Here is a 72,089-nt window from a genome sequence, read left to right on the forward strand (position 1 = left end):
AGGAAAATCCCAAGGCTTTTTACACGTACATAAAAAGCAAGAGGGTAGCCAGGGAAAGGGTTGGCCCACTGAAGGATAGGCAAGGGAATCTATGTGTGGAGCCAGAGGAAATGGGCGAGGTACTAAATGAATACTTTGCATCAGTATTCACCAAAGAGAAGGAATTGGTAGATGTTGAGTCTGGAGAAGGGGGTGTTGATAGCCTGGGTCACATTGTGATCCAAAAAGACGAGGTGTTGGGTATCTTAAAAAATATTAAGGTAGATAAGTCCCCAGGGCCTGATGGGATCTACATCAGAATACTGAAGGAGGCTGGAGAGGAAATTGCTGAGGCCTTGACAGAAATCTTTGGATCCTCGCTGTCTTCAGGGGATGTCCCGGAGGACTGGAGAATAGCCAATGTTGTTCCTGTGTATAAGAAGGGTAGCAAGGATAATCCCGGCAACTACAGGCCGGTGAGCCTTACGTCAGTGGCAGGGGAATTACTGGAGAGAATTCTTAGAGACAGGATCTACTCCCATTTGGAAGCAAATGGACGTATAAGTGAGAGGCAGCACGGTTTTGTGAAGGGGAGGTCGTGTCTCACTAACTTGATAGAGTTTTTCGTGGAGGTCACTGAGATGATTGATGCAGGTAGGGCAGTAGATGTTGTCTATATGGACTTCAGTAAGGCCTTTGACAAGATCCCTCATGGTAGACTAGTACAAAAGGTGAAGTCACACGGGATCAGGGGTGAACTGGCAAGGTGATACAGAACTGGCTAGGCCATAGAAGGCAGAGGGTAGCAATGGAGGGATGCTTTTCTAATTGGAGGGCTGTGACCAGTGGTGCTCCACAGGGATCAGTGCTGGGACCTTTGCTCTTTGTAGTATATATAAATGATTTGGAGGAAAATGTAACTGGTCTGATTAGTAAGTTTGCAGACGACACAAAGGTTGGTGGTATTGCGGATAGCGATGAGGACTGTCTGAGGATACAGCAGGATTTAGATTGTCTGGAGACTTGGGCGGAGAGATGGCAGATGGAGTTTAATCCGGACAAATGTGAGGTAATGCATTTTGGAAGGTCTAATGCAGGTAGGGAATATACAATGAATGGTAGAACCCTCAAGAGTATTGAAAGTCAAAGAGATCTAGGAGTACAGGTCCACAGGTCATTGAAAGGGGCAACACAGGTGGAGAAGGTAGTCAAGAAGGCATACGGCATGCTTGCCTTCATTGGCCGGGGCATTGAGTATAAGAATTGGCAAGTCATGTTGCAGCTGTATCGAACCTTAGTTAGGCCACACTTGGAGAATAGTGTTCAATTCTGGTCGCCACACTACCAGAAGGATGTGGAGGCTTCAGAGAGGGTGCAGAAGAGATTTACCAGAATGTTGCCTGGTATGGAGGGCATAAGCTATGAGGAGCGGTTGAATAAACTCGGTTTGTTCTCACTGGAACGAAGGAGGTTGAGGGGCGACCTGATAGAGGTATACACAATTATGAGGGGCATAGAGAGAGTGGCTAGTCAGAGGCTTTTCCCCAGGGTAGAGGGGTCAAATACTAGGGGGCATAGGTTTAAGGTGAGAGGGGCAAGGTTTAGAGTAGATGTACGAGGCAAGTTTTTTTACGCAGAGGGTAGTGGGTACCTGGAACTCGCTACCGGAGGAGGTAGTGGAAGCAGGAACGATAGGGACATTTAAGGGCATCTTGACAAATATATGAATAGGATGGGAATAGAAGGATACGGACCCAGGAAGTGTAGAAGATTGTAGTTTAGTCGGGCAGTATGGTCGGCACGGGCTTGGAGGGCCGAAGGGCCTGTTCCTGTGCTGTACATTTCTTTGTTCTTTGTTGTTTGTACTGCCCCTTCCCTAGTTGTACTATCTACATATTGCATCATAAAGCTTTTCTGTATACACCTTGCGAACTCTATTCATTCCAAACCCCTCGCACTAAGTGAGTCTCAGTCAATATCGGGGGAAATTAAAATCTCTCAACACAACGAACCTGTTACTTTTGCACATATTCACAATCTCTCTACCTATCTGCTCCTTTATCTCTCGCTGGCAGGTGGGGGGGGGGGCTGTAATAAACCCCCAACATTGTGATTGCCTCCTTCCTCTTCCTGAGCTCCAGAATGGGTAGATTCTGGGTAGATTCCCTACCCAGAATGCCTCATTGTATGAGCCCTCCAAGATGTCCTCCCGCAAGTACGGCTATAATACTTTCCTCAACCAATAATGCTACTCCCCCACTCCTTTTACATACACCCTCTGTCTCTTCTGAAGAATCTATATCCTCCAACGTTCAGCTGCTAATCCTGCCCTTCCTTGAACCGTATTTCTGTGATCGGCACAACATCAGCATTCCAAGCACTAATCGGTGTTCTCAGTTCATCTGCCTTACCTTCCATGCTTTTGGCGATGAAAATAATGCAGTTCAGACCAATGCGTTTGAGCAGGCAGGGTGATGTTGTTCTCGTACTTCTATTCTCTATTTCCCCTTTAGTTATATGACTTTCTAAGCTAACGCTCTGGTTCCCATCCCCCTGCCATACTACCTTCAATCCTCCAGGGTGACTCTTCCTTGCCAGGCGATTGGTGCTCCTCCAGTTTAGGTGCAACGCATCCTCCTTGTCCAGGTCCCACCTGCCCCAGAAGTGATCCCAATGGTCCAGAAATCTGAATCCCTCCCTCCTACACCACCAGTTTAGCCACGTATTTAGCTGCAAAACCCTCCGATGTCTAGCCTCACTTGCATGTGGCACGGTGAGTAATCCTTAGATTACAACCCTAGCAGTTTTTTAGCTTACTGGTTAACTTAGATTATCATAGAATTTACAGAGCAGAAGGAGACCATTCAGCCCATCGAGTCTGCACCGGCTCTTGGAAAGAGCACCCTACCCAACGTCAACACCGCCACCATAACCCATAACCCAGTAACCCCACCCAACACTAAGGGCAATTTTGGACACTAAGGGCAATTTATCATGGCCAATCCACCTAACCCGCACATCTTTGGACTGTGGGAGGAAACCGGAGCACCCGGAGGAAACCCACGCACACACGGGGAGGATGTGCAGACTCCAGACAGTGACCCAAGCCAGAATCGAACCTGGGACCCTGGAGCTGTGAAGCAATTGTGCTATCCACAAGGCTACCGCGCTGCCCACTTTCTGAACTCCTTCTGCAGGATCTCATCACTGTACCTGCCGATGTCGATAGTACATATGTGTACTACGACCTCCGGCTGTTCACTCTCTCCCATAAAAATGCTTTCTGCCCTGGGAAGCGCAGTGGTGCAGTGGTTAGCATTGGAACTGCGGCGCCAAGAAGCCGGGTTCGAATCCCGGCCCGAGGTCACTGTCCGTAACACCACTGTTTAATAAAGGAGGTAGGCAGAAATCGAGTAATCATAGACCAGTTAACTTAACTTCAGTAGTAGGGAAGATGCTGCAAACTATCATCAAGGAAGAAATAGCGAGGCATCTGGATGGAAATTGTTCCATTGGGCAGACGCCGCATGGCTTCAAAAAGGGCAGGTCGTGCCTAACTAATTTAATGGAAATTTTGGGGACATTACCAGTGCGGTAGATAACGGGGAGCCAATGGATGTGGTATATCTGGATTTCCAGAAAGCTTTTGACAAGGTGCCACACAAAAGTTTGCTGCAGAAGATAAAGATGCATGGCATTAAGGGTAAAGTAGGCGCATGGATAGAGGATTGGTTAATTAATAGAATGAAAGAGTGGGGATTAATGGGAGGGTCTCTGGTTGGCAATCAGTAGCGAGTGCTGTCCCTCAGGGGTCACAATTGTTCAGAATTTACATAGATGATTTGGAGTTAGGGACCAAGTGCAATGTGTCCGAGTTTGCAGATGACGCTAAGATGAGTGATAAAGCAAAAAGTGCAGAGGATACCAAAAGACTGCAGAGGGATTTGGATAGGTTAAGTGGATGGGCTAGGGTCTGGCAGACGGAATACAATGTTGCCAAATGTGAGGTTATCCATTTTGGTAGGAATAACAGCAAAATGAATTATTATTTAAATGATAAAATATTAAAATAAGCTGCTGGGCAGAGAGTCCTGGGTGCACTAGTACCTGAGTCTCAAAAAGTTGGTTTACAGGTGCAACAGATGATTAAGAAGGCAAATTGAGTTCTGGCCTTCATTGCTGGAGGGCTGGAGTTTATAACTAGGGAGGTTATGGTACAATTATAGAAGGTGTTGTGAGGCCACACCTGGAGTATTGTGTCCAGTTTTGGTCTCCTTACCTGAGAACGGACGAAATGGCGCTGGAGGGTGTGCAGAGGAGATTTACTAGGTTAATCCCAGAGTTGAGGGGATTTGATTACGTGGAGAGATTGAGTGCACTGGGACTGTACTCGTTGGAATTTAGAAGGATGCGAGGGGGGGGGGGATCACATAGAAACATATAAAATTATGAAGGAATAGATAGGATACATGCAGGCAGGTTGCTTCCACTGGCGGGTAAAAGCAGAACTAGGTGGCATAGCCGAAAAATAAGGGGAAGTAGATTTAGGACTGGTCTTAGGAGGAACTTCGTCATCCAAAGGGTTGTGAATCTATGGAATTCCTTGCCCAGTGAAGCAGTTGATGCTTCTTCATTAAATGTTTTTAAGATAAATATAGATAGTTTTTTGAAGAATAAAGGGATTAAGGGTTATGATGTTCGGGCCGGAAAGTGGAGCTGTGTCCACGAAAGATCAACCATGATCTCATTCAATGGCGGAATAGGCTCGAGGGGCCAGATGGCCTACTCCTCGTCCTAGTTCTTTTGTTCTTACGATCTGTACCTGCCCTGAGAGTGTTTGATGGTGACAGTGCAGAGGGAGCTTTACTCTGCATCTAATCCTGTGCTGTATCTGTCCTGGGAGAGTTTGAAGGGACAGTGTAGAGGGTGCTTTATATGTATCTAATCCCGTGTTGTACATGTCCTGGGAGTGATTGATGGCGACAGTGTAGAGGGAGCTTAATTTTGTATCTAACCCCGTGCTGTACCTGTTCTGGGAGTGTTTGATGGGGACAGTGTAGCGGGAGGATTACTCTGTATCTCACGCCGCCCTGGACCTGCCCTGGGAGTGTTTGATGGATACACTGCAGAGGGAGCTTTACTCTGTGTCTAATCCCGTGCTGTACCTGTCCTGGGAGTGTTTGATGGGGACAGTGTCGAGGGAGCTTTACTCTGTATCTAACCCCGTGCTGTACCTATCCTGGGAGTGTTTGATGGGGACAGTGTCGAGGGAGCTTTTCTCTGTATCTAACCCCGTGCTGCACCTGGCCGGGGAGTGTTTGATGGGGACAGTGTAGAGGGAGCTTTACTCTGTATCTAACCCCGTGCTGTACCTGTCCTGTGAGAGTTTTTGATGGGACAGTGTAGAGAGAGCTTTACTCTGTATCTACTCCCGTGCTGTACATGTCTTGGCAGTGCTTGATTGGGGGAAAGTGTAGAGTGAGCTTTATTCTGTCTAACCCCGTGCTGTACCTGTCCTGGAAGTGTTTGATGCAGACAATATAGACCGAGTTTTAAAACATATGCTTTCAAGCTTTGGGTACTGTCGGGGGGAATAGCCTATCAGGGGAAAACAGCAGCGGCCAGTCAGTGGCACCACGGCTGGTTCTGATGTTCAGCAGGGAGGGTCAAAGCGCAGAAGAGCAATAGTCATAGTGGACTCAAAAGTCAGGGGCACAGAGATGCGTTTCTGTGGACGTAAAATAGATTCCTGGATGGTACGTTGCCTCCCTTGTGCCAGGGTCCAGGATGTCTCTGAACGGGTAGCGGACATCCTGAAGGGGAAGGGCAACCAGGCAGAGGTCGTTGTACATATTGGTACGAACGACATAGGCAGGAAGGGGACCCGCAGCAGAATTTCAGGGAGCTAGGAAGAAAGTAAAAAGACAGGACCTCAAGGGTTGTAATCTCAGGATTATTCCCTGTGCCACGTGCCAGTGAGGCTAGAAATAGGAAGATAGAGCAGCTAAACACGTGGCTAAATAGCTGGTGTAGGAGGGTGGGTTTCAGTTATCTGGACCACAGGGAGCTCTTCCGAGGCAGCTGTGACTTTTATAAGAAAGACGGATTGTATTTGCACTGGAGAGGCATAAATATACTGGACGCGAGGTTAGCTAGTGTCACACGGGAGGGTTTAAACTAGTATGGCAGTTGTTGGGCACCGGAGCAAGAGGTCAGAAGGTCAAAGAAATGAGGGAGAACTAGGAAATAGGGCCACTATGGCTCTGAGGAAGAGCAAACATAGAGATGTTGCTGAAAACAGCGGGACTGGTGGCCTGAGTGCATATGTTTTAATGACAGAAGTATAACAGCTAAGGCAGGTGAACTTAGAGCTTGGATTAGTACTTAGAACTATGATGTTGTTGCCATTATAGAGACCTGGTTGAGGGAAGGACAGGATTGGCAGCTAAACATTCCAGGAGTTAGATGTTTCAGGTTGGATAGGGGGGGGGGGGGGGACAGGGCCGGAGGAGTTGCGCGACTGGTTAGGGAGAATGTCACAGCTGCACTGCGGTAGGACACCTCAGACGGCAGCGAGGCTATGTAGGTAGAGATCATGAATAAGAAGGATACAGTCACAATGTTGGGGGTTCACCACAGGCCACCAGCAGCCAGAAGGACATAGAGGAGCAGATTGGTAGACAGATTTTGGAAAAGATGAAAAGTAATAGGGTTGTTGTGATGGGAAACTTTACCTTCACCAAAATTAACTGGGACTCAATTAGTGCTAGGGGCTTGGACGGGACAGAGTTTGTAATGAGCATCCAGGAGGGCTTCTTAAAACAACATGCAGATAGCCCAACTAGGGAAGGGGCTGTTCTGTCCTGGTATTGGGGATTGAGACCGTCCAGGTGGTAGACGTTTCAGTAGGGGAGCATTGCGGAAACATTGACCATAATTCAGTAAGTTTTCAAATGATGGTGGACAAGGATAAGAGTGGCCCTGGGGTGAATGTGGTAAATTGGGGGAAGCCTAATTATAACAATAAGAGGCGGTAATTGAAGAACATAGGTTGGGGCGGATGTTTGAGGGTAAATCAACATCTGACATGTGGGAGGCTTTCAAATGTCAGTTGAAAGGCATTCAGGACCGGCATGTTCCTCTGAGGAAGAATGATAAATATGGCGAATTTCGTGATCCTTGGATAACGAGGGATATTGTAGGCCTCGTCAAAAAGAAAAAAGGAGGCATTTGTCAGGGCTAGAAAGCTGGGCACAGACGAAGCCTGTGTGGAATATGAGGAAAGAAGAAAGGAACTTAAGCAAGGAGTCAAGAGAGCTAAAGGAGGTCACGAAAAGTCATTGGCAAATTGGTTTAAGGAAAATCCCAAGGCGTTTTACGCGTACATAAAAAGCAAGAGGGTAACCAGGGAAAAGGTTGGCCCACTGAAGGACAGGGGATGAATCTGTGTGGAACCAGAGGAAATGGGCGCATACTAAATGAATACTTTGCATCAGTATTCACCAAAGAGAAGGAATTAGTGGATGTTGAGTCTGGTGAAGGGTGTGTAGATAGCCTAGGTCCCATTGAGATCCAAAAAAAGGAGTTTTTGGGCGTCTTGAAAAATATTCTGGTGGTTCAGTTCCCAGGGCCTGTGGAAACTACCCAAGAACACTGAAGGAGGCAAGAGAGGAAATTGTTGAGGCCTTGTCAGAAATCTTTGGATCCTCACTGTCTTCAGGTGATGTCCCGGAGGACTGGAGAATAGCCAATGATGTTCCTTTGTTTAAGAAGGGTAGCAAAGATAATCCAGGAAACGACAGGTCGGTGAGCCTTAAGTCAGTGTAGGGAAATTACTGGAGAGAATTCTTCTAGACAGGATCTACTCCCATTTGGAAGCAAGGGGTCGTATTCGCGAGAGGCAGCACGGTTTTGTGAAGGGAACGTCATGTCTTAATAACTTGATAGAGTTTTTCGAGGAGCTCACAAAGATGATGCAGGTAGGTAGTGGATGTTGTCAATATGGACTTCAGACAAGGTTCCTCATGGCAGACTGGTACAAAAGGTGAAGTCACACGGGATCAGAGGTGAGCTGGCAAGGTGGATACAGAACTGGCTAGGTCATAGAAGACAGAGAGTAGCAATGGAAGGTTACATTTATGACTGGAGGGCTATGACTAGTGGTGTGCCGCAGGGATCAGTGCTGGTACCTTTGCTGTTTGCAGTATATATAAATGATTTGGAGGAAAATGTAACTGGTCTGATTAGTAAGTTTGCGGATGACACAAAGGTTGGTGGAATTGCGGATAGCGGTGAGGACTGTCAGCGGATACAGCAGGATTTAAATCGTTTGCAGACTTGGGCGGCGAGATGGCAGATGGAGTTTAATCTGGACAAATGTGAGGTAATGCATTTTGGAAGGTCTAATACAGGTAGAGAATATACATTGAATGGTAGAACACTCAAGAGTATTGACAGTCAGAGAGTTCTAGGTGTACAGGTCCACAGGTCATTGAAAGGGGTAAACAGGTGGAGAAGGTAGTCAAGAAGGAATACGGCATTCTTGCCCTCATTGTCCGGGGCATTGAGTATAAAAATTGGCAAGTCATGTTGCAGCTGTATAGAACCTTATTTCGGCCACACTTGGAGTATAATTTCCAATTGTGGTCGCCACACTACCAGAAGGATGCGAAGGCTTTAGAGCGCGTGCAGAATAGAGTTACCAGGATGTTGCCTGGTATGGAGGGCATTAGCTATGAGGAGAGGTTGAATAAACTTGTTTGTTCTCACTGGAAAGAAGAAGGTTGAGGGGCGACCTGATCATGGTCTACAAAATCATGAGGGGCATAGACAGAGTGAATTCCATAGACTTTTTCCCAGGATAGAGGGGTCAATGACTGGGGGGAGGGGGGGGGGTCATATGTTTAAGGTGCGAGGGGCAAGGTTTCAAGGAAATGTGCGAGGGAAGTTTTTTTACACAGAGTGTAGTGGGTGCCTGGAACTCGCTGCCGGAGGAGGTGGTGGAAGCAGGGACGATAGTGACGTTTAAGGGGCATCTTGACAAATACATGAATATGATGGTAATAGAGGGATACGGACCCCGGAAGTGTAGAAGAGTTTAGTTTTGGCGGGCAGCATGGTCGGCGCAGGCTTGGAGTGTCGAAGAGCCTGTTCAAGTGCTGTACTTTTCTTTGTTGTTTGTTCCTTGTATCACAACCTGTGCTGTACTTCTCCTGGGAGTGTTTGATGGGGACAGTGTAGAGGCAGCTTTAATCTATATCTAACCCCGTGCTGTACCCATGCTGGCAGTGTTTGATGGGGGACAGTCCTACCTTCGAGCGGCAGAGTGGTTTGCGCTGCTGCCTCACAGCTCCAGGGACCGGGTTCAATTCCGGCGTCGGGTCACTGTCTGTGTGGAGTTCGAACTTCCTCCCAGTGTCTCTGTGGGTTTCCTCAGGGAACTGCGGTTTCCTCCCACAGTCCAAAGATGTGCAGGTTAGGTAGATTGGCAATGATCAATTAACCCTTAGTGTGCAGGTATTGGGTATGGAGATAAAATGGAGCCGAGGGCATAAGTGGGGAGCCCTTTCTAAGGGCCGGTGCAGAATTGATCGGCCAAATTGCCTGCTTCTGTACTGTAAATCCCATGGTTCTCTCTGTTTTCCTGCAGTGCTGCCGGAGGCCATTCGATCCATCGATTCTGTACTGGTCTCCGAAAGGGCACTCGCTCTCGGTCCAAGCTGCATCGTACCCCGTGGTCCTGCACATTTACCATGGCCAATCCACCTAACCTGCACATCGCTGGACTTTGGGAGGAAGCCGGGTCACCCGGTGGAAACCCACACAGACACGGGGAGAAAGTCTCTGCACACAATCAGTCTCTAAGGTTTGGAATTCATCTGGGAGCATGGCATAGTGAGGCAAATGAATCCCTATCTGGAACTCACTCTTGGGTGTCAGTTATTCTGAATGAAAGATCATAAGGCATTGGAGCAAAATTAGGCCACTCGGCCCATCGAGTCTGCTCTGCCATTCAATCATGGCTGATATTTTTCTCATCCATATTCTCCTGCCTTCTCCCCATAACCCCTGATCCCCTTGTTAATCAAGAACCTATCTATCTCCGTCTCAAAGACACTCAGTTATTCGACCTCCGCAGACTTCTGCTGCAAAGAGTTCCACAGATTCACCACCCTCTGGCTGAAGAAATTCTTCCTCATCTCTGTATGAAAGGGTCGTCCCTTTAGTCTGAGATTGTGTCCTCTGGTTCTCGATTTTCCTGCAAGTGGAAACATCCACTCCAAGTCCACTCTATCCAGGCCTCGCAGTATATGTGAGTTTCAATAAGATTCCCCCTCATCCTTCTGAACACCAATGAGTACAGACCCAGAGTCCTCAACCTTTCCTCATACGACCAACCTTTCATTCCAGGGATCTTTCTTGTGCACCTCCTCTGGACCCTTTCCAAGGCCAGCACATTCTTCCTCAGATACGGGGCCGAAAACTGCTCACAATAGTCTAAATGGGGTCTGACCAGAACCTTATACAGCCTCAGAAGTACATCTCTGGTCTTGCATTCTAGCCCTCTTGACATGAATTCTAACATCGCACTTCCCTTCTAACTGCCGTTTAACCTGCCCATTAACACATTAACACATTAACCTGTCCTTTTACAGATCTGTGTATCATCTGCAAACGTAGAACAGTTCCTTCTTATAGGCGGTTTGTTCTTTCACCTTTGTTTGTTTCCACCTTGTCACAGCGATTCTCCTTTGCTAATTCTGACCCCCCTCACCTCGCGGTTTATTAAATCTGATATTACCATAAGACATAGGCCCTTCGAGACTGCTCCGCCATTCAATCATGGCTGATAATTTTCTCATCCCCATTCTCCTGCCTTCTCCCCATAACCCCTGATCCCCTTATTAATCTGTTCGTCCGTCGAACCATTCCGCACGCTACCACGCATCTAATGTCCGCTTTTGTTGCATCGTCACTTGTGCAGGCAATTGGAACTTGTTTCGCTGGGATAGGATCGATGACAAGCAGGAACAGACCAGAGCGAAGACAGCCAGGCCCATGTGAGAATTTATCTATGTCTGAAACACACTCAGTGAATTGGCCTCCACAGCCTTCTGCGGTAAAGAGTTCCACAGATTCACCACCCTCTGGCTGAAGAAATGGCTCCTCATCTCTGTTTTAAAGGATCACCCCTTTAGTCTGACATTGTGCCTCTGCTTCTATCGTTTCCTACAAGTGGAAACATCCTCTCCACGTCTACTCGCTCCAGGCGTCGCAGTATACTGTAAGTTGCAATAAGATTCCCCCTCATCCTTCTGAACTCCAACGAGTACAGACCCAGAGTCCTCAACCGTTCCTCATATGACAAGCTCTTCATAACCAGGTATCATTCTTGTGAAACTTCTCTGGATGCTATCCAAGGCCAGCACATCCTTGCTCAGATACGGGACGCAAAACTGCTCACCATATTCCAAATGGGGTCTGACGAGAGCTACGTACAAACTGAGAAATACATCCCTGGTCTTGACCTCCAACCCACTCGACATGAATTTGCCTTCTTAACTGCCGACTGAACCTACACATTAACCTTAATAGAATCGTGAACAAGGACTTTGATGGGTCGTCACCTGTGCAGGCAATTGGACCTTGTTTCGCTGGGATAGGGTCGGTGACAAGCAGGAACAGACCAGAGCGAAGACAGCCAGACCTGTGTGAGAATACACCACGGGCGGCTCCGTGTACTTTCAAAATTATACTGACCTGGCATTATGGATTCTCAAATTGGTCATTAAACGAAACGGGCCAGTCTCGTATCCGGTGCGGGTGTAAGGGAAGGACGTGAATATACATGTGGACCATCTGTGGAGCTTAATGGAACAGATACCGAGGACTATCCACGGATCCAGTGCCTGGTGTTGTCTCTCCCTCAGGAGCGATTGCCGGTGGCACCCAGCAATGCGACCGCACTTTGGGACTCTGCAATATGGGATTTGGACCACTTTGACCAGGAGTCGGACATTGACGTTTCTGCCCACAGACATCGCCGCAGGTTCAGGAGTGATCGCTGGAATAAAGGCTGACGAATCACCCAGAAACGACGCTTCCGGGTCCATTTCACCCCTTCGGGCCTGGAGCACTTGTCAAATGTAGCAATGAATTTCGCGCCTTCTGTCGAAATTGACGAGGTGTTGGACGTGGGGGCGGGGGGTGTTGTTATCCTACAAGAGTCCCATAACTCTGTGACGTCTGGGTCCCTGTGGCGTTAACTGGATCACAGCGACCCAGCTGTTAGGGGGGGGGATCTAATAACAGTTTCCTGGGACATCTGGAATATAAATAACCCGGCCCATGTGGGCTGGGCGCGGGAGACCCATTGGGGAATGGGAGGGATGTATAGTAACCAAAATAAAACTGAACGTTTCTCCAGCCAAATAGGCTTCCGAGTGGTCGCTTGCCTGAGATTGCACAGATACTATCGATGGGAATGGCCTCACAGACGAAAGCGGCACCAGGCGAGGAATTCAGTAGTTGCAGGAGATTACTTGAAGGGGAAGAGATGGGAATTCCTGTGGCCACCATTGAGTCTACAACGTGGCACGTTGAATTACAATTCCATAGCAATGCTCAAAGACACTGATTGTCAGACACCTCGATCTCATTTGTATGCAATGCCATCAACTGAAATATATATCATGAGGAACACATATTTTGTAACACTCAGGTGCTGACAATTCAAGTTCTTCAGTCCTTTCCTGGTATTTTGACTCATGTTTACCGTTCTGCAGTTAGTAACATCCTGTGTTGTAAGATGTGTTACTGAACCAACAAACTGTGTACTTCCCTTATCTCCAGCCCAGTCACAAAGACAAGGAAGAAGGTGAACATCTATTTTGGCCTTTCTAAACATTGATACGAATCTCCTTGGGAAAAGGAAAATGTTTACTTTGTCAGTTCTGCTGTGGATCCGTGAGTATGGCTTCCTAGATTATTCCTGAATTAGCTGCATCGAGGAAAAGAGGTTCAACATGTAAATAACAAAGTGCTGAAATTGAGGAAATGGATGTGCAGTGTGTAGCCAGCTATATCAACACTTTACATATTGAGACTCGAATTTATATGATTTGCATTTTTGAAATCGAAGGAATTTGCAAAAAAAGGAAAAGCCGGAATGGAATGAGTTGTTTGCATTGGATTTGGATTCTGTTTATTGTCACGTGTACCGAGGTACAGTGAAAGGTATTTTCCTGCGAGCAGCTCAACAGATCATTAACTACATGAAAAGAAAAGGAAATAAAGGGAAATACATAGTAGGACAACACAAGGTACACAATGGAACTACATAACACCGGCATCGGGTGAAGCATACAGGGTGTGGTGTTAATGAGGTCAGTCCATAAAAGGGTCATTTAGGAGTCTGGTAACAGCGGGGAAGAAGCTTTTTTTGAGTCTGTTCGTGCGTGTTCTCAGACTTCTGTATCTCCTGTCCGATGGAAGAAGTTGGAAGAGTGAGTAAGTCAGGTGGGAGGGATCGTTGATTATGCTGCCCGCTTTCCCCACGCATCGGGAGGTGTACATGGCGTCACTGGATGGGAGGCAGGTTAGTGTGATGGACTGGGCGGTGTTCACGCTTCTCTGACGTTTCTTGCGGTCCTGGGCCGAGCAGTTGCCATACCAGGCTGTGATGCAGCCCGATAGGATGCTTTCTATGATGCATCTGTAAATGTTGGTAAGAGTTAATGTGGACACGCCAAATGTCCTTCGTTTCCTGAGGAAGTATAGGCGCAGTTGTGCTTTCTTGGTGGTAGCATCGACGTGGCAATACTAGGACAGGTTTTTGGTGATGTGTCCCCCGAGGAATTTGAATATTTGAGTTTGGGTATCTGAAAGTGGAAAACGGGAGGACGATGTGTCCCGCTTCTGAAACCTCAACATACTTGAAAGGGACGGGCTGAATGGATTAAATTGGGAATGTAGATCCAGAGAATAGAAACGTAACATTCCAACAGAATAGAAGGAGGCCATTTATCCCATCCAGTCTGCACCGACCCTCTGAAACTGCGCCCTACCCAAACCCAAACCCATTCCCCCGTCCTCTACCTGTTATCTGCCCTGCACGTCCCTGAACACTAAGGGGTAATTCTACACTAGCCAATCCACCCAACCTGCACATTTTTCGACAATAAAGCACACTTTAGCTTGGCCATAGCACCTACCCTGCAAATCTTTGGACTGTGGGAGGAAACCGGAGCACCCGGAGGAAACCCACGCAGTCACGGGGAGAACGTGCAGAGTCCACACAAACAGTGACCCGAGGCTGAAATTGAATCCGGGTGCCTGACAGTGTGAGGCAGCCATGCTAACCACTGTGCCACATGCCACCCCTGAAATGAAAATAGAAACAAAATATCTCAAGGATACATTTACAGTCCAGAAATGTGCAGACCGGGTCCTGCTAAATTGCCCCTTATTGTCCGAAGGTTAGATAGGGTAATGGGGGCAGGGAGTAGGGATTGGGACTGAGGAGGTTGAATTCCAGAGATTGAATTGCAGATGAACCGAATGGCCTTCTGCAGCGCAGGGATTCTATGATTCTGCCGAACTCACTGCAAACTAGAAATGATGATAACAGAAAGTTTGGAGACGGAGTTAACATTGACGTCTGGAGACGATGAATTATATTCAGCTCAGATGAGGTCAGGCGTGAAAGACGATTAATAAAAACAGTGAGGATAAACTGTACTGTTCGATAGTACCTGTGACAGCATTCATTACCAAATGGAAATGGACAATGTTGAGCAAGAGGGACTGATATAGGAGGCAGGCGTTGCCACAGCATGTTGGGGCACGGTGCGGATCTAAATCCGTAGCTGGTGATTTGAGAGGATGGGACCTATGGGACGTGTACGAACACAGGCATGTCCAATTTGACCCCAGGAGATAAAATTACTCAGTTGCTTCGAATGAACGAACACGTATTTTGGAAGAGAACAGGCAGGTGGGAGGGGGCGAAGAGGGATGGACGGAGCAAGGAAGGTGGTAATGATCAGGGAGGCTAAGTGAGACAATTACCAAACAGAACATTAATTCTCAGAACTCATATATACTTTATGGCATGGTGGCACAGTGGGCTGCGTGTGTTTCCTCCGGGTGCTCGGGTTTCCTTCTACAGCCGGAAGATGTGAAGGTTTGGTGGATTGGCTATGCTAACTTGCCCCTTAACTTGCAGGTTAGGAAGGGTTATGGGGATTGCGTGGGAATTATAGGGCGGTGGACTGGGCCTGGGAGGGTATTTGTAACGGTCGGTGTTAGTCGAGCTGGGCCGAAGTGCCTCCTCCTGCGCTGTCGGGATTCTATGGTTCTATATTAGGAGTTGTTTATATCTTCCATTCTCCGGATATGATTGAATTCAGCGAGAAATACAGTAATTTTGTAGTCTGTCTACAGATGCTTCCTGAACTGCAAAGTGTCTCTGCATCACCTACTTCTCTATTTTGTTTCCCGTCGTTACCGAGCAACTTGCTGTCCAAAATATTGGATCCCTCCAATTATTGTTCTCTGGGGAAGTTGTTCGCTCTGCATTTGAGGAGGTCAAAGGGCAATAAAAGTCACAAGCTGACTTTTTACCCAAATAGTTATACAGGGAGACAGAGGATATGGAAAAATAGGTCTTTGAGCCAATCGATCACGAAGCAAAGGTATTGGTTAGATGATTTTATTTGTGCGAATGGGCAATGGTTTCCGCGAGAGTTCCATTTGGCACGTACGCGGGGCGACTGCTGTTTGCTGTTCATTTAGCAATTTTGTCTTTACTGTTGGGGGCATGATTAGGAAGCTCTAATCTTAAGTCCCCCAACATCCCTCATCACAATTTGCAAGAGCCGGTGCAGATTCGATGGGCCAATGGCCTCCTTCTGCATTGTAAATTCTATGATAATCTATGATAATTTCAGACTGCTCCTTATTCTGAGTCTGTGATTCTTGATTGTAGATTCAACAGCCATGGCAGGATGTGGGGAGTGTGGGGAAGGGATTATAAAATCTGTCCTGCACTGTAATAGTTTTATAAGTTCCAATTACCTCTTTGCTTCGAAACAGTAGAGGTAACAGGCTCAGTTACCTCAATCGCTCCTCACTGGCGAGTTCCGCCATCCCTGGAATTAACTTGGTGTATGCTTTAAGGCACATCTGAAGTTCCTTAGGAACGGAGACAAACACTGTGCACAATACTCCCGATGCAGACGCAACACGTCTGTATCGCATTGCAGCAAGGCATCTTCATTTCTGTCCTCAAATCCTCGTAAATTAAAGGGCAAAATGGCATTTTCGTTGCCAATTGCGGACTGCACACACCAATGCCCCGTTGCCCTTCAGAAGGTGATGCTGTTCGTGAACCGGTACAGTCACTGGGGGCAGGTGTTAGGTCCTTATTTGAAGGAAATGGATGTTGCCTGGCACTTGCTCTGCCTTTCTGTTCATTTCCTACCCAACTGCATACTTGCACACTTATTCATGTCATATCCCACCAGTCAGGAGCAAATAATGCGTGTCCTTGATATGTATGTCCCTGTCAGGCAGGGAGGAAATGGTCGAGTGAGGGATCCATGGTTTACAAAAGAGGTTGAATGTCTTGTCAAGAGGAAGAAGGACGTAAGGATGAGAAAACAAGGTTCAGTGAGTTCACTCGAGGGATACAAGATAGCTAGGAAGGAGCTCAAGAAAGAGCTTACGGGAGCTAGGAGGGGGCATGAGAAGTACTTGCCGCAGGACCAAGGTGATGTTAGGGCCGGTCACGGACAAAAGTGGGAACGTGTGCATGGAGTCTGCAGATACAGGAGAGGCCCTAAATGAATACTTTTCTTCAGTGTTCACAAAGGAGAGGGGCCATGTTGTTGAGGAGGATATTGCGATACAGGCAGCCAGGCTGGAGGACGTAGGTATTCGAAAGGAAGATGTGTCCGAACTTTTGAGAAGTCTGAGGATAGATAAGACCCCTGGGCCTGATGGGATATACCCTTGGATTCTTTGGAAGGCGAGGGATGAGATTGCAGAGCCTTTGGCTTTGATCGTTATGTCCTCACTGTCAGGAATAGTGAATTCCTCACTACAGGAATAGTGCCATGAGACTGGAGAGAGGCGACTGCTGTCTCCTCGTTCAAGAAAGGGAATAGGTATAACCCTGGGAATTATAGGCCGGTTAGTCTCACTTCGGTCATAGGTAAATTATTGGAAAGGGTCCTGTGAGATAGCGTTCAAGATCATTTGGAAAGATACAGCGTAATTCGGGATAGTCAGCATGGATTTGTGAGGGGTACGTCTTGCCTCACAAGTTTGATTGTATTCTTTGAGAAGGAAACTGTGTACATAGGTGAAGGTAGAGCAGTTGACGTCGATGCATGGATTTTTGTAAGGCGTTTGATAAGGTGCCCCATGGTCGGCTCATGCAGAAAGTAAGGAGGCATGGCATAGAGGGAAATTTGGCCGATTGGATCAGTAACTGGCTATCACATAGAAGACAGAGGGTGGTAGTAGACGGTACATTTTCATCCTGGAGCCCAGTCACCAGCTGTGTACCACAGGGATCAGTGCTGGGTATTCTGCGATTTATGATTTTTATCAATGAATTGGATGATGGAGTTGAAGGTTGGGTTAGTAAATTTTCTGATGACACCAAGATTAGTGGAGTAGTGGATAATGTCGAGGGCTGTTGTAGGCTGCAAAGAGACATTGCTCGGATGCAGAGATGTGCTGAAAAGCGGCAGATCGAGTTTAACCCTGATAAATATGAGATGATTTATTTTGGTAGGATAAATTTGAATGTGGATTACAGGGTTCACACAGGTTTCTGTAGAATGTAGAGGAGCAGAGAGATCTCGCAAGTCATGTCCATAGATCTCTGAAAGTTGCCACCCAAGTGGATAGACCCGTGAAGAAAGCCAATAGTGTGTTAGCATTTATTAACGGGGGGGATTGAGTTTTACAGCAGCGAGGTTATCCTGCAACTGTGCAAGACGTTGGAGACCACATTTGGAGTATTGTGTGCAGTTCTGGTCACATCATTATAGGAAGGATGTGGAAGCAGTGGAAAGGGTGCAAAGGAGATTTACCAGGATGCTGCCGGGATTGGAGGGTAGGTCTTATGAGGACAGGTTGAAGGTGCGAGGGTTTTTCTCATGGGAGAGAAGGAGGATGAGAGGTGACTTAATTGAGATGTATGAGGCGATGAGAGGGATACATAGAGTGGACGTTCTGCGACTTTGTCCTCGGTGGATTATAGCTGTTACAAGGGGGCATAACTTTCAGGTTCATGGTGGAAGATATAGGAGGGATTTCAGAGGTAACTTCTTTACTCAGAGTGTGGTTGGGGCTTGGAACGCATTCCCAGATATGGTAGTGGAGTCGGACACTTCAGGAGCTTTCAAGCGGTTATTGGATAGGCCTTTGGAGTGCACTAGAATGATTGGGAGTAGGTTGATTTGATCTTAGTTTCAGACTAGTTCGGCACAACATCGTGGGCCGAAAACCCTGTACTGGGCTGTACAGTTCTATGTTCTATATTGAAAAACAATCCTAGCTATCGTGTTTATATCAGTAGCTAGCTTGCACACATATTTCATCTTCTCTCACCTTTTGCTTTTTTAGTTGTCCTCTGCTCGCTTTTAAAGGCTGACAATCCTCTGGCTTCTCACTGATCCTCGCCACTTTCTGTGCTTTTTCTTTTGCTTTTATTATGTCCCTGAATGCCTCGTCTGCCACTAGTGCCTCGCCCTCCCCTGAGCAGGTTTACTTCTCCTTGGAATGAATTTCTGTAGAGCCTCAACTCTGGCCAATTCCTCTCTCATGTCTTTGTCGTTACCCTTATTTCATTGGGAAAGCGTTAGATTTGATTGCAGCTTCTCCCTCTCAAACTCTAGTGAAAATATGTGGTCACTTCTCCCTCAGGGTACCTTCGCCTTAAGTTCCCTAATCAAGTTTGCCTCATTACACATCACCAAATCCAGAATTGGCTCTGTCACAAGTTGCTCCAAAAAAGCATGTTCTCGACATTCCACAAATTCCTTTTCTTGGGACCCATTACCAACATGATTTTCAAAATACACTCGCATATTGAAGTACCCCGTGATTCATATCATATTGCCTTTTCGATCTCCTGATTTACTTTCTGTCCCACAATCTGATCACTGCTAGGGGAACTGTACATAACTCCCATCAGGACCGTTTTACCTTTGTAATTCCTCAATCCCGCAGAGTTTCTATGCATTCTTATCCTACATCGCTTCTTGCTGTCGATTTATCTTCATTCCTTACGAACAATTCAACCATTTGCCCATCCACCTGTCCTTTCGATAGGATCCATATCCTTTAGATCCCAGCCTTGATCCCCTTGCAGCCCCGTCTCTGTGATGCCCACAGCATCGTACCGGCCAATGTCAATGCGCGTGACAAGCTCATTTTCCTTGTTCCGTATGCTGCACGCATTTACGCACAACGCCCTCAATCCTGCATTGACCACCTCCCTTCTCACACTTGTCACCTTTTTTTGCTCTTCCTGAGGTTAGCTTTCTGCCATTTTCTATAATCTCTGGTCTATTACGTGTTCGGGAAACTTAACTAAACTCTCCTGAGCCTCAGTTCATTTAACTAGTTGAAAGTCCGCATAATTAACCTGCCCTTCTACCCCCTCATATAACTTTGCTTTTCCAATTCTCCATGAAATTGAACCCCCCTTCCGCCACTATTAAGTTTAAACCCTATCTACAGCCCTAGTTATACGGTTCGCCAGGACTCTGGTCCCAGCATGATTCAGATGAAGACCGTCCCAACAGAACAGGTCCTCTCTTCTCCAGTACTGTTGCCAATGTCCCATGAATTCAAATCCATTTCTTCCACACCAGCCTCTGAACGGCTTTCAGATTCCATGACAAGAAATTAGCACACACAAGTAATTCCTTACTGGTTATCTATGTCCAATCGTGACTGTCGATTAAGGGTACATCATGCACATTATATGAGCACAATTAACAGATAAGATGCATGCATAATTAAACAATAAAATCACAACAAAGGCACTCAGAGCATCTTGAATTTTTTGATATCCAATATCAGGGATGTAGCTATCAATCCTAATCAATCCTGCTGCTCCATGGCTCTTCTTGAGGAATGGTTGGTATCCAACACCCCTTCCTATCCTTATCAGCAGGAGAGGATACAGAGGAGATGTACCAGGATGTTGCATGGTCTGGAGCGTGTCAGCTGTGAGGAGAGGTAGGGTCAACTCGGGTTGTTTTCACTGGAACGACAGAGGTTGAGGGGCAACCTGATAGAAATCTACAAAATTGCAAGTGGCATGGACAGAGTGGATAGTCATGTGCTTTTTCTTTGGGTGTAAAAGTCAAGAACGAGGCAGCAGACGTTTAAGGTGTGAATAGGAAAGTTTAGAGTAGATGTGTGATCAAGGTTTTTTTCAGACTGTGGTGATTGCCTGGAACGCGGTGCCCGAGGAGGTGGTGAACGTTTAATAGGTATCTTGAAAAATAAACAAAAAGGATGGGAATAGATGGCAAGGTACCTCTGAATTGCAGCAGGTTTTAGTTTCGATAGGCATCATGATCGGCGCAGCATTGGAGGATCAAATGCACTGTTCCGGGGCATCAGGAACATATATGAGAAAACAACATGTTCTGTCTGGCAAATTAATCTATTGGACTAGGGTCAAGGCAACTCCAGGGATGAGAAACAGGACAGAAATGGGTTCTGAGATTGTCTGTTTTTCGGAAAAAAGAGAGGGCGAGATCAAAGCGTTATTGATCTCAGCCTTCCTCTCGTGCGTTCCATTTATGGATGAAGCAATTGGCTGAAATAATTAGGACTATTCGTCGGCCGACAGAATTGGCTTCCACTGCTGAGTGAATTTTCAATTCTAGTTTCAATTCCGAAATACTGAACTGGCTGGGAATATTATAGAAATCACAGAGTTCCTACAGTGCAGAAGGAAGTGCACCAGAATGATTGGCTCATCATGTCTGCACGACACTCCGACATAGCACCCTCCCGAGGACCACACCATTTATCCGTAACACCACATAACATTTTGAACACCAAGGTGTAATTTAGCATGGCCAATCCACCTAATCGCCACATCTTTAGACATGAAAGAAGAAGTTATCACGGCCAACTCACTTAACATGCAAATCTATGGACACTGAGCGACAAATTTAACATGGCCAGTCCAGCAACCGTGCAGATCTTTTTGCCATCCGCATTGGCCAATCAACCTACGCCCCACATCTTTGGAAGTGGGTGGAACCTGGAGCATCAGAATAAAACCCACGCAGACACGGGGAGACCGTGCAAACTTGACCCAAACAGTCCATGTTTGGAATGGAACCTGAGTACGCAGCACTGTGCGGGATGTGTTATCTAAACGTGTTACAATCCGAAATCGTCTTATTTCGCTCGTAATCATATACGGAGCTGTTGCTCGTTCATGAGCAAGTAGCAAACGGAAGAATATCTGTCCCATGGTACAATGAGCGCTAATTGAAATGAAATTAAAATGACTTATTGTCACAAGTAGGCTTCAAATGAAGTTACTGTGAAAAGACCGAGTCGCCACATACCGGCGCCTGTTCGGGGAGGCTGGTACGGGAATTGAACCGTGCTGCTGGCATACCTTGGTCTGCTTTCGAAGCCATTGATTTAGACCTGTGCTAAACAGCCCCTTAGAGGCAGATCTCATCAGGGATGGGACGAGTAAATATTATTCAGAGAAACATTTGAAGGGAGTGTCAGATATACCCACCCAGAAGCTTGCTGTACAATATGTTCATGCACCAAATTGGTGTTCGATTAGTCGTGTTTCCTTGTGTTTTACCTGACGACCACTCCGAACATCTACGCGTCTGTGGCGAATCCAAGTGGTCAATGAACTGTTCAACAGAGTAATCCCTCAATACTGAGTGCTATGCTACTGTCGCCAATAGAGATAAGGAAAATAAGGAGAATGCATTATCTTGGGGACCTCACCAGAGGCTCCGTCGATTTGAACGATGATTGGATGAAGGATATTCGGTCAGCCAAGGCTTGCCACATGTTGCAGTAACACGTTCCATAGCATGAGAGAGGGGAGGGAGGTGGATTGGGGGTCATTGTGGACTTTCTCCGTTTCTCTCAGTTAGAACCTCCACACACCTCTTTCAATGGACCCTGACCCACCCTGTTGTGAGGCAAGGAGAGAGAATAGCAACACAGTTGCCACCGGGCCCTATCTATCCTCGCAACCTGATTCACTCGCGTTATGTCTGATCCACCTTTTCCTGCTCAACTTGAAAATCTGTGGATCACGAGGTGCACAACTTTCAAACCATTATGCCACCCGTTCACCAGACAGAAATTTTACTTTTAAAACGTTATTTCTGAATGGCATCGCCCTTGCCAGAATGCCATGTCCCTCTCCGTTCCACCCCGCCTCACCGCAACACCCCCTGCCTCCATCACTCACTTCACCACACACCGTGCCTTCGCACACTACACTCTGCTTCCTCTCTACACCCTCTGCCTCCCTATACTTCAACTCATTCCAACACCCTCTGTCTCCCCTCAGCACACCCACCTTACTCAAAGCACTCTTTCTCACACTACCTGCCTCCAATACCCTCTGCCTCCCCTCAGCACATCCACCATACTCCAACGCACTCTTTCTCACCCTACCTTACTCCAACGCTCTCTTTCGCACCCCACCTTACTCCAACACCCTTTGCCGTCCAACTCACCCCGCGTCACCCATTTACCCTCCGCTTCACCATCACACCCTAGCTCATTGCAATTCGCTGTGACTCCCCCACCTCACCCATACACGTTCTGCTTCCCCGTCACGCCTCCCCACCTCAATCCAAGACCCCGCCTCCGACACATATCCCTCACTACAGCACCCTTTGCCTCTCCCCACACCACACGCCACCACACCTGATTCCAGTACCCTGGACCTCCCCCACAGGACGCCTCACTCCAATAACCTCTGCCCTCCCTCACCGCACCTACCTAGCCAGCATTCTATATTGTCTCTCTATCCATAAATGTATATTGTCTCTCGATCCATAACTTTATACTGTCTCGCTATCCATAACTTCATATTGTCTCTCTATCCATAACTCTATATTGTCTCTCTATCCATAGCATTATATTGTGTCTCTCTATCCATAACTTTATATTGCCTCTCTATCCATAACTTCATATTGTCTCTCTGTCCAGAACATTATATTGTCTCTCTATCCTTCACTTCATATTGTCTCTCTATCCATAACTTTATATTGTCTCTCTATCCATAACTTTATATTGTTTCTCTATCCATGACTCTATATTGTCTCTCTATCCATAACATTAAATTGTGTATCTCTATCCATAACTTTATATTGCTTCTCTATCCATACCTTCATATTGTCTCTCCGTCGAGAACTTTGTATTGTCTCTCTATTCATAACTTCATATTATCTCTCTATCCATTACTTTACATTGTCTCACTATCCATAACATTATATTGTCTCTCTATCCATAACTCTACAGAACATAGAACATAGAACATAGAAAAATACAGTACAGAACAGGCCCTTATGCCGACTATGTTGCGCCGAACCTTTGTCCTAGATTAAGAACAAATTAATCTACACCCCATCACTCTACCGTAATCCATGTACCTACCCAATAGCCGCTTGAAGGTCCCTAATGTTTCCGACTCAACTACTTCCACAGGCAGTGCATTCCATGCCGCCACTACTCTCTGGGTAAAGAACCTACCTCTGACACCCCCCCCTCTATCTTCCACCATTCACCTTAAATTTATGTCCCTTGTAATGGTTTGTTCTACCCGGGGGAAAAGTCTCTGACAGTCTACTCTATCTATTCCCCTGATCAGCTCATAAACTTCTATCAAGTCGCCCCTCATCCTCTTCCGTTCTAATGAGAAAAGGCCGAGCACCCTCAACCTTTTCTCGTAAGACCTACTCTCCATTCCAGGCAACATCATGGCAAATCTCATTTACACCGTTTCCAAAGATTCCACATCCTTTCTAAAATGAGGCGAACAGAACTGCACACAGTACTCCAAATGTGGCCTTACCAAGGATTTGTACAGCTGCATCATCACCTCGCGGCTCTTAAATTCAATCACTCTGCTAATGAACGCCAGCCCACCATAGGCCTTCTTCACAGCTCTATCAACTTGAGTGGAAACTTTCAAAGATCTATGAACATAGATCCCAAGACCTCTCTGCGCCTCCACATTCCCAAGAACCCTACCGTTAACCCTGTATTCCGCATTCTATATTGTCTCTCTATCCATAACTCTGTATTATATATCCATTCATCACACCCATGTTGCCTATCTGTTGATAACTGTATATTTTATTCTCCGGTATCAGAGACCTGTTCGAATTGGAATATGTTCAGGAACGTTTTATTCAATTTCATTATTTTTCCCGTAATTGTGTAACTCTGCTTTTTACAGTTGAAGTCGGTGAGCTGGTCGGGGATGTCGAAGCAGGTGAGTGACACGAGCATAAAAGGAATTGATGTTCAATCATGTGGATCTGGTTTACACAGAATGTCTGATGCGGACTTTACTCTGCACCTTTGTTCTCTTATGTTTCTACTTCTCCCAACCAATCACCTTTAATTTTTGGAATGACAATCACGGCTTCTCAAAAGTTTGTCAATTGTATTCGGCACAATTCCCACCAGTCACCGTGTGGGGGCTGTGAGGTTTAACATTACAGCAGTTACACTGGCACACTCTGTTCTCTGAATCTTCAAAGAGCCATTCCGCATGTGGGTACAATTGATTTTAAAATGCACGTTTATTTCGGCGCACTAGATTTATTGGAACATTAAACACCGAACCTGCTAAATATCGACTTCTATGTTATTTCATTGAGGAATCGCATCTCGCTACTGTGATTGTGGAAGTCGGTTAATGCGATCTGCAGACATTAGTTTCTGCACATACATTGTTTTAAATGCGTTTTGTTTTTATTCCAGATCGTTTACGGAAACCAGTCGTGACTGTGGATCCAGCATTTCGGAAGTTTATTACCGGAGAGAAAATAACTTTGAGTTGCCGGTGCGACTGTCCTGCCACACGGATCGAATATTTTCACAATGGGCAAGATGTTGATCATAAGGACTTTAAGAAAATACAATGCAAGACATATTTAGATCATTCCTTCTCTGTAGGCAGGGCAGGAAAGTATATTTGCCGATGTCAGACTTGGAAGAAGAACGGATGGATACATTCAGATGAGAGCGATCCCGTTCAGATACACATTGGAGGTATGATACCAAATCTGAGTCCGCCTGTGTCATTACATCAACTGCCGATTGCTCTGAAAGTATCAGATCGGTTTCCCCCAAAGCGAATATCAATGGGATTCACTTTGGCCTTTGGACATTGGTCTGCCAAGCTAGCCACTTCAAATATTTTTGTTATATTTTTCCAGGCTAATGTCGGTCTCTTGTCGGCCAACACGGAAGTAAACGTTCAGATTCCTCATCAAATGCTCGTTTTTAAAATTGAATAATCAGTATTACTTCTCGGGGGAACAATACTCCATCTTATTGTTCAGCATTGCATTACAAGCAGCGAGAAAGAGTGTCAGCCATTTGCCAGGATCTGTCCCGTTCAGCACTCTCGGCTAACTGCTGAGGTGCGCACCTCCTGCTGGCAATGAAATTCGCAGCGGAGTGTTTGAAGTAATGTGTCCCGTTGAACGCAGAATCGGCTCCTACGGATTAAATTGAAGAATGGGTTTCCTCCGGGTGCTCCGGTTTCCTCCCACAGTCCAAAGATGTGCAGGTTAGGTGCATTGGCCATGCTAAATTGCCCTTAGTGTCCACAAAGGTTAGGTGGGGTTCCTGGGTTCAGTGGACAAGGCGGAGTTGTGAGGTTAGGTAGTGTGCTCTTTACAAGGGTCGGTGCAGACTCTCTGGACCGAATGGCGTCCTTCAGCACTGTAAAATCTATGATTTTTTGAGACCATAAAAACCTTGACAACACGTTTTTAGATCGTTGCCAAATGTATAAGTTTACACCAGTTATACCTCTGCTGGAAAGGTTTTCCACATTTCCCTGTCTGAAAAATTTAACTTAAACTATGTTGTGGTGAATTAGAGGCACGGTTGAAAACAAAACGAACTTTAAAATTGCTGGAGTGGATACAAAAAGGGTGATCTCAAAATCGACTGACAAGCGATTGGCAGCGGATGGGAGAGGTCACTCTGCGTCGGGTAATCCGTTACGCTGGTTGGTCAATAGGGTTTCCCATTGAAGGGCAAACCCACGCCGTCGGGGAAACCCCGGTGCTGCAGGCAAAACGAAGCATCTTGCCGGTGGGGAATACAGCCCAATGTTCTCCGGTTCCTATCTGGTTTTCTAGTTGACTGTTCGGGTAGTTGAGGGGAGGAGTTCGGAGCATCCGAATGAAACCTACGCAGACACGGGAGAAAGTGCAAACACCACACAGTCAGTGACCCAAAGTCTGTAATTGAACACGGATCCCATGAGCTAAGAGGCAGCGCTGACCCACTGTGCCAACTAGTGTGCCGCCATGGCGACCCCAATTGTCTAACAGTTCTTTATCATTATATCATGTCATACCTCTTCCGAAAGCCTTGTCCTGTTTTACCGTTCTGAGTCAGTTCAAAGGCGAACATGATGAGGGAATAGGATAGTTCAGGGGTCGGTGATCCAAAATAATGCAACTGTTGCAGCACAACAGATTACAACGTCAACCCAAATATATTTGTCTCGGCCACACCTTATCAAAGACATGGCACAACTTGGGGTCCATGATTCCAGCAAACCCAAATGCTACTTTCGTAAATTCTAAAATGTACAGTTATCAATATCATTATGATTGATTTACTTGTTACCATCGCTGCCGCTAATTCTGCCTCAGTATATTTGCATGAAGTAGAGTGGGATGTTGAAGGGATTCCTTCAATAAATACCTTCATTGATTCGACGACAAATATTATATTGGGCACATGGATTTGTCACAATGGCAAAATCGTGTTCCAACTACCTCCACCAGTACACACATTTTTTCATCGACCATATTCTTTCCAAGAGGTTTCAAAACGGTTATTTGTGAAGGTCCAAAGGTTTCCAAAATATTTCCAATAGGTTATCTATGAAGGCCTTGGCTTCTCAAACTTGCCTGAGCTGTGATCATCCTCAGGTGAAATCACCACCATTCAAAGAGGTAACAGCCGATGGTCATCGGGACTGTGGCGACGTGGCCACCTTATTTGCCGTATTGTTTCTGAACTCCAGTGGTACGCAATAGGGTGCTTACCAGCAGGCACGTTCCATTCCATTGTTTTTATTATTTGACAACATGTCGATCACAAAAGTTAGGAGAATACAGGTGTTGTGTCTGACGTTTACAGGGAACTTATTAACTTTCCGTAAGATGTATCCCAATGAGCAATGACGATTCGCAAAGTGTGCATCCTCCGTGGTTAACTAAGGAAGCAAAGGTGAACATCAAAATGAAATATAGACTGTAGAATTCATCGTCAATTCGTGTGTTTTGTTGTTTGCTGCACAGAAGGCGGCCATTGGCCGCATCGTGTCTGCACCGGCTCCCGATGGAACTACCCAACTTGTCCCATTCTCCATCCCTATTTCTGCGGCACTCTGAATTAATCCTTTTCAATATGTATCCAGCTCTCTTTTGATACCTCCGATGGAATCCACATCCACCACTCTTCCAGGCAGCGCATTCCAAACCCAACAATTCCCTGAGTAAAAACATTTCTGCTCATTTCACTCCGAGCCCTCTTGATGACCATCTTGAAATTGTGATCCCCTCGTCGCTGACATACCATCTACTGGAAACAAAATATCCCTCTTCACTCTGACAAAATGTTCAGAATATTGAACACATCAGTTAGGTCACCTCTTAATCAACTCGGATCCAAGGAGAACAATTCCGATTTCTCTACTCTTTCCTTGTATCTAAAATTCCTCATTCCTGCTATCATTCTAGGAACCCTCATCTGAACTCTCTCCAGGGCTTTAACATCCTTCCTGAAATAAGGTGCCCTAAACAGAGTCCCAAATGTGGTCTGACCAAAGATTTGTAGGGGTGTCGCACCTCCTGGCGTGTATCTCAATGACTCGCTTTGTATACTAGGGATCCTCTTCTTAACAACTGTTTCAACTTGCCTGGCCACCTTCAGAGAATTATGCACGTGACCTCCATGGTCCACGTGCTCCTGGAGTCTCCTCAATGCTCAGCCATTGAACCGAGATTGCCTCCCCAAGTTTCTTCTATCAAAATGCATGACCTCACATTTCACTGCATTGAGTTTCATCTACCAGGTGCCTGCCCATTTGGGGCACGTTAGAACCTGGGACCAATTTGGGGAACAGCAAATATTTACTGGACCGATCAGATACAGGGGCGAAAACGGCGATCTATAGACAACAAGACTACGATATAAAAATGAATCGGAAAAATGTATTTAAGGATTGACATAAGGAAAAGTAAAAAAGTGGTTCATGGCAGTCTAGTTTATTGTCAGGTCCGCGGCGAAGATTTGATGCAGGAGGATACGAATCTCATCAACTGTCCATAAAACTTACAAATGGATGCACGGTAGCACAAGTGGATAGCACTGTGGCTTCACAGCGCCAGGGCCCCAGGTTCGATTCCCCTCTGGCTCACTGTCTGCGCTGAGTCTGCACGTTCTTCCCATGTCTGCGTGGGTTTCCTCCGGGTGCTCTGGTTTCCTACCACCGTCCAAAGATGTGCAGGTTAAGTGGATTGGCAATGATAGATTGCCCTTAATGATCATAAAGGTTAGGAGGGGTTATTGGGTTACAGGGATAGGGCGGAAGAGGGCTTAAATGGGTCGGTGCAGACTCGATGCGCCGAATGGCCTCCTTCTGCACTGTGTGCTCTATGTTATATGTTCTATGTTCTAATGTTGAGTTGGAAATCTTCTCCAGCCTGGGTTCTCGTCTATCATGAGATATTAATGGACTCTTCGGCCAGTTTTCCACCAAAGGGGAAGGTTGGGCATGAAATTATTTTGTTTGATTCATCTCTCCATTCGATTCTTTCAGTGAAAACACTAATCTTGGGGTGTCTGCCAAATTTTCGCGTGCGCGGTCGGCACGAACAAAGAATGAGATAACATCCGGGGCATTAAGAATGGGACTACAGTGTGTGTCTGGTAGGCGGGAGTGAGTTCAACAAGCCTCAAACATTGTCCAGGAACGGTTTTAGGGAGTGTCACTGCAGGGCTGGTGTTTCTTCCTGCTGCTCCTTGTGAAGAGAATCCGTTCTTTTATTTAAGTGTAACTTCTATTTAACTCTAAAATGTGTTTCTCGCTTCTTTCGGGTCTTAGTGACCTTATTGCCGTATGGGAGATAGTAACGCTTTCATCAGTCTTAAGCAGTGTCGCTAATTGCCCCGTAAAACAACTTAATTAACTTGGGATTTCTGGGTGTGAAATGTAAATACGCTCTCTGTTCATACGTGATATGCCCGTTCTTAACCCTCGCATTGCATTGACGTGTGATTCTTGGGAACAAACACTGTAAACATACCGGATCCGGTGGGAGCTGCATAGCCTGGATTGCTTTATAGACCCTCTTAATCACATTTTGATTTGATGTTCCGAAATTCAGCGCATCATCGTTTTGACTAAAATCAAACGCTATTTGTTGTGCATCTCAACATCTTGTCTCTGCTTTGTTACAGACAAAGTTTCGCCGCCAACCATCAGCAAACGCCGATCAAACAGTGATACTGTCCTTATTTCCTGCGAAGGTGACATTCGGTTTGCCGGCGGAATATTTTACTTGCACAGAATTCCCAGCGAACATCATGTACAAACTCTCGAAGTGAGCGATGGTCAGAAAAAGCTGACATTTGCTATAAATGTCACGGATCTGGATTCTTTAGGAAATTATAGTTGCCGTTACCAAACATTTGTTTTGGGACATTGGAAGCTGTCCCCGTTCAGCAAATCTGTGGAGGTTACCGAGAAAGGTAAGGATCAACAACCAAGCGGTATCTTTTTGTATCTCAATATTTTATTCGTTGTCGGCATCCTGTTAACAGAAGATAATAGAAGTTAACAGAATGTTCCCATTAATTTGGACATATATGAGATACTTATTGTATGAAGAGGCTGATTGTAGAAACATATATATAGACAAAGTCAAAGATGCAAGACGATACTTTGAAAGCCACTGATCTTCGGGAAAGCGTTCTTCAGGACGCGCGACAATGCAGAATCGCCGAGCAGAAACTTATAGCCAAGTTCCGCACACATGAGTGCGGCCTCAACCGGGACCTTGGATTCATGTCGCATTACATTCACACCCCACCATCTGGGCTGGGCTTGCGAAATCCTACCAAAAGTCCTGGCTTGAGACAATTCACAACTCTTTAAGCTGTGATTATCCCTCTCGCAACGTCTGAACCTGTAAAGACATAATTACCTGCCAAAACGCGCATTCAATATAGCATCTTGCACCATTGACTTTGTCTATATATGAGTCCGTGGAAGTCACCACTTCATTCACCTGGTGAAGAAGCTGCGCTCTGAAAGCCAGTGTTTGAAACAAACCTGTTGGACTTTAACCTGGTGTTGTAAGACTTCGTACTGTGCTCACCCCAGTCCAACGCCGGCATCTCCACATCTTAATAATCAAGTAACCTAGCTATCGCTGTCTCAAAGCCACTCGGTGAGTTGACCTCCACAGCGTTCTGTGACAATGAGTTGTAAAGTTTTACCACGCGCTAGATGAATAAATTCACAGAGACATGAACGATATGAGCAGGAGGAAGCCATTCGGCGTTCGAGCCTGCTCCGCCATTCGTCACGATCATGCTGATCATCAAACTCAATAGTCTGATCCTGCTTTCTCCCCAGAGCCTTTGATGCCATTCGCCTCAAGTGCCATATCTAGCCGCGTATGGAATATTTTAAATGTATTATCCTCAACTACTCCCTGTGGTAATGAATTCCACAGGCTCACTGCTGTTTGTGTTTAGCAATGTCTCCTCAATTCTGTCCTAAATGATCTTCTCTCAATCCTAAGACTGTGACCCTGGTTCTGGAAACACCCAACATGGGCAACTTCCATCAGCATCTACCCTATCTAGTCCTGTTTGAATTTTATAAGTCTCTGTAAGATCACCCCTCATTCTTCTGAACTCCAGCGAGAACAATTCCAACCTGGTCATTCTCTCCTCAAACATTAGTCCCGCCAACCTAGGAATCAGTCTGGCAAAGCTTCGCTGCACTCCCTCGAGAGCAAGAACATCCTTCTGCAGAGCAGGGGAACAAAAATGCACAAAATATTCTAGTTGTGACGTCACCAAGGCCCTGTATAGTTGCAGCAACACATCCCTGTTCCCGTGCTCGAAACCTGTCATTTCAAGCCAACATGCAATTTGGATTATTTGACGTCTGCTGCACCAGCATGCTTTTCAGCGACTGCTGCACAAGGACACCCAATTCCCGCAGCATACTCCCCTCCCCCATCCCCGTAGACCAATCTAACAACCGTTCAGGTCGTAATCTGCCTTTTTGTTTTCCGACCAAAGTGAATAACTTCACATTTATCCAAATTAAACTGGTAGATCCTCCACATTTATGGTTTAACGGATAGTTCCTTCATTCTGATGCTTGCCCTCGGGTTCTAGTCGCTCTGAATAGTGGAAACATCCTCTACACGTCCACTCTATCCAGGCCTCTCAGTAAGCTGTAAGTCTCAATGAGATACCCCCACAACCTTCCAAATTCAGTGGAGTAAAGCCTCAAAATCCTCAGCCGTTCTTCGTATGACAAAACCTTCATTCCGCCTTCTTGTGAAGCTCCTCTGTACCTTCACCAAGGACAACACATCCTTCTTCAGGTTCCGAGCCCATAACTGCTCATAATATTCTAAATAGGGTATGGGCACACCCGGACAGAGCTTCAGCCGTACATTTCTGCTGTTGTATTCCAGCCCTCTCTACATGAATGTTGGCATTATATTTGCCATCCTAACTGCGATATAAATCCATGTTATGTCGTGCATTAGGTATGAGGAGAGGTTGGAAACTTCTGTTTCGTTCTCACTGGAATGACGGAGGTTGAGGGGCGATCTGATAGAAGTCGACAAGACTTTGAGGGGCATGGGCAGAGTGATTAGTCGGAAGATTTTCTTCCCAGGGTGGAAGAGTCAATTACTAGGGTGCATAGGATTAGGTGTGAGGGGCAACGTTTAAGGAGATGTGCGAGGGAAACTTTTTACATTGAGAGTGGTGGAAGCCAGGAACCCGCTGCCCGAGGACGTAGTCGAAGCAGGAACGATAGTGACAGTAAAGGCCATCTCGACAAATACATGTATAGGATGGGAATAGAGGGATATAGTCCCCGGAACGGGAGGGACATTTAGTTCAGACGGGCAGCATGGTCGAAGGGCCAAAGGGCCTGTTCGTGTGCTGTTATTTTCCTTGTTCTTTATTCTTGTTCTTTGTTAAATTTAAGAGAATCCTGAACTGGGACTCCATATGCGGCCAATGCAAAGCCCTGTTTGCAAAATGAACAAGCCCGTTGCAAAGGATATCAAGTATGATGGATTAGAAATGCGGCTATGTAGTTGGCAGAAATGTTTGTGTGTATGTGGGGGTGGGGGGGGGGCGGCTTGAGTTGGTATTAGATTGGCCCCTTGTTTTTTTTTATCGCTGACCACAACAGAACTGAGCTAGGACGTGCTTACAGTGATCGTCCTTCACACACAGTGTTCCGAATCCGTTCAATTGAGACAATATATATATGGCCGCATACCATTTCTACGTTACTAAGTAGGTAATGAGTTTCTGGTTGATATTTTGCAGGATGTACCAATAGTTCGTCTGGTTTTTCAACAAATGTGCTGTAAACAGTTGTATCGAACATCAGTCTGTGGTGTATGTTTGTTTATCACAAGCCATTGGATTTAAGGTTAGGCAGCCAAACCATGCGAAGGTATGTTTGGTGGGAAGATGCCTCAGGCATCTGTATTAACCTGCCATTATTTGATTGAACTGAATTAGAAATAAAATTCATCAGTTGATGGCGAAGGATAAACATTTGCTAATAACACTGCAAAAATTGACTGAGAAACGAGTTTATGTAATTGGCAGGGAATGGTGAGTAGTGATACTTGTAGCTCTGGGAAGGCTTTTATTGGAAATACATTTGGCCACCTTCAGAGGGCACAGCAGTTAACGGCTGCCATTGAAATCAGGAGAACAAATTGCCTATCAAGGGTGACATCTTGCAATCGCTTTTTACATAATGATACATGAACCGAAAAACTCTATCGTGGCGGAGGTATCGAAAGATGCATGCATTATCATAATGGTCTCTGCCAGAAGTGTTGACATTCCCTCCCCCTGCCCCCGAAAAATTCTTACACTGATTTCCCATTTTATCACTTATTAGTTGAACAGAAGAACATGTCGTTGGCCATTGGCCCAGTGTGTGCTGCCTTCATCATCGTTTTGCTGATTGCGGCGCTCATTGCTGGCGTCATCATCAAGCGTCGTGAGTACATTTGCAAAACAGTTCTATATATTGAACCATAGAATCGCAAGAGTCAGGATAGCTCTGGTCACTAAGGCGCGAATTTAGCATGGTCAAGCAACCTCACCAACAGACCTTTGGAAACTAAGGGGACACATTTAACCTGCACATCGTTGAACAGCAAGAGGCAAACTAGCATGATCAATCCACCTAATCAGCACATCTTTGGACAATGAGCAACATTTAAAAAAATATAACCCACCTAACCGGCACATCTTTCGACACTAAAGGACATTTTTTTTTATTATGGAGAATCCACCTAACCTGCATAGCTTTGGATACAAAGGGACAATATAGCTTTGCAAATCCATCTAACCATATCACTGGACACCAGGGGGCAATTTTTGCATGGTCACATCATCTAACCTGATAGATGCCAATGGAGGCGGATTCCTTAAATGTTCTGCACGTGCATCCCTGTTCCATGTGCCTGTGGTCATCCTTCGCAGAAATTCAGTGTTGTATTTCCCAGTGGCAAAATTTCCGAAGGTTAATTTCGATTGACAAAATAGTTCAATATGTGAGGAGGCACGCAAAAGTAACTGTTCGTTCTGAAGGAAAGTCAAAATACGAGCTAAGCAAACAATATAGATATGTCCATCAGCCTTGAGATAAACGTATTTATAAAATGGGAGAATTCCTGAGATCCTTATAGTGCATACATTGTTGAAGGAGGCCTTTCGTCCCATCGAAATTAGCATGCCGCCCAATCCCACTACCCTCCCCATCCTCGTAGACCAATCTAACATTTGAACACTATGCGGTAGATGTGCATGGCCAATGCACCTAACCTGCACACATTTGGACACTAAGGAGAATTTATCATGACCAATACACCGCACCTGCACATGCTCGGGCACTAAGGGACAAGTTAACATGGTCAATCAACCTCATCGGTACTTCTTAGGATGTTAATGGTCAATATTGTCAGGACCTTTCCACATGTTTTGACACTAACTGTATTCAGCAATGCCAATACACCGAGACTGTGTGTGGTATTCGGAGCTCGCGGCGGAGCAGAGAAAAAGTGCAAACTCCAGAAAGACAGGAACCCAAGGTCAGAATCCAACCGGGTCCATTGGTTTATACATACAAATTGAAACGATCGAGAGGTATTTTATTTTTTCTAAGTTTGTATTGTCGAATTTGCCACCTTTTATTAAACAGGCCAAGTTCTTTTCCGTTTCAAACATAGGAAAACAAAGCTCTGCGAGCTGTCAAATGGCTGCCCAAAATTCAAAGGAGGCCGCCACATGATATTGGGCCAAATTGAATCCCAACTAGACTCGGCAGGTCCTTCCTTCACTTAAACATGCGCAGTTTCACTGTTACTTAGCTTGCTAGGCTGAGTTTCACACACAACATATGTCCAGTATGAAGCTTGCGTCTTCAGGCATGGGGAGGACAATTTCGAGGAAAACCGACGACCTTTTTGACATGTTTCACCATCTGTTTTCACAACAGGGCGAACAGAAAGTCAACTCAATGAGAGGTGAGACTATAATCTGCTGCATTGAATGTTGATAATGGCACATTTATTCAATGTATCGAGTTGCACAATAATTACCTGCGTTATCCAGATGAATCGTTCCGAAACTTGATGAATTTTAAAAAGTAAATTTAATTTGGCCTTCATTCAAAATAACATATTGCCGTTTTCCATATTTTATAGTGCTCCAGCCAAAGGAGATGGAACTCGAAGGTATCAAGAAGATGATGGCACGTGTGAGTGCAGAATCGATGCTAGTCGCTAGTTTTCATGATCAAGAATTTATTTTAGACGTTTTTGGGGAATTCCTGTGACGAAAAATGTTTTAAAGGCACAAAGACATAAAATACTGGGCAAACTCAGAATCTCTGATTGCATCTGTGGAGAGCGAAGGAAGTTAAATGTTCCCGTCTGCATGACGCCTTTACAAAGCTGGAGGGAAATGGAAATAGGTCAGATTTATACTGTTCTGCGTGTGTGTGTGTGTGTGGGGGGGGGGGGGGGGGGCGTGAAGCGGTGGAGCTGGAGGGAGGGCCAGGAGTAGGGTGAGATTGTCTAAGATGTCTTGCACAGAAAGACGAAATGAATATTAATGTGGTGATTATGGCAATCAAGGATGCTGATAGTGGAACAAAAAGAGATTAGAATGTGTGAATGGAGGAACAAAGGTCAGCACTGTGTTGAGGGCAACGAGGAACAAATCGCTCAAGTGGGGTCGCGGGATGGGGAACAGATCAATGGAACAAATGAAAATAAATTGGTTGAAATAAAAATGGGTGACTGTGGAGGAGAGAGTTCACAGTCTAATGTTCTTGAATTGATTATTAATTCCGGAAGGCTGTAAATGACCTTATCGGAAGGTGAGGTGCTGTTCCTCCAGTTGCGCTGGGGTTCACTGGAACATTGCGGCAGGCCCATCACGGACATGTGGATGTGAGAGCAGGACGTGAGTTGAGCTAACAAAGAACAAAGAACAAAGAAATGTACAGCACAGGAACAGGCCCTTCGGCCCTCCAAGCCCGTGCCGATCATGCTGCCCGACTAAACTACAATCTTCTACACTTCCTGGGTCCGTATCCCTCTATTCCCATCCTATTCATGTATTTGTGAAGATGCCCCTTAAATGTCACTATCGTCCCTGATTCCACCACCTCCTCCGGTAGTGAGTTCCAGGCACCCACTACCCTCTTCGTCAAAAACTTGCCTCGTACATCTACTCTAAACCTTGCCCCTCTCACCTTAAACCTATGCCCCCTAGTTATTGACCCCTCTACCCTGGGGAAAAGCCTCTGACTATCCACTCTGTCGATGCCCCTCATAATTTTGTATACCTCTATCAGGTCCCCCTCAACCTCCTTCGTTCCAGTGAGAATAAGCCGAGTTTATTCAACCGCTCCTCATAGCTAATGCCCTCCATACCAGGCAACATTCTGGTAAATCTCTTCTGCACCCTCTCTAAAGCCTCCACATCCTTCTGGTAGTGTGGCGACCAGAATTGAACACTATACTCCAAGTGTGGCCTAACTAAGGTTCTATACAGGTTCTAACATTAATAGCGTTCGGTCATCATAGGATTTAGAACAAAGAAGAAAGAAATTTACAGCACAGGAACAGGCTCTTCAGCACTCCAAGTCTGTGCCGACCATGGTGCCCCGCTAAACTAAAACCTTCTGCATTTTCGGGGTCCGTCTCCCTCTATTCACGTCGTATTCACGTGTTTGTCAAAATGTCCCTTAAACGTCACTATCGTCCCTGCTTCCTCCACCTCCTCTGGCAGCGAGTTCCAGGCACCGATTACCCTCTGTGTAAAACACTTGCCTCGTACATCTCCTCTAAACGTTGCCCCTCGAACCTTAAACCTATGCTCCCCCAGTAATTGTCCCCTCTACCCAAGGAAAAAACCTCTGACTATCCACTCTGTAGATGCCCCTCATAATTGCGTAGACCTCTATCAGGTCGCCGCTCAACCTCCGTCGTCCTAGTGAGAATAAAACGAGTTTATTTAACCTCTCCTCATAGCTAATGTCCTCCATATCTGGCAACATCCTCGTAAATATCTTCTTCCCCCTCTCTAAAGCCTCCACGTCCTTCTGGTAGTGTGGCGATCAGAATTGCACACTCCACTCAAAATGCGGCCTAACCAAGGTTTTATATAGCTGCAACATGATTTCTCAACTCCTGTACTCAATGCGCTAGCTGATGAAGTAAAGCATGTCATATCTACTCTTAATCACATTGGGCACCTGTGTTACAACATTTAGGGAACTGTGGACCTGCACGCCCAGATCCCTCTGGATGTTAATGTTCCTAAGGGTTCTACCATTTACAGTATAATGCACACCTAGATTTGATACTCCAAACTGCATCACCTCGCATTTGTCCAGATTACACTTCATCTGCCATTTCTGTGTCCAAGTCTCCAATCTATCTATATCCTGTTGTATCCACTGACACTCCTCAGTACGATCAACAACTCCGCCAATCATCATGTCATCCACAAACTTACTGATCAGACCACCCATATTTTCCTCCAGAATTTATATGGTATACAAACAACAGAGCTCCCGCACTGATCCCTATGGAAAACCAGTAGCTAGATCTCCATTTTCAAAACAAAACACCCTTCCGCTGCTACTCTCTGTCTTCAATAACCAAGTAAGAAGTCTTACAACACACCAGGTTAAAGTCCAACAGGTTTGTTTCGATGTCACTAGCTTTCGGAGCGCTGCCCCTTCACCTGAGGAAGGAGCAGCGCTCCGAAAGATCTTGACATCGAAACAAACCTGTTGGACTTTAACCTGGTGTTGTAAGACTTCTTACTGTGCTCATCCCAGTCCAACGCCGGCATCTCCACATCATGTCTTCAATAACCAAGTCATTTCTGTATTCAGTGAGCCAGTCCACCCGGAATCGCATGTGATATTAGTTTTAATCCCCGTCTGCCATGTGGTACCTTGATAAACGCCCGACAGAAGTCCTTATAAGCAACATCCACAGCACTTCTTCATCTATCTTCTTTGTTCTCTCTTCAAAAAACTCAATCAACTTGGTGAGGCATGACCTTCCTCGTAGAAAACCATGTTGTCTGTCACAACCCGTCAATTTTCTTCCAAATGTTCATGTAGCCTGTCTCTCAGTATCTTCCCCATCACCAAGGAGAAATTTTCAGGAACTGGAATGCTAAATGGCTGGACTTTGATTTGATTTCCAACCACAAACCCGATGGGATAATCGGTTCCTTTGAACACACCATGGGATAGAAGCAGGGTTTGCCATATCACAGGAGGCAGATTTGATAATTTGTGCTTCCAGTCAGAATGTGAGATTATCCGCTTCGTTAGCAAAAAATAGTAAAGCAGTCTGTAATCTGAAAGGATTCAAGTTGGGAGAGGTGGGAACTCAGCGAGACCTGATGTGCCAGTGCATCAGTCGCTAAAGGTGAGCACGCAGGTGCAGCAGGCAGGAGAGAAGACCAATGATATTTTGGCCGTCATAGCTAGAAGACTTCAGTATAGGCTAGGGATGTTTTACGACACTTATGCATGGCATGTGGTGAGGCCACATCTGTAGTATTGTGTGCAGTATATGTTTCGTTTTCTGAGGCAGGATGTTCTTACTATGGAGGGAGTGCAGCGTCGGTTTACCAGGCGGATTCCTGCGATACTGGGACATATGAGGTGAAACTAAGTTAGTTACCATTACATTTATTGGAGTTTGGAAGAGTGAGCGGTGATCTGCAGCACACTGATAAAATTCTAACAGGATGAGACAGGGCAGATTCCGAAAACATGTCCCTGGTGGTGGGGGAGTCCAGAACTAGGAGCTCATAGATTCTGGATAAGGAGTAAACCGTTGAGGACTGAGGTGAGGAGAGTGGTGAACCTGTGGAATGCACTACCGCCGAAATTAGTTGTGGCCAAAACGTCGTGTACATTCAAAAATGAGTAAGATATAGATCTTGGGGCTGAAGGGCTCAAGAGATATGCCGAGAAGGTGGGATCAGGATACTGAGCCTGATGGTCCACCAAGACCGTAATGAATGGCAGGGCAGGCTCGAAGGGCCAAATGGTCTCCTCCTGCTTATGTTTGGTAAGTATGTTACTGTTTTTTCACTCATGTATCGTTCTAGTCCCCGAATATCAAAAACAGGTCTGAATGTTAAAGGCACAAATATGCCATTGTTTTAGCCTGAATAACCATGGAGGGGCTGGGTGGGGCGGGGTGGTCTCTCTATGGATTCAATAGATGCCGGTCAAACGCACATTGGATAGGCATCTTTGTATTCTATGCCTCTGTTGCACCTGAAAACGTGGAACGGTGTTGCAAATGAAAGAACCCGAAACAGTTTATTTCTCAGAATCCGGCAAAATGACTCAAACATATTTGCATTTTTACAACGTGATTTTAAAATTTGGCAAATTGCTTCCCGAAATGTTTTTTTCCCCTTCTGGACGATAGCTGCAATGTACATTGACTTTCTGGTCACAGGATGTGTGTGTAGCTGGCTGTGCCAGTAGTTATTGCCCATTCTCTAATTGCCCTTGAATTGAATGGCGTTTCAGAGGTCCTTTACGAATCCACCACATTGTGGGCATGACTTTTTTTTATTGAATTCAAATGTCACCATCTACTTTTGGGAGGGGGGGGGTCAAACCTGGGTCCCCAGGTCACTCACCGAGCTTTGCCAACTTGCCACTTCCGTGACAATACCACTGCGTCCCTACCTCGTCTCGATTGCCATCCACTATATCGATATTGGAACAGGCATTTATTGATGGGCCATTCATGTGTTTTATTTCAGATGAAGATGTAAATGAGCCTCCGCAAATAAATGTAATGGTACGTATAATTTTCCAAGAGAGATATAGATAGATAGATAGATAGATAAAAAGTTAGATAGACAGGTTGATAGATAGAGAGAGAGAGAGAGGGAGATGAATAGATGTATTGATAGATTAATAGATAGGTAAATACATAGATAGGTAGATAGATAGATAGATAGATAGATAGATAGATAGATAGATAGATAGATAGATAGATAGATAGATAGATAGATAGATAGATAGATAGATAGATAGATAGAGCTTGCGGCATTGGTTGGTACCTGGGACTTCGATGTTGTCGCCATTTCGGAGACATGGATAGAGCAGGGACAGGAATGGTTGTTGCAGGTGCCGGGGTTTAGATATTTCAGTAAGCTCAGGGAAGGTGGTAAAAGAGGGGGAGAGGTGGCATTGTATGTCAAGGACAGTATTACGGTGGCAGAAAGGACGGTTGATAAAGACTCGTCCACTGAGGTAGTATGGGCTGAGGTTAGAAACAGGAAAGGAGAGGTCACCCTGTTAGGGGTTTTCTATAGGCCTCCGAAAAGTTCCAGAGATGTAGAGGAAAGGATTGCAATGATGATTCCGGATAAGCGAAAGCAACAGAGTAGTTGTTATGGGGGACTTTAACTTTCAAAATATTGACTGGAAGCGCTATAGTTCGAGTACTTTAGATGGGTCCGTTTTTGTCCAATGTGTGCAGGAGGGTTTCCTGAAACAGTATGTAGATAGACCAACGAGAGGCGAGGCCAGATTGGATTTGGTACTGGGTAATGAACCAGGACAGGTGTTAGATTTGGAGGTCGGTGAGCACTTTGGTGATAGTGACCACAATTCGATTTTATGTAATTGCCAGGGAATGGTGAGTGGTGATATTTTTAGATCTGGGAAGGTTTTTATTGGAAATACATTTGGCTACCTTCAGAGGGCACAGCAGCTAATGGCTGCCATTGAATTCGATTACGTTTACTTTAGTGATGGAAAGGGTTAGGTATATACCGTAGGGCAAGAGTTATATTTGGGGTAAGGCAATTATGATGCGATGAGGCAAGACTTAGGATGCATCGGATGGAGAGGAAAACTGCAGGGGATGGACACAATGGAAATGTGGAGCTTGTTCAAGGAACAGCTACTGCGTGCCCTTGATAAGTATGTATCTGCAGGAACGAAGTGGTCGAGCGAGGGAACCGTGGTTTACTAAAGAGGTCGAAACACTTGTCAAGAGGAAGAAGGAGGCTTATGTAAAGATGAGACATGAAGGTTCAGTTAGGGCGCTCGAGAGTTACAAGTTAGATAGGAAGGACTTAAAGAGAGAGCTGAGAAGAGCCAGGAGGGGACATGAGAAGTCTTTGGCAGGTAGGATCAAGGATAACCCTAAAGCTTTCTATAGATTTGTCAGGAATAAAAGAATGAGTAGAGTAAGAGTAGGGCCAGTCAAGGACCGTCGTGGGAAGTTGTATGCGGAGTCCGAGGAGATAGGAGACGTGCTAAATGAATATTTTTCGTCAGTATTCACACAGGAAAAAGACAATGTTGCCGAGGGGAATACTGAGATTCAGGCTACTAGATTAGAAGGGCTTGAGGTTCATAAGGAGTAGGTGTTAGCAATTCTGGAAAGTGTGAAAATAGATAAGTCCCCTGGGCCGGATCGGATTTACCCTAGGATTCTCTGGGAAGCTAGGGAGGAGATTGCTGAGCCTTTGGCTTTGATCTTTAAGACATATTTGTCCAAAGGAATAGTGCCAGAAGACTGGAGGACAGCAAATGTTGTCCCCTTGTTCAAGAAGGGGAGTTGAGACAACCCCGGTAACACTAGACCAGTTAGCCGTACTTCTGTTGTGGGCAAAGTCTTGGAAAGGTTTATAAGAGATAGGATGCCAAACCATCTGTAAAGGAATAATTTGATTAGAGATAGTTTTGTGAAGGGTAGGTCGTGCCTCACAAACCTTATTGAGTTCTTTGAGAAGGTGATCAAACAGGTGGATGAGGGTAAAGAAGTTGATGTGGTGTATGTGGATTTCAGTAAAGCTTTTGAAAAGGTTCCCCATTGTGGGCTACTGCAGAAAACACGGAGGCATGGGATTTAGTGTGATTTAGCAGTTTGGATCAGAAATTGGCTAGCTGGAAGAAGACAGTGGCTGGTGGTTGATGGGAAATGTTCAGACTGGAGTCTAGTTACTAGTGATGTACTACAAGGATCTGTTTTGGGGCCACTGCTGTTTGTCGTTTTTATAAATGACCTGGAGGAGGGCGTAGAAGGATGGGTGAGTAAAGCTGCAGATGACACTAAAGTCGTGGAGTTATGGACAGTGCGGAAGGATGTTACAAGTTACAGAGGGACAGAGAGAAGTTGCAGCGCTGGGCTGAGAGGTGTCAAATGGAGTTTAATGCGGAAAAGTGTGAGTTAATGCGTTTGGAAGGAATAACAGGAAGACAGAGTACTGGGATAATGGTAACATTCTTGGCAGTGTGGATGAGTAGAGAGATCTCGGTGTCCATGTACATAGATCCCTGAAAGTTGAAACCCAGGTTGAGAGGGTTGTTAAGAAGGCGTACGGTGTGTTAGCTTTTATTGGTAGAGGGATTGAATTTCGGAGCCATGATGGCATGTTGCAGCTGTACAAAAATCTGGTGCGGCCGCATTTGGAGTATTGCGTGCAATTCTGGTCGACGCATTATAGGAAAGATGTGGCAGCATTTGAAAGGGTACAGAGGTGATTTACCAGAATGTCGCCTAGTATGGAGGGAAGATCTTACGAGGAAATTCTGAGGGACTTCAGGCTGCTTTCGTTAGAGAGAAGAAGGTTAAGAGGTGACTTAATTGAGGCATACAAGATGATCAGAGGATTGGATAGGGTGGACAGTGAGAGCCGTTTCCCTCGGATGGTGATGTCTTGCACGAGGGCCATAGCTTTAAATTGAGGGGAGATAGATATGTGACAGATGTCAGAGGTAGGTTCTTTACTCAGAGAATAGTAAGGGCGTGGAATGCCCTGCCTGCAACAGTAGTGGACTCGCCAACACTAAGGGCATTGAAATGGTCATTCGATAGACATATGGACGAAAAAGGAATAGTGTAGATGGGCATTAGAGTGGTTTCACAGGTCGGCGCAACATCGAGGGCCGAAGGGCCTGTACTGCGCTGTAATTAAATTTTTAAAAATAGATATATAGATAGATAGTTAGGTAGATCGATGGATGGATGGATACGTTCATACACTAATCTTTTCCTTTTTCCATGTTACTCATTGTAGACTATATATTCTGAAATCGTGTAGAACGACCAGTCGGAGTTCAGGTGTGCAAATTTGTTGGTGGACGTGCTGAATCCGCATTAGTGGAGACTGGCTTTCATTCTGATCTGCAAATGGAGGAAAAGAACGTTCTGATTACCGTCTGCTTGACATATGCAACTTCGAAATCTGTAACCGAAATGGTGTCAGGTAGAATGAACTCCCTTATTGCAGAATTGTGAAGCTGACGGAAGTGTTTAGATTACCCTTACACATTTTCCAAAAGCTGATTTCCCAATTTGAGCACCGAATGAAGCATGGTTTTAGCACAGGTGTGCAACTCCAATGATCAGATTTTCGTTTCTGTCCAATATCTAATTATGCTTAAAAGCTCGCTGGTAAAGATTAAGAATTTTAAAGATGAACGCCTATTGTTCACCTATATTGTAGTTTTTGTTGATATCCCTTATTGCTTACAACGCATGCTTTGCATATGGGAGCATATGCGTGTAGCGACAGAATTCATACTGATGTGTCCAAAACCTGACACATCGTATACGTAGGTTCTTGTATGGAATGCCTTAGATCCGTGGAATGTAATTGATAAAAATGAGCAGAATCTGAGTAGAGGTGCCCAAAGCTAAATAAACTTTACCGGCAGCAGCATTGCAACTTCCAGTGAGCCATTCTAGACTTTTCCAAAGGACCTTTCCAAAGAACGTTCAAGATTACTCCTGTTCCCTGTGCGAGCATGTGTATCCCGTGTTCTCTGATAAATGGTTTGACTAAATGTGAAATGTTTTTTTTTTTCCTACTTAGGATTCCTTCTACAAAGGAAAACCGTTCGTCATGCTCACTGTATAAACTAATTATGGAGTTCCATGGCCCATTTGCCGCACTGAGTTTTGGTTTGCTGGAAACCTGTGTTCTTTAAACATAAAGCATAGAACCACTAAGTTGCAGATGGGAAGGGGGAAATCCGGCCTATCGAAACTGCACCGACAAGCTAAAATAACACCACACCTAGGCCCATTCCACCAAGCTATCCACGTAACCCCACGTAAACCGCACACCGTTGCACGCTAAGGGTTAATTCGGCGCGGCCAATCAGTTTAATCAGAGGATCTTTGAACACGAAGAGAACATTTAGCATGGCCAATCGTCCTAACCTGCACACCTTTGGACACAAAGGGTCAATTTAGGCTGGTAACTCCAGCTAACCTGCACATCTTTGGATGCTAAGTGACAATTTCTGATGACCACTCCACCTAACCAGCACATCTTTGGACACTAAGGGGCACTTTAGCGGGGTCAGTCCACCTAACCTGAACACTTTTGGACACTTAGGGTCAATCTGGCGTAGTCAGTCCACCTAATCTGCATTTCTTTGGACGATGTGGGGCAATATATCATGGCCAATCTACGTCACCTGCACATCCTAAATTGTCCACTTCATAGAACTGTCCATTGATATAGAGTTCAGCGAATCTTTGGGAAATTTCATACAGTATTGATGCACACTTCTACAATTCAAATGAAGAATTAAATAACTGCTCAAATAGTGAGCAGTTCATGGTTCAAACAATGTTGGTTTTCATTCAAATTGCACTCTGCCCATGGTGGAAATCATATACATGAGGGCACCGTTTCTTCCATTCAATGATTTGTACTCAATAAGTACATTTAGTTGGCTCACGTCTGGGTTTATTCCATACTTGTATATAAGTGGTACTGAATAGACAGCACTCATATTCTGGATCCTACTCAGGAATGATAGGGAATGTTGAGGAACATTACACGCTTCAATGTGTCACCCTTCCTCCATTGAAACTTTTCTGCACTCCCATGTGAAGGCAGAAGAGAACATTATTTGGACGAAGGTCAGGGGAACAATACAGTGAATCCGAGCCAAAATTATTCACCAGTTAAATTGATGAAATGCAAATTATCACTGTACAATATGTCGGAAATTGCACTTTGAAAATTGACAGACTGAGTCCCCACGTAAAAGTGACCATGTGTCAGAAAGACAAGGCATTGTTTTCAACGTGCTAAGGACGATCTAAGGTCCTTCGATGTGACACCGTCGGCTAGTGCGCGGTAGTTTACAACCCCACAGGCTCCAGAGCCCCAAAGTACGTGAATTCACCAGTAATCTGGATGTTTTCCTGAGTTATTTGATTCAAGAATGCAACAATGACTTCCAGGCACCAGATTTCTCAGAAAAAACATAAAGAAACAGTTTATTCATAACATTAGCAGAGATAAATATATCCTGGTAATAATCGAGCAACAGTCCGCTGATCCAATTAGTCCCATCACACCCCTTCCACCCTCCACTTCCACAAGAAAGTCACACAGTGGGGAAGCGGAAGGATGTAAATAATGGGAATTAAACAGGACGAGATATGATAATCTTGGCTGCTGACATAGCGGCTTTTGCAGTTGGTGACCTCAGAATGCGAGGTGTTGTGTACCATCGATTGGTTTGCATGTTCTAGTATTTGGCTTCACTTTGAACGCCCAGGTGACAATGCTTCGCCTGGGACGTTGCCTTGACTTTCAGTGACTTGAGCTTGACAGAGAAGATTCCCCTCAAGTCTGTGCAATTCTATGTCAGGGCCACCAGATGGAAAACCAGCCCTCACCGAGTGACACTGAAGTTCTGAAGAGGAACGTCTTGAATGGGTTGTAAAACAGCCCCTCTCTCTGTTCTGTAACCTCAGGAAGAATTCAACAGGTGAGAGTGAATTCAGATCTCTGGTCTCATAGTTGCCTAATCATAATCAATTGGATTACTTGCTAACAGCTCCCACGTTGTGCAGGAAGAAGGTGTTCAGGCGCAAGTCCTTAACTGAAAGAGATCTTTAGCCTCCACTGGCACTTCCACAGGCTGGCTGGAAGCATTAAAACTTGACAGGCAGTGAGGTGATAGCGAAAATCGAGGCTTACTGTCAGAGAATGAAAACCAAAATGGATCCTGCCTTTTTTCCAGAGGTTCTGAGGGACTGCAGCAATATCAATCGAGAATCGAACAAGACCAGCAATTCCAAAAGCGCCAAGGGGCTCCCGGCCAAGTCCATCAAAGGTATTTCACGTGACCCTGTCACACAGAACACAACATGGAGGGGAATTACTATGGGCCAGTTCAACGAACAGAAAGCACGGGGGCTGGAGGGGGGGGGGGGGAGGGGGCGGGGGGGGTGTCAAAACCGAAAGCCAGCCGTTTAAACCCTAATTTTGCAATGCTGGACCAGCCAGCTAGACAGGAATTAAAGGGACGCAATGTTCAGATATGGATTTAAAAGAGGTTCCTTATATCTTGACAAGGCGAGGTACAGTTTTTATGTTTGTACTTTTTCATTCATGGCAGTCCCTTCTTTCCCTTGATAAAATGGTGCTGAACTGTGTCCATATGGTGTCGGTGCACCAGCACTCCTGGTGATCTCACCACTGAAACACTGCTATCATTCGACTGAAAATCTTCAAGACTGCTTCATGGAGCATGCGCCATTTCTAACATGAGATTGCACGGAATCTGAAGAGGTGAAGCATGAGGCCCATCCCCTCCCAGTCAGGAAGTCCCAGAAATGTGACCGAGAGACAATAAAGGGACGGTATTACATTTATAAGTTAAGATGGTGAGCGGCTTGTCAGGGAACTTTCAGGTGGTCTGATCTAATGTGTACGTTGCTCCTGCTGTTCTGGATTGGGAGCGTTAGAGATCTTGGGAGGTTTTCTCCTATGAGCTTCCAAGAGCTCCTGAAATGAATATTCAGATGATAAAGGATACTGCCCTGCGATGGTGGAGAGAGTGACATTTGACGATTGGTTATCGATCAAACGGATGACATTGTGATCCGTGAAGTCGAGCCTCTTGATTGTTTGTGGAGCAGCACTAATACAGGCAAGTGGAGAGAATTCTATCACACCATGGACATCTGTGGTGAATTAGGATGTGAGTCACTCGCCACAGTGTCCCTGGCCTCCGATCCAGGAAAATGTATACATGTCTCCAAGTCTGGGATGTGCGTACAATATGTGTGTACTGCACTATGAAATGATCTCGGCGGAAATTATAATAAGCTTGCAGTGCTTAAATTGTAACATATTCTCACCGGCTAGCACCTGTTAAGAGAATATTTGGGCAAAGTCTTTGTTCTGAAATCCAGTCCAGTCGATGTTCCTGTAACCTCTACGCTGTAAGCCAGTAAGAAAAACAGCAGACGGCTTGTCCACATTATTCTTGTGGTAAAATGCTTCATTTCTGCTTCTCAACAATTTGATGAGGTGCCATCCAGCTATGGTTGAGGTTGCCGTTGGTTCGTTAATCTTTCAAACCCTTCCTGCGATCTTATGTTTTAAGAATCTGCATTGAAAACGCAAAAGCTGTGTGGAGGTGTTATTTTTTTTAAAAAATAACACGTCTCCTGAAAGGGTTAATTGTTCTGCAGAACCTGGACGGGCGCAGCCCAGACCTGCAGTTACACAATCCTACACTACCTTTGTTCAAACAATGTACCAGAACACAACTTTCTCAACGTTTTAACTCTTTGTCCCATTCTAATTTCTTACATCACCACCCCCCTTCACAACATAATGTTTGATATCAACTTGGGCATTGTGGGTACACGTCTCTTGCTTTGACCCTCGTGATCTAACATATAAAGGGATCTGTTTTACACCGCTCCTTACTAAATCTGTTTCGGGACCTCTCCAATAGCTGTGCACAGTTTAAAAGAGTAACATGGGTTCTACAGAGCCACGATAGCTCTCATGGGTTCCATTTTTGGTCTAATTGCGCACCTTGTGTAACATATTCTGGTTTGTATTTCCTGTCCATCGAGCTGAACGATGGGGCAGTCTCTCTTTCAAATTACTGACCGGTTCCATTAACGCCTCATCCTTTTTATTGCACTGTGCCACGAACACACTATCCCTGTAGCCGAATGTATTTAGAAGCTTATAAAACTCAATATTTCCTTTCTGAACATCTTTCGGGATGTTATCAGAATACACCTGTAACCTCTCGCTCAAGGTTGGCTTATTCTTGAATCAAACTCGTTGATGAGGCCTTTCCCAGTGAATGCAATTTTGTCTCCTGACTTCAGTTAATACGTTTAACTATAATCTCAGTCTCTTGTTCTGTTATAGAGCTCGGGGTCAAACCCTGAAGCTCTTTGGTACTTTCTTTCTTCCCTGCTGAAGGTATCTTCTCTGCTCTTTTCTGCAGTCCTGGTGACTTTTTAAAAAAATGAATATTTTTAAATTCAACTTTGTTCATATAACCTCACTTTCCATTCCTAAATACCAGCTATGCTTCAATGTTACATCGCGACAGCACCATTCTGCCCCATTTGGTTATCCAATTGAGATCTGGCCTCCGACCTGTTCAGAACTAGTCCTTACATTGTCAACACGACTTCAACTCCTATCTGTCTCCGAGCCTCGGCCGCCTGCGCAATTTCCAGCCAGTCTAGCCCATATAAATGGCTCTGCAATCTATCAATTTGCCTCCTGTTGTGAGTTCTACTCTACAGACTTTTATGATACTTGACCAGACCGGCCTCAGGCAAGCTTGCAGCACTAAGAATATTTGGTAAATGAATTAGGCGCTCCCTTTGTGCCGAGTCAGTCCGACGGTTCAATAAGAGTATCCTTCCGACTACATTAAATAGTTGTGGACGAATTGCACAAATTAATCATTGAAGACGTGGGTACCGGTTTAGATTGCAGAATTCTTCCAGCCAGTAGGGAGAGTTCAATTCCAGAGAAGGATCCGATATGGCACTCTGCAAATTTCAATGTCTGACTATATTTATACAGGTTAAGTCATAAATCCAGCACATTGCTGTCATTCTGAACATTTTCACATCTAGGCGTAGCAGACGACTTTATCCAACCAACCAGTATTGTTTGTTTTTCACTGATCTCATGGAGCGCACCCTTACTTCTGCCTCCATATTTAACTTGTTGATGGATTGATCTGTTACGACTGAGTGCTGTCTTTAGGCTGACTGAGACACTGGAGAAATGCACATTTTTGAAGGCAACTCGTCCTATTGATGTGTGTCCTGCAGGGGCACACGATTCCATTGATGTGCAGATAATTGTCAACATAAGCAAATCAGATTTCTGGACAAGTTGGCCATAACTCTGTCTGATAAATATGGGCGCTCTCCTCCCTTGAATACAATGATTTTTAGAAACTCCCAATGCTGCCACCTGCATAAGCCAGCCCAAATTTTAAATGACCCATACACCTCCTGTAATCTGCCATCTTGCCCCATTCTTTCTTTGTGAAACAGGTAAATATTGGAAACCTGTAAATCATTGTGTTCAATATGATGTAACAGGGCGTTGGTAGAAATAAGTATCTGCTCCTATATTGGAAATGTCATCTTGTATTCTTCACCTTCGTAGAATATATTCCATGACGTTTAAAACATTTCTGAGATATGAGTGAATGCTGACAGTTTTTGAAGGACTACTGTCATCATCGACTCTCCGAAAGAGCGCCCTACATTAGGTGACTCCCCCACCCTATCCCCATAAAACAACACAACTTTGGACACTAAGGGACAATTCACCATTGCCAATCCTCCAAACCGCATACCTTTGGAGACTAGGGGCAATTTATCATGGCAAGTCAATCTAGCCTGCAAATCTTTGAACTGTGGGAGGAAATGGAGCACCCGGAGGAAACCCGCGCAGACGCAAGGAGATCGTGTAAACTCTAAACAGGCGGTCCCCCAAAGCCACATTCGAAAGTGGGTCGCTGGTGCTGATAGGCAGAAGTGCTAACCAATGTGTCGTCATGCTAATCTCTCATTATGAATTGAGTGTGCTGCAATTTATAGCTGGCAGTAGTGGCTTGGGGATTTCTCCCACATTGACCACGTGCCAACGCAGCCTGATGAATTCAGGACAATTTTTACCCAAAAAATATAACCCAAATAAGTCCCAAGATGAAATAATTGTTGATGGCGGCAAACAGCCTCCATTAGCTGATGATTTCGTGAAACAAGGTTTATTTCAGAAAGATCCGGATCGAAAGTGTTTTATATATATTTGTGTTTGTGTGTGTGTTTTGCTAATTGCCGAATGAAGCATTGGTGTTCATTGTTCAGCCTCTTTACATAGATGTGAGTCAGAAAATGTAACGTGGCATTAAGATTGCTGTTTACTTGATCCAAAACTGCGGACTTTCAGTAATGAAGCCTGTTTAATCGCAATGACCACAACGAACTTCCCCATTGTGGATTTGGATGAGCGTGTTTCCTTTCCCATCAGATAACTCCACTGACAGCAGGACGCAGTGGGCACGGTTGTCAGGTTGGGCAATACAAAGAGGGAACCGAAACACGCAACCAATCGAGAAACTAGGCAACATATGAGACTTTAACTTTCCAAATATGGACTGGAAAAGATATAGTTCGAGTACATTAGATGGGTCGTTTTTTGTACAAATATCCTGACAGAATATGTTGACAGGCCAACAAGAGGCGAGGCCAAGTTGGATTTGGTTTTGGGTAATGAATCAGGCCAGGTGTTGGATTTGGAGGTAGGAGAGCACTTTAGGTACAGTGACCACAATTCGGTGATGTTTACGTTAGTGATGGAAAGGGATAAGTATACATCGCAGGGCAAGAGTTATAGCTGGGGGAAGGGCAATTATGATGCCATTAGACGTGACTTGGGGGGGATAGGTTGGAGAAGTAGGCTGCAAGTGTTGGGCACACTGGATAAGTGGAGCTTGTTCAAGGAACAGCGACTGCGTGTTCTTGATAAGTACGTACCGGTCAGGCAGGGAGGAAGGCGTAGAGCGAGGGAACCGTGGTTTACCAAAGATGTGGAATCTCTTGTTAAGAGGAAGAAGGAGGCCTATGTGAAGATGAGGTGTGAAGTTTCAGTTGGGGTGATGGATAGCTACAAGGTAGCGAGGAAGGATCTAAAGAGAGAGCTAAGACGAGCAAGGAGGGGACATGAGAAGTATTTGGCAGGTAGGATCAAGGAAAACCCAAAAGCTTTCTGCAAGTATGTCAGGAATAAGCGAATGACTAGGGTGAGTAGGGCCAGTCAAGGACAGGGATGGGAAGTTGCGTGTGGAGTCTGAAGAGATAGGCGAGATACTAAATGAATATTTTTCGTCAGTATTCACCCAGGAAAAAGATAATGTTGTGGAGGAGAATGCTGAGACCCAGGCTATTAGAATATATGGCATTGAGGTACGTAGGGAAGAGGTGTTGGCAATTCTGGACAGGCTGAAAATAGATAAGTCCCCGGGGCCTGATGGGATTTATCCTAGGATTCTATGGGAGACCAGGGAAGAGATTGCTGGGCCTTTGGCTTTGATTTTTATGTCATAATTGGCTACAGGAATAGTGCCAGAGGACTGGAGGATAGCAAATGTGGTCCCTTTGTTCAAAAAGGGGTGTAGAGACAACCCCGGCAACTATAGACCGGTGAGCCTCACGTCTGTAGTGGGTAAAGTCTTGGAGGGGATTATAAGAGACAAGATTTATAATCATCTAGATGGGAATAATATGATCAGGGATAGTCAGCATGGCTTTGTGAAGGGTAGGTCATGCCCCACAAACCTGATCGAGTTATTTGAGAAGGTGACTGAACAGGTAGACCAGGGTAGAGCAGTTGATGTGTTGTATATGGATTTCAGTAAAGCGTTTGATAAGGTTCCCCACGGTAGGCTATTGCAGAAAATACGGAGGCTGGGGATTGAGGATGATTGAGAGATGTGGATCAGAAATTGGCTAGCTGAAAGAAGACAGAGGGTGGTGGTTGATGGGAAATGTTCAGAATGGAGTTCAGTTACAAGTGGCGTACCGCAAGGATCTGTTCTGGGGCCGTTGCTGTTTGTCATTTTTATCGATGACCTAGAGGAGGGCGCAGAAGGGTGGGTGAGTAAATTTGCAGACGACACTAAAGTCGGTGGTGTTGTCGACAGTGTGGAATGATGTAGCAGGTTACAGAGGGACATAGATAAGCTGCAGAGCTGGGCTGAGAGGTGGCAAATGGAGTTTAATGTAGAGAAGTGTGAGATGATTCACTTCGGAAGGAATAACAGGAATATTTGGCGAATGGTAAAATTCTTGGAAGTGTGGATGAGCAGAGTTATCTAGGTGTCCATGTACATAGATCCCTGAAAGTTGCCACCCAGGTTGATAGGGTTGTGAAGAAGGCCTATGGAGTGTTGGCCTTTATTGGTAGAGGGATTGAGTTCCGGAGTCATGAGGTCATGTTGCAGCTGTACAAAACTCTGGTGCGGCCGCATTTGGAGTATTGCGTGCAATTCTGGTCGCCGCATTATAGAAAGGATGTGGAAGCATTGGAAAGGGTGCAGAGGAGGTTTACAAGAATGTTGCCTGGTTATGGAGGGAAGATCTTATGAGGAAAGGCTGAGGGACTTGAGGCTGTTTTCGTTAGAGAGAAGAAGGTTAAGAGGTGACTTAATTGAGGCATACAAGATGATCAGAGGATTGGATAGGGTGGACAGTGAGAGCCTTTTTCCCCGGCTGGTGATGTCTAGCACGAGGGGACATACTTTAAATTGAGGGGAGATAGATATAAGACAGATGTCAGAGGTAGGTTCTTTACTCAGAGTGTAGTAGGGGCGTGGAATGCCCTGTCTGCAACAGTAGTGGACTCGCCAACTCTGAGGTCATTCAAATGGTCATTGGATAGACATATGGATGATGAGGGAATAGTGTAGATGAGCTTTAGAGTGGTTTCACAGGTCGGCGCAACACCGAGGGCCGAAGGGCCTGTACTGCGCTGTAATGTTCTATGATACGTAGACTGGAACTGTGCGCGGGCCCCAACTCTTCACAATATGCATTGATCATGTGGACGAAGGAATTACATGCAATATCTCCAAATTTGCAGACGTAATAAGTTAGGTGGCAGTGTGTGCAGTGAGGATGCAAAGAGTTTGCAGGATGACTTCGACAGGCTAGTTGAGTGGGAAAATACTTGGCAAATGCAAAATAATCGATAAATATGAGGTTATGCACTTTGCTGGCAAAAGGAGGAATGCATATTATTATCAGAATGGTGGCAGTTCAGGAAAAGGTGAAGTGCACCGTGACCTGGGTGTCATGGTGGAACAGTCGGGGAGTTGGCATGTAGACTCAGCAGGCGGTGAGGAACTCCAGTGGCATGCTGGTCTTCATAGCGAGACGGTTTGAGTATCGGAGTAGGGATGTCGTGCTGCAGTTATATAGGGCATTTGTGAGGCCACTCCTTGAGTATTGTGTGCAGTTTTGGTCTCCGAGTTTCAAGAAGGGCATTCTTGCCATTTAGGGTGTCCAACGAAGGTTTATCAGACTAATTTCCCGGATGGCAGGACTGACATATGAAGAAGGAGCTTTACACAGTAACTTCATTTGAAGCCAACTTGTGACAATAAGCGATTATCATTTCATTTCGTATCTGCCTTTGGCCCAGATATCTGAATATGTTTGCTGAACAAAAACCTATCTATCTCGGAATTAAACGTTATGTCTGATCTCTCCCGAACGGCCAGGCCCTATTTTTTAGACCGCACCCCCGTACTTTTACTCTCTCAACCAGCATAAATGTTAGCTGAGCTGTCTTTTCCTGTTAGTATCTCCAACACTTCGATCAGATCACCCCTCAACCTTCTAACATAAACATCCAGCCGTACAGCCTTATACCCAACAAAACCAATCCTGTTCCACAGGGGAAAAAATCATGAACATTGACAATAACAGGATGAAATTGGCTGAGTTAATAAACAGTAAAATGATAGATTTCCTCCGACTCTCCATCTCTGTGTCTCTGGGACTGTCCCGACTGCTGTGATCCCGCAATATCCTGCGGGCCCTGCTGCTCACGACAATGTGCCTGACGGTGCAAACATTGAGCAGCAGAATCAGGGCAAATGGAACACACGGGGTTAGAATGTGGTGGAGGAACTCGAATGTTGTCCAGACCCGAGAGTCATAAATATCCGTTGTGACAGAACAAAACCAGTGTTCAATAATCAGCCAATACCGTCCGCTGAACATAAAGTACCAGACAATAGAGTGCGAGTGGAAGGGAGTTTCTCAAAATGGAGAACTGTGACCAGTGGTGTTCCACAGGGATCCACGCTGGGACCATTGTTGTTTGTGATATACATAAATGATCTGGAGGAAGGTATAAGTGGTCTGATTAGCAAGTTTGCAGATGACACTAAGATTGGTGGCGTCGCAGATAGTGAATGGGACTGTCAGAGAATGCAGCAGAATACATTGGAGAGTTGGGCGGAGAAATGGCAGACAGAGTTCAACCCGGGAAAATGCGAGGTGATGCATTTTGGAAGTTCCAATTCAAGAGCGAACTATACGGCAAATGAAAAAGCCTTGGGGAAAATTGATGTACAGAGAGATCTGGGTGTTCAGATCCATTGTACCCTGAAGGCAGGTCGATAGGGTGGTCAAGAAGGCATACGGCATGCTTTCCTTCATCGGAAGGAAGGCAGGAGTCTATATCCTCAATGTAGCGTGGGAGGTTACCCACACTCCCCAAGGCATCAATCTAAAACTCGATTCTGTCTCATTTGTACCCTTATTCCCCTTTACACAAGGAGGACAAAACTATACACAATGCCCACAAATGATGGCTTACCATTGTTCCAGGCGTGGCAAGCAAAACGTTCTTTTGCTGGACTAACATCCTCTTGCAACGAAAGCCAGCCTATATTTTACCTTCGTAGTTCACTGATGAACCTGCATGTGGGCTTGTATTTACATATACGTAATCTTATGCAAGTCACCTCGGATATCAAGGTTTCTCACTATTTCTGAAATACTCTCTCAGTTCGTCGATCCTCCCTGATTTTCTACATGACAATATTTCATTATCCTCCATTATTGTCCCTCGCATATTCATCTCCAATTATTTACATCTGCCTAAATCCTTTGATGTCTCCTTTCATCGCCGCCACTGCTAATTTATCCACCTAGTTCTGTGTCGACAGCAACATTATGAAGCACTGTTGCGTTTGAAACACGTTCCCACCTCCACCACATCAAACACCTTGACATAGATTATGAGCAGCTGGGAGCCCAAGGACATATGCGATGGGTGCCGATGTTCCGATAATTTGACGGTCACCCACTTATTGCTGCATTTCCTTTAGTTTAGATGATGCAGAGAAATGCATTAGTTTAGAGGGGGCTGTCCCAATGTTAAATATGTTTCCGCACTGATGTGACTGGATTTCAGACATGTCAATAAATAAATTCCTCTGAACTCGCCTGCTGCTCTAATAGGAATGTTTCACTTCGGAAGGTTGAATAATATTTACAACTGAAGAAATATGAACGGCATTGCCACGTTATGTTTTCATTGTTTTTGTTTAAAACAGCAATTACTCGCGTGTACTGCTCCGGCTGTGAGGTTTAAATTACATTGGATCACTTGTGTAAAGTTCCAAACTAAATGCATAGACTTCTAGTTAATGCATTTTCTTTTTTAAATAAATTTACGGTCCCAAATTAATTTTTTCCAATTAAAGGGCAATTTAACATGGCCGAATACACCTAGCCTGCATATCTTTGGGATGTTGGGGCGGAACCCATGCAAACACGCAGAGATTGTGCAAACTTCACATGGACAGTGACCGAGAGCCGGGATCGAACCTGGGACCTCGGCGCCGTGAGGCAGCAGGACTAACCCACTGCGCCACCGTGCTTCCCTGTTAATGCATTTTCTAACGATTCAGTACTGGAATCAATTGAATATATTTGCATTTGCTAAAAATAATGAGGCAATCCGGCCCCCCATCTCCTGCACTGTCATTGATACAGAACACAATCTTCCTCGCTCCCTGGTTAATCCAACCTCATCCCCACTTCCTCATCATCTTTTAGATCAACCACTCGCTTCCAGATAAAACACACCTAAATGATACTACTTTTGTCACAACTAATTTAGAAAGTACCATATTGTATACTCTGTCCACTCTCTGGGTTAAAATGTCTTCTCAATTCCACATTTCATACTTTGGAGTAAATACTGACCGCTCGGTATTTAGCTGGGTGCTTACCCTATGTTACATAAATAAAGAAAATGCTGGATACGTTGAACAAGTCCGGCAGCATCTGCGGAGAGAAATAGAGTCAGGGTTTTGGATCTACATAATACTTGAACACAACGGAATGACTTCATGCCATGATTTGGAGGGTGGAAAAGTATCAATTGGAAATGAGAGACAGTTGATCTGCTCGTGGCCTGGATACAGCAGAGTTTGGTTCGACCTGAATTCCCTCTATAACGACCAATCAGTCGAGTGTCCCAAAGCCACAGAAATGAAGGAATTTACAAACGTGGTGACAACGCTGAAGAACGTGTGTCCACATTGTGAAGTGAACCTGCACGGAATTTGCAGTTACAAACATAGTTATAGAGGCCTTCAGGCCTCCAGCACCACTGTTTCCCCGAGGAGAGGCAATCATATCCTTATCTGCTTTCAACCTGGATCAAGTAATGGGGTGGGGTATTCGGCATCGACAGGGCCCATTCATGAACGAGGGTCATCACGAGATTTTAGAAGTTGAATTGGAGGGCAGAACGTGAACCCAGTGCGGGAATGTTTAGTCAATATATTTTGCGATATTCTGTTAGTTCTGAGTCACCGTCCTTCCTGCTCGTGTCGAAGTTCCTCTTTCTATCATCTGCAGCATCTTTGAATTCAAAACACTTTTTTCCCCCAAAACTTGACACCTCAAATCTAATGCTGTCGTCTCAAATAGTGACCACGTTCTCAATGTTGGCTGATTTTTGAGTCTTGTTTCCAGGTTTCTGCTCACGGAAAGCCACTTTGTGATATTTGCGAGATTGTTGCCTTTAACACTTGAACAACCAAACAGTCCTCCTGAAAAATTCAAGCAATAGTCACATCTGGCAGCTATTTTTTAAACTACTTCCTCAAGCAGTCTTCTGGAGCTCTGCACATCACTGAGGCACGGATGTGTAGAATGGGCCGAAACTAACGGTTGCCAAAATTGCAGTTATTGTGCTCAGGATTGTTTAACATATAGCAAAGTCTTGATTGTCATAGTCAATGTTTCCACCTGCTCCGTATTGGAGCACGGACACTTACATTTATATTCTTTGTCTTGATCTCGCCACGTGGGGATCTGGAAAACGTTCAGAGTTTGGAGACAAAGTCAACTATTTCATCATTTTTGTTCCATACATTTGAAGAGCTTTCCTAAGAACGTAAGATCATCATTATCTTAGACATTCGGACACGAGTAGGCCATTCGGCTGCTCGAGCCTGGACCTCCATTAGTTGCATACACCGCGTTAGGCGTTTGTGGCAGTTGGAAAGCTACTCTTGTAACATTTTTCACATCTAACTATATAAACGGCAGCCTTTTATATTAGTCTGCTGGGACTGGACGTGTCATTGATGTAGAGATCTGTATAGAGGGCGTAGACTTCAATGCAGACAGTGCAGTAGCTGCTGTTTGTCAGCAGCATTTATCCTGCAACCTTTGTGTGTTCAATAGAATAGGCGACGGGAAATTCAGCAATCCATGCGATAATGGTTGACACGGGAGACAGAAACGCTGTACGTGTGGAGTTTTCACATTCTCCCCGTGTCTGCGTGGGTTTCGCCCCCACATAACAAACATGTGCAGGTGCGGTAGCTTGACCAGGCTAAATGGCTCCTTCATTAGAAAAAATAATTAAATACTCTAAAGGTATTTTTCAAAAATAGTGAGAAGGCGGCATGTGGCGCAGTGGTTAGCACTGGGACTGCATCGCTGAGAACCCAGGTTCGAATCCCGGCCCTGGGTCAATGCCCGTGTGGAACAAAGAACAAAGAAAATTACAGCACAGGAACAGGCCCTTCGGCCCTCCCAGCCTGCGCTGATCCAGATCCTTTATCTAAACCTGTCACCTATTTTCCAAGGATCTACTTCCCTCTGTTCCCCGCCCGTTCATCTTTCTGTCTAGATGCATCTTAAATGATGCTATTGTGCCCACCTCTACCTCCACCGCTGGCAAAGCGTTCCAGACACCCACCACCCTCTTCGTAAAACACTTTCCACGCACATTTCCCTTACACTTTCCCCCTCTCACCTTGAAATCGTGACCCCTTGTAATTGAACCCCCACTCTTGGCAAAAGCGTGTTGCTATCCACCCTGTCCATACCTCTCATAATTTTGTAGAATTCAATCAGGTCCCCTCTCAACCTCCGTCTTTCCAACGAAAACAATCCTAATCTACTCAATCTTTTTCAAAGCTAGCACCCTCCATACCAGGCAACATCATGGTGAACCTCCTCTGCAACCTCTCTAAAGCACCCACATCCTTTTGGTAATGTCGCGACCAGAACTGCACGCAGTATTCCAAATGTGGCCTAACCAAAGTCCTATACAACTGTAACATGATCTGCCGACTCTTGTACTCAATATCCCGTCCGATGAAGGCAAGCATGCTGTATGCGTTCTTGACCACTCTATCGACCTGCGTTGCCACCTTCAGGGTACAATGGACCTGAACTCCCAGATATCTCTGTACATCAATTTTCTCCACGACTCTTCCATTGACCATATAGTCCGCTCTAGAATTTGATCTTCCAAAATGCATCACCTCGCATTTGCCTGGATTGAAATGCATCTGCCATTTCTCTGCCCAACTCTCCAATCTATTTATATTTTGCTGTACTCTCTGACAGTCCTCCTCGCTATCTGCAACTCTACCAATCTTAGTATCATTTGCAATCTTGCTAATCAGACCACATATACCTTCGTCCAGATCACTTATGTATATCACAAACATCAGTGTCCGAGCACGGATCCCTGAGAAACACCACTAGTCACCTTTCTGCATTTTGAGACACTCCCTTCCACCACTACTCTCTATCTCGTGTTGCCCAGCCAGTTCTTTGTACATCTTGCTAGTACATCCTGAGCCCCATACGACTTCACTTTTTCCATCAAACTGCCATGGGTAACTTTATCAAACGCCTTACTGAAGTCCATGTATATGCCATCTACATCCCTTCCCTCATTAATTAACGTTGTCATTTCCTCAAAGAATTCTATTAGGTTTGTAAGACACGACCTTCCCTGCACAAAACCATGCTGCATTTCACTGATAAGTCTGTTTTCTTCCAAATGTGAATAGAACCTATCCCTCAGTATCTTCTCCAACAGTTTGCCTACCACTGACGTAACGCTCACAGGTCTATAATTCCCGAGATTATCCCTGCTACCCTTCTTAAACAAAGGGACAACATTAGCAATTCACCAGTCCTCCGGGACCTCGCCCGTGCTCAAGAATGCTGCAAAGATATATGTTGAGGCCCCAACTATTTCTTCCCTCGCTTCCCTCAGTAACCTGGGATAGATCCCATCCGGACCGGGGGACTTGTCCACCTTAATGCCTTTTAGAATACCCAAAACTTCCCCCTTCCTTCTGCCGACTTGACCGAGAGTATTTAAACATCCATCCTTAGCCTCAACATCCGTCATGTCCCTCTCCTTGGTGAATACCGGTGCAAAGTACTCTTTAAGAATCTCACCCATTTCCTCTGAATCCACGCATAAATTCCCTCATTTGTCTTTGAGTGGGCCAATCCTTTTTCTAGTTACCCTGTTGCTCCTTATATACGTATAAAATGCTTTGAGATTTTCCATAACCCTGTTAGCCAATGATATTTCATGACCCCTTTTATCCTCTTTATTGCGCGTTTGAGATTTGTCCTACTTTCCCGATATACCTCCAAAGCTTCATCATATTTAAGTCGCCTAGATCTTATGTATGCTTCCTTTTTCATCTTAGCTAGTCTCACAATTCCCCCCGTCATCCATGATTCCCTAATCTTGCCATTTCTATCCCTCATTTTCACAGGGACATGTCTGTCCTGCACTCTAATCAACCTTTCCTTAAAAGTTTCCCACATTTCAAATGTGGATTTATCTTTAAAGAGCTGCACCCAATCCACATTCCCTATCTCCTGCCGAATTTTGTTATACTGGGCCTTTCCCCAATTTAGCACTCTTTCTTTAGGACACCCTCGTCTTTGTCCATGAGTATTCTAAAAGTTACGGAATTCTGATCGCTATTCCCAAATTAATCACCGACTGAATCCTTAACCACCTGGCCGGGATCATTCCCCAATACCAGGTCCAGCATGGCGTCTTCCCGAGTTGGACTATTTACATCCTGCTCTAAAAAACTGACCTGGATGCCCCGTTACAAATTCTGCTCCATCTACGCCTCCAACACTACATGAGTCCCATTCAATGTTGGGAAGTTAAAATCTCTCATCACAACCACCCTATTGCTCCTACATTTTTCTATAATCTGTCGACATATTTGTTCCTCTACTTTACGCACGCTTTTGGGAGGCCTGTAGTAAAGTCCCAACAATGTCAGTGCACCCTTCCTATTGCTTAGTTCTACCCTTATTGCATCAGTTCTCGAATCTTTCTTCGTGCCCTCCTTAATCATAGGTGTGATATCATCTCTGACCAGTAATGCAATTCCTCCAACTATTTTACCTCCCTCTCTATCCCTCCTGAAGCATCTATACTCTGGGATATTTAGCTGCCAGTCTTGCCCTTCCCTCAACCAAGTCTCCGTAATACCAATAACATCATATTCCCAGATACTAATCCAAGCCCTAAATTCATCTGCCTTACCTGCTACACTTCTCGCATTGAAACAAATGCACCTCAGACCACCTGTCCCTTTGCGTTCATCATCTCGACCCTGTCTACTCTTCCCCTTAGTCACATTGAGTTTATTATCTAGTGCCTTACTAGCTTTAGTTGCTGCCTCTTTACTGACTTCTAACTTCCTAATCTGGTTCCCATCCCCCAGCCACATTAGGTTAAAACCTCCCCAACAGTGTTTGCACATTGTCCACATATCTGCGTGGGTTTCACACCCACAAACCAAAGATGTACTGGTTAGGTTGACTGGCCACGCTAAGTTGCCCCTTAATTGGAAAAGAAAAAAATAATTAGCTACTCTCGAAAAAAAATTAAATTCAGTGAGCAGGATGGAGCTTGTATGTGAGGGATATCTTTATCAGCAGCAGAAGGAGGGCTTAGGTTGGAAAGGTCACTTCAAAGAATAATAACAGCAGATGCAGAGTAACATTATCTAAACAAACATGTCTTTGAAATGTCACACATACCCACACTGGATACATATCTGTGCTCATTAAATTAAAATCTGGATAAAAAAAACAATCCCTGTCAACCCAAGGGACAGAGGGAAAATTGGATATACAATTGGCTCAATGGTAGGAAGCAGAGGGAAATGGTGGAAGCATGCTTGTCGGACCTCAGACCTGTGGCACTGCATGTGTCTTCGCTCTCTCTCTTTATCTCTCTCTGTGTCTCTCTCTCTCTCCCTATCTCTCTTTCTCTCCCCCGCTCTCTGCGTCGCGCCCTCCCCCACTTCCTCTCGCTTTTTCTCACGCTACTTCTCTGTCTCTCTCTGTCTGACACCTTCTCTCTTTCTCTCTCTTTATCTCTGTCTCTCTCTCTCGTTGTCTTGACCTCTCACTGCGACTCTCCCTGACTGCCTGTCTCTCCCACTCTTTCTCTGCCTATCTCTCTCCCTATCTCTGTTTTTCTGTCACTCTCTCTCTGTGTCTCGTTCCCTTTCTACTGCTCTCTCTGTCGCTATTTGTCTCTGTCTGTCTCTCTTCGTGTCTGTTTCAGTCTCCCGCTCTCTCTCTCTCTGTCTCTCCGCTCTCTATATCTCTCTCTTTCGCCCTAACCTCTCACTTTCTCTCTCTGCCTTGCTCTCAATCATTCTCTCCTTCTCCATGTCTCTGTCTCGCTCTCTCTGTCTCAGTCGCTCTCTGTATGTCTCTATTTCTATCTCTCTCTGTCTTTTTCTCTGAGTCTGTCCGTTTTTCTATCTCTTTCTCTCTCTCTATATATCTCTCTGCCTCTTTCTCTCGCCCCGTATTTCTCTGTCCCCCCTTATTCTTTGTCTCTCTCTCTGTCTCTTCTTTAAAAATTTTTTTTAGATTACCCAATTTTTCTCCAATGAAGGGGCAATTTAGCGTGCCCAATCCACCTAGCCTGCACATTTTTGGGTTGTGGGGGCGAAACCCACGCTGACACGGGGAGAATGTGCAAACTCCACAGGGACAGTGACCCAGAGCCGGGATAAAACCTGGGACCTCGTGCTGCCCTTTCTCTCTCTCTGTCGCTCTCTATCTCTTTATCTCACCGACTCCCCTTCTGTCTCTCTCTTCTCTCCCCCTGATTTGCGCTGTCTCTCTGCCTCTCCCCCTCACTGACGTTCTCTTTCTGCCGGTGTTTCTTTCTCTCTCCTATCTCTCTGCGTCTCTCTCTCTAACTTTCTATTTCTCTCTCTCTCGTCCTTCTCACTCTACTCTCTCTCTTTTTGCCTCCGTCTGTCTCTGTCGCTCTGTTTGTCTCTCCCTGACACGCTGACTTTCTCTTTCTGTCAGTCTTTCTCTATCTCCTTCTCTCCGTGTCATTCTCGCTCATCTTCTACTTCTCTCTCTTTCGCTCTCTCTCTCTCTGTCTGTCTCTTTCTCCTTCGGTCTCTGTCTCTCCACCTCTCTCTTCGTCTCTCACTCTCTGTCTGTCTCATCCTGTCTATCTCACTTTTTCTGTCTCTCGCTCTCTATACCTTTCTCTCTCTGTCTCTCTCTCTATCTTCCTTTTTCTCTCTCTGTCTGTCTCTCCCTCTCCCGCTCTCTCTATTTATATATAGAGAGAGCGACAGAGGGCATATCCATCTGTATCTTTCTCTCCGTCCCTCTCTCTCCCTCTATCTCTGTCCGAGGCCACGGGCCTCCTCTCCCTGCCGTTTGAGGAGGTTGTGTCGGAGAATCGGGGTGCTGTGGGGTTCTCAGCCGGTGGACTGACGGAGATCTGACAACACGCCGCCGATCTTCGCCTCACCGTCCTGACTATGTTTCGGGGACTCCCGCCTGCGCGGACCCCTGTCTACAGCCTGAATGTATAATCCAGCAGGGGATGTTTAAGATACGTGAAGTGACCAGGTTGAAGATGGACACCGACTTAGAGATGAGAAGCGGGAGGGCGAAGAGTCGGAACGGGGTGGGGGACCGTCCCGCCTCGCGCGGACGTTGTTGTGGAATACGCCTGGCCGGAGGAAGCCGGAGGTTGACGGTGAGGAGCCGGAGTCGGCGCAGAGCCTCCCCTTCGCCGCCAATTCCAGCCTGTGTGTCCATTACGGCCCCCGACCGACCCGTGGTGGGTCGGAAACTGGGCCGAAACTCCCTTAAGGCTGTGCGGAAAGATACCGTACTCCAGGTGTGATCCCACAACGAGACGACGAAGTGGTCGATTAAAACAAAACTTTATTAACACAGCATGAAAATAACTTTAACATCACATAAGACAATATCTTATAATTACCCCTAAATCAATGCAGTGACACAATACCCCATTAAGTGTTATATTTACTCCCAGACAAACACCAAGAAAGAAAAACAGTCTGAGTCTTGGAGAAAATATGTGGAGTCAATTCTACCCTTTGAGCCTGCTCCGATCTTAATTCTGATCTTGGCTGATCATCGAACTCAGTCAAATGTAGGGCAGCCGGGTGGCGCAGTGGTTAGCCCTGCTGCCTCAGGGCGCCGAGGTTCCACGTTCAATCCCGGCTCTGGGTCACTGTCTGTGTGGCGTTTGCCACACAGCCTTGTTTGCGTGGGTTTCGCCCCCAAAACCTAAAAATGTGGAGAGTAGGTGGATTCGCCACACGAAAGTACCCCTTAATTGGAAAAAAAATGAATTCGGTATTCTACGTTTTTAAAAAAACTCAGTCACCTGCTCCCCACCCCCTCACATTCCATTGCACCAAGTGTGAAATCGAACCGCTTCTCGAAAACATACACTGTTTTGGTCTCAATTGCTTTCTGTGGGAGCGAACTCCACAGACCAACCAATATTTAAATGATGAAATTGCTCCTCATCTCTGCCCTAAACGGTCTACCCCGTATCCTCAAACCTCGGCCCCCCTGGTATGGAAACTCCCACCATCGGGATCGTCCATCCTGCATCTACCCTGTCGGGTCTTGTTGTAAATTCGTAGGTTTCTATAAGATCCTCAAACATTCTCCTGAACTCATGAGAACACAATGCTATTTGACTCCATCTCTCCTCCAACGTCAGTCACGTTATCCAATGAATTGGTCTGGTAAACCTCTCACTCCAGAGCAAGAACAAAGTTCCTCACATAAGGATGCCAAAATTCTTCCAGTCGTGGCCTCACCAAGTTAAAGGAGGCGTGGGATGGATGAATGACCTCCACCTGTTGATGTGTAACAGGCTGGAGGAGAGGGGCCGAATGACCGTGTCCTGTTCCTAGGAAACAGACTCTTGAATGGAATGGAGAGAGTGAGGTGGGAAGGTGTGCTCAAAGAAACTTCCTATTGCCTCCCCGGGCGGGTGAAGAGGTTGGCTCCCTTGCGGAGAACCCCCAAGTAAGCGTCCTTGAACTGTCGGTTCATTATGGCGTAGAGGATGGGGTTGATGCAGCTGTTCAGCCAGGTGAAATTGCCAGCCACCATGTGGACGAGAACGGGGGCCCGCTTCTTCCCGTCCACCACATGCAGAAAGCAGAAGGGGAAGTAGCAGGTCACGTAGACGAGGAACATTGCGAAGCACATGCGGGTCACCTTCCGGAACTCGGCGCTGCTGCTCCTCTTGGCTTGGCAGCCGGAGGATCCGCTCTCCCCACCCTGGAAGACCACTTCGGTGCCAGGGGCTGCGGTCTCAACGCTCGTGGCATCAGTCGACCTTGTGGGCGCCTCCCCGGACAGGGAGTTGGCGCTGGGGCCGTCGGCGATCCCACTGTCCGCAGTGGAGACCCCAGCCGCCATTGGCTTCCTCCCGCGACCATCGCCCTCCAGCCGGTACCCGTCCAGTGCCTGGGCCGCCGCCTTCACCTTGCGATGGATGAGGAAGTAAAAGATCCCGATGCAGCTGAGCCCAAGGCCGAACATGAAGAACATGAGGATGGTGGTGTAAGGCCTCCCCCGCTCCCGGTGGAAGCTGCACGTGCAGACTGGCGGCAGGAAGACATAGATATTCCAGAGAGGCCCGAAAAGCGCCAGGCCCAACAACCAGGGCAGGGCCACGAAGAAGGGCATCGTGTGGCGGGAGAAGACCCGGTCGAACCTCCGGGTGTCCGAGATGAGGACGTAGCGGCTCATGGCGATAAGGATCAGGCTGAAGATGGAGACGGAGTTAGCCAGAAAGAGGACCAGGCCGAAGACACGGCACATGCCCTCGCCTTGCCGCCAGGCGAAGTGGATGAAGGTGTCGGTCGTCACCGGTTGGAGGAAGGCGCAGTAGATGAGGTCGGCCACCGTCAGGTTGAGGATGAGCACGTTGAGGCGGGTGCGGATCTTCTTGTCCGTGGCGAAGGCCAGCACGGTCATGACGTTGCCCACGGTCCCCACGGCCGTCACCAGGATCCCCAGCAGGGCGCCAAAGTAGCGGTAGTTGACGACAGCCGGGTGGCAGGTCACGTTGCTGAAGGAGGAGTTGGGATCCATCGAGCTCCCCTTGTGAGAAAGGCCGCAACCGAAGACCACAATTGAAATTCACAATCGAAAACGACACTTGAAGGCCACAATCACGACCACAATCGACCTGAAGAGGAAAGGAGCGTCTTGAGATTGGCGACGGGCAGCGATGGTGTCTCGACCCGATGAGTGCAGTGGTTGTGACGACTGCCCTGCCTCTGCCCGGCTCTTGCTCGGAGCCCCTTTATAGAGCAGTGCGGCTGCGGAGAGTTTGCACAAACTGTTCCTCTGACGCCCGGTTTGTTCCAGACCTGCTTCCTTTTTCTGAAGCTTCCTCTCCAAATCACCCAGAGAGACATAGAGGGGGAGACAGAGATAGAGAGAGAGACGGAATTTCCATGACCCAGAATTTGGCAATACTTGGAACGATTCCGCGAAACCTTCAGGGGTTTGCAGTCAGAACCAAAACGCCGACGTCATACGGGTGAGCAACAAACCGTACAGGGACCAAACCGACGTAGTCGAAACCACAGCCCAGTTGGGAAAGGGTCGACGTCGGGAAGGTGCTTACTCTGAAGTGCCAGATAGACCAGAACAAGTGCGGATCAGTATCAGATGGTCACTAGAAAATCAACTCGGGTTGGGGAGGGTAGGGGCTGATGGAATTCAGGAAATACCGCTTCACTCCATAGAGTATATTATGGACGATGACGGCCACTGTGCATATCAAGTAAAATAACAGTCTCTGCTGATATTATAGTGAATAATACACTCAGTGAATATATAGAGAATAACGGACTCTGTGTATATAAGAGAGAATAACAGTCGCTGTGCATATTATAAAGAAAAACATTCGCTGAGCATATTATGGAGAATAACAGTCCCTGTGAATATTATAGAGAATAACAGTCTCTGTGTATATTATAGAGAATACCAGTGTCTGTGGAGATTATAGATAATAGCAGCCTCTCTGAATATTACAGACTAGAACAGTCTCTGTATATATTATAGAGAATAACTGCCCTTGTGTATATTATTGTGAATAACAACCCCTGTGTATATTATAGAGATTAACAGCCTCTGTGAATGTAATAGAGAAGAACAGTCCCAGTGTATATAATAGAGAATAACATTATCTGTGTATATTGTAGAGAATAACAGTCCCTGTGCATATAATAGAGAACAATATTGTCTGTGTATATTATAGAGAACAACAGTCTCTGTGTATATTATAGAGAATAACTGCCGCTGTGTATATTATAGAGAATAACAGCCCCTGTATATATTATAGAGAATAACATTCTATGTGTATATTATTGTGACTAACAGCCCCTGTGTATATTATAGAGAATAACAGTCCCTTTGAATGTAATAGAGAATAACAGTCTCTGTGAATATTATAGAGAATAACAGTCACTGTGTTTATTATAGGTAACAACAGTCTCTGTGTATATTACAAAGAATAACAGCCCCTGTATAGATTAAAGAGAATAACAGTCCCTCTCTATATCATAGATAATTACAGTCTCTGTGTATATTATAGAGAACAACGGTCTCTGTGTATATTGTAGAGATTAACATCCCCCGTGTATATTATAGAGAATAACAGCCCCTGTATATATTGTAGAGAATAACATTCTCTGTGTATATTATAGAGAACAACAGTCTCTGTGTATATTATAGAGAACAACAGTTTGTGTATATTACAACGAATAACAACCGTAGTATATATCAAACAGAATAACAGTCCCTCTGTATATTATCGATACTAACAGTCTCAGGGTATATTATAGAGAACAACAGAGTCTGTGTATATTATAGAGAATAGCAGTCTCTGTGTATATTACAAAGAATAAGAGCCCCTGTATATATTAAAGAGAATAACAGTCCATCTGGATATTATAGATAATAACAGTCTCTGTGTATATTATGGAGAACAACGGTCTCTGTGTATATTATAGAGAATAACATCCCCAGTTTGTATTAAAAAGAATAACAGCCCCTGTGTATATTGTAGAGAATAACAGCCCCTGTGTATATGAGAGAATAACTGCCCCTGTGTAATTATAGAATGAAAGCCCCTGTGTATATTATAGAGAATAACAGCCCTTGCGTATATTATAGAGAATACCAGTCGCTGTCTATATTATAGAGAATAGCAGCCATCTGAATATTATAGAGGAGAACAGTCTCTGTGTATATTATAGAGAATAACAGTATCTGTGTATATTATAGAGAATAACAGCCCCTGTGTTTCTAATAGAGAATAACAGTATTTGTGCATATTATAGAGAATAACAGTCTCTGTGTATATTATAGAGAAAACAGTCTCTGTGTGTATGACAAAGAATAACAGCCCCTCCTTATTTTTAAGAGAATAACAGTCCCTCTGTATATTATAGATAATAACAGTCTCTGTGTGTATTATAGAGAATAACGTTCTCTGTGTATATTATAGAAAACAACAGTCCCTGTGTATATTACAAAGAATAACAGCCGTAGTATATATTAAGCAGAATAACAGTCCCTCTGTATATTATAGATAATAACAGTCTCTGTGTATTTTATAGAGAACAACAGTCTCTGTGTATATTATAGATAATAACAGTCTCTGTGTATACTTTAGATACTAACAGTCTCTGTGTATATTACAAAGAATATCAGCCCCTGTATATTTTAAAGAGAATAACAGTCCCTCTGTATATTATTGATAATAACAGTCTCTGTGTATATTATAGAGAATAACATTCTCTGTGTATATTATAGATACTAACAGTCTCTGTGTATGTTACAGAGAATAACTGCCCCTGTGTATATTCAAGAGAATAGCAGCCCCTGTATATATTGAAGAGAATAACAATCTCTGTATATTATAGAGAATAATATTCTCTGTGCATATTATAGAGAACAACAGTCTCTGCGAATATTATAAAGCATAACAGCCGTAGTATATATTAAAGAGAATAACAGTCCCTCTGTATATTATAGATAATGACAATCTCTGTGTATATTATGTAGAACAACGGACTCTGTGTATATTATAGAGAATAAGAGCCCCTGTTTTTATTAAAAATAATAACAACCCCAGTGTATATTGTAGAGAATAACAGCCCCTGTGTAATTATAGAGAATAACAGCCCCTGTGTCTATGATAGAGAATAACAGATCCTGTGTTATTATAGATAATAACAGCCCCTGTGTAATTATAGAATGAAAGCCCCGGTGTATATTATAGAGAACAACAGTCTCTGTGTATATTACAATGAATAACAGCCGCAGTATAGATTAAAGTGACTAACAGTCTCTCTGTAGCTTATGGATACTAACAGTCTATATGGATATTCTAGAGGACAACAGACTCTGTGTTTATTACAGAGAACAACGGCCCCTGTTTTTATTAAAGAGAATAACAGCCCCTGTGTATATTCTAAAGAATAACAGTCCCTGTGTATATTTTAGAGAATAACAGTATGTGTGTATATTAAAGGGAGTTACAGTCCCTGTGTATATTTTCGAGGATAACAGTCCCTGTGTATATTAAAGAGAATAACAGTCCATATGTATATTATAGAGAATAGCAGCCCCTGTGTGTATTGTGGCGAATAAGAGCCTCTCTGTATATTATAGACATTAACAGCCCCTGTATATATTATAGAGAATAACAGTGCCTGTGTATATTATGGAGAACATCAGCTCCTGTAGACATTACCGCGAATAACAGCCTTGTGTACATTACAGAGAATACCAGTCGCTGTGTATATTATAGAGAATAACAGTCTCTGTGTATATTTTCGAGAATAACAGCCCAGGTGTACATTATAGGGAATAACAGTCTCTGTGTATATTATAGAGAACAACAGTCTCTGTGTATATTACGAAGAATAACAGCCCCTGTATATATTATAGAGAATAACAATCAGTGTGTATATTAAAGGGAATAACAGTCCCTGTGTATATTATAGAGAATAACGGCCCCTGTGTAATTATAGAGAATAACAGCACCTGTGTAATTATAGAATGAAAGCCCCTGTGTATATTATAGAGAATAACAGTCCCTGCGTATATTATAGAGAATACCAGTCTCTGTCTATATTATAGAGAATACCAGTCTCTGTCTATATTATAGAGAATAGCAGGCTCCTGAATATTATAGAGGGGAACAGTATCTGTGTATATTATAGAGAATAACAGTATCTGTGTATATTATAGAGAATAACAGCCCCTGTGTTTATAATAGAGAATAACAGTATTTGTGCATATTATAGAGAATAACAGTCCCTGTGTATATTATAGAGAATAACATTCTCTGTGTATAGGATAGAGAACAACAGTCTCTGTGTATATTATAGATACTAACAGTCTATGTGGATATTGTAGAGAATAATAGTCCCTGTGTATATAATAGAGAATAGCAGCCCCTGTGTACATTATAGACAATAACAGGCCCTGTGTATATTAAAGAGAATGATAGTCCCTGTGTATATCATAGAGAATAACCGTTTCTGTGTATATTATAGAGAATAATAGAACCTGTGTATATTATAGAGAATAACAGCCACTGTGTATATTGTAGAGAATAACAGTCTCTGTGTATATTATAAATAATAACAACCCCTGTATATATTGAAGAGAATAACAGTCCCTCTGGATATTATAGATAATAACAGTCTCAGTGTATATTATGGAGAACAACGGACTCTGTGTATATTATAGAGAATAACAGCCACTGTGTATATTATAGAGAATAACAGTCTCTGTGTATATTATAGAGAATAACAGCCCCTGTATATATTGAAGAGAATCAAAGTCACTCTGGATATTATAGATAATAACAGTCTCTGTGTATATTATGGAGAACTACTGACTCTGTGTATAGTATAGAGAATAACAGCCCCTGTTTTTATTAAAGAGAATAACAGCCCCAGTGTATATTGTAGAGAATAACAGCTCCTGTGTATATGATAGAGAATAACAGCCCTGTGTAATTATAGAGAATAACAGCCCCTGTGTAATTATAGAATGCCAGCCCCTGTGTGTATTATGGCGAATCACAGTCTCTGTGTATATTACAGAGAATAACAGCCCCTGTGTATATTATAGAGAATACCAGTGCCTGGGGAGATTTTTCGAGAATAGCAGCCGCTCTGATTATTACAGACTAGAACAGTCTCTTTGTATATTATCGAGAATAACAGTATCTGTGTATATTATAGAGAACAACAGACTCTGTGTATATTATAGAGAACAACAGTCTCTGTGTATGTTACAAAGAATAACAGCCGCTGTATATATAAAAGAGAACAACATTCCCTCTGTATAATATAGGTAATAACAGTCTCTGTGTATATTACAGCGAACAACAGACTCTGAGTATATTATAGAGAACAACAGTCTCTGTGTATATTACAAAGAATAACTGTCCCTGTATATATTAAAGAGAATAGCAGCCCCTCTGAATATTATAGATAATAACAGTCTCTGTGTATGTTATAGAGAATAACAGTATCTGTGTATATTATAGAGAATAACTGTCCCTGTGTATATTATTGAGAACAAACTACTCTGTGTATATAATAGAGAACAGTCTCTGTGTATATTACAAATAATAACAGCCCCTGTATATATTAAAGAGACTAACAGTCCCTCTGGATATTGTAGATAATAACAGTCCCTTTGTATATTATAGAGAATAACTGCCCCTGCGTTATTATAGAGAATTACAGTCCCTGTGTATATTATGGAGAATCCCAGTCTCTGTGTGTATTATAGTGAATAACAGCCCCTGCATATATTATAGAGAATACCAGTCTCTGTCTATATTATAGAGAATAGCAGCCACTTGAATATTATAGAGGAGAACAGTCTCTGTGTATATTATAGAGAACAACAGTCTCTGTGTGTATAACAAAGAATAACAGCCCCTCTTTATTTTTAAGAGAATAACAGTCCCTCTGTATATTAGAGATAATAATAGTCTCTGTGTATATTATAGAGAATAACGTTCTCTGTGTATATTATAGAGAACAACAGTCTCTGTGTATATTACAAAGAATAACAGCCGTAGTATATATTAAGTAGAATAGCAGTCCCTCTGTATGTTATAGATACTAACAGTCTCTGTGTATATTATAGAGAACAACAGTCTATGTGTATATAACAAAGAATAACAGCCCCTCTATACATTAAAGAGAATAACAGTTCCTCTGTATATTCTTGATAATAACAGTATCTGCGTATATTATAGAGAATAACAGTCTCTGTGTATATAATAGAGAATAACTGCCCCGTGTATATTCTAGAGAATAGCAGCCCCTGTATATATTGTAGAGAATAACAATCTCTGTGTATATTATAGAGAATAACATTCTCTGTGTATATTATAGAGAATAGCAGCCACCT

At 44.8% G+C, this 72,089-nt stretch overlaps 2 protein-coding genes across 2 annotated transcripts; one reads left to right on the forward strand and one right to left on the reverse strand.

Moving 5' to 3' along the window:
* The first annotated feature begins 12,881 nt into the window (after positions 1–12,881).
* LOC140399734 (uncharacterized) lies at positions 12,882–43,204 on the forward strand. Its single transcript, XM_072489246.1, has 9 exons — positions 12,882–12,945; positions 24,479–24,514; positions 25,009–25,299; positions 29,743–30,033; positions 33,467–33,568; positions 35,072–35,099; positions 35,280–35,332; positions 39,898–39,935; positions 43,174–43,204. Exons 1-9 carry the CDS (start codon positions 12,915–12,917, stop codon positions 43,195–43,197), a joined length of 894 nt encoding a protein of 297 aa, XP_072345347.1. The 5' UTR covers positions 12,882–12,914; the 3' UTR covers positions 43,198–43,204.
* A 20,297-nt stretch (positions 43,205–63,501) lies between these two features.
* LOC140399585 (G-protein coupled receptor 84-like) lies at positions 63,502–66,645 on the reverse strand. Its single transcript, XM_072489118.1, has one exon. It carries the CDS (start codon positions 65,718–65,720, stop codon positions 64,590–64,592), a length of 1,131 nt encoding a protein of 376 aa, XP_072345219.1. The 5' UTR covers positions 65,721–66,645; the 3' UTR covers positions 63,502–64,589.
* Positions 66,646–72,089: the final 5,444 nt, after the last annotated feature.

Source organism: Scyliorhinus torazame, chromosome 23, assembly GCF_047496885.1.
Source record: "Scyliorhinus torazame isolate Kashiwa2021f chromosome 23, sScyTor2.1, whole genome shotgun sequence".
In the NCBI taxonomy this organism is placed as follows: domain Eukaryota; kingdom Metazoa; phylum Chordata; class Chondrichthyes; order Carcharhiniformes; family Scyliorhinidae; genus Scyliorhinus; species Scyliorhinus torazame.

Excerpts from the sequence above, each read along its gene's own strand:
- LOC140399734 (XM_072489246.1), top strand. The coding sequence starts at position 12,915 with ATGTTTACTTTGTCAGTTCTGCTGTGGATCC. Across the intron at positions 12,946-24,478 it reads GTCAGTTCTGCTGTGGATCC|TTGAAGTCGGTGAGCTGGTC; the intron begins GTGAGTATGGCT and ends TGCTTTTTACAG. Across the intron at positions 24,515-25,008 it reads GGTCGGGGATGTCGAAGCAG|ATCGTTTACGGAAACCAGTC; the intron begins GTGAGTGACACG and ends TTTTTATTCCAG.
- LOC140399585 (XM_072489118.1), bottom strand. The coding sequence starts at position 65,720 with ATGGATCCCAACTCCTCCTTCAGCAACGTGACCTGCCACCCGGCTGTC.